The 70930-nt window shown below is 52.0% G+C and overlaps 1 protein-coding gene across 2 annotated transcripts; it reads right to left on the bottom strand.

Moving 5' to 3' along the window:
* Positions 1 to 37675: 37675 nt before the first annotated feature.
* Positions 37676 to 68537, bottom strand: FAM174B (family with sequence similarity 174 member B). Of its 2 annotated transcripts, XM_057303732.1 has the most exons (3): positions 68176 to 68537; positions 49533 to 49664; positions 37676 to 39497 (listed from the first exon to the last, which is right to left on the bottom strand). In XM_057303732.1, exons 1-3 carry the CDS (start codon positions 68520 to 68522, stop codon positions 39494 to 39496), a joined length of 483 nt encoding a protein of 160 aa, XP_057159715.1. In that variant the 5' UTR covers positions 68523 to 68537; the 3' UTR covers positions 37676 to 39493. The 2 variants fall into 2 exon arrangements, with proteins under 2 accessions (XP_057159715.1, XP_026366199.2); XM_026510414.3 differs by lacking the exon at positions 37676 to 39497 and having other exon boundaries at positions 49529 to 49664.
* Positions 68538 to 70930: the final 2393 nt, after the last annotated feature.

The following is a 70930-nucleotide window of genomic DNA, read 5'->3' as shown; positions in this document are numbered from 1 at the left end:
AATGCCTGGCCCTGGTAGGCATGGCATGGGACAAACTGGCGGCCGCTATCATCACAGAAGGAAACCAGCAGTAGGCTGGCGTCAATGGTGGAGAGCTCTTTCCTAGCTGTGAAAGCACCGCCGGCCCAAGGAGAAACCATTCGTAGACGTTCCTTTGCCCGTGTTATAACAGAGATTACCCAGAAGCCCAGTGATGAGTCCCCGACCACAGGATCCCAGGAGAAGGGGGCCCTGTGTCCCAGACACTGCTCAGGTGTGCCCCTTTCCCTGATGTTCATCCCAGCCCAGCAAGGAGACCCACCCTGCCCAGGCCAGGCCAGCCTCAGGGCTCCGCTCCCCTGCCCAGGGGCACAGCATTGGTCTGAAGGCCTTTGTCCCCCAGGAGAGTGGGGCCCTAGGCCATCCAGCCGGAGGCTCCCCCCACCCAAAGGCACCCATACCTAATATGGAGGTGAAGGGGAGCGGAGCGCCAGAGGTCCACGCGTTCTGAATGTCACTCACAAAGGACCTCAAACCATAGACGGTGAACCTTCTCTCCAAACATGAGGGTCTATCTAACCATTGTATTTTTAGGAGTGTTTTAGACGCATTTTTTGTGAAGTATTTAGATAGAATATACCACCTACAATTTTTTGTACCAATTTTTGGCATTTTATTTCTTCTTCTTTTTCCAAATATTCAAGGTACTCAAAACGTGGAAAAGACCAAGCTTCTGTCTCTCTCCTAAATGCTCTCTTGGTACTGACACACAGGGTAGGTGGCAACTGTGAGGAGTCCGTGTGTCCAAGGCAACACCTGCCCCTTCCCAGTCCCTGCCCCCAGCCCCTGCACACACTTGGTGAGTCACAGGGACAACCCGACAAGCAGCCTGGGGAAGCAGGGCCCCCAAGTTGGGGGGGTGGGGAGAAGGGAACACCTCCATCCTGGAGATACTGGTTCCTCTGTTGCCTTGAGAAGGGGAAAGCGTTATTAAATCAGCCCATAAATCCCCATACAGCCCTGCCCCATCACTGGGCTGGACACATTCAAATGGTCACCTGCCTGGAAAGATGCAAGAGCCCAGGGGGGTCTCACGAGGAGGGCCATACAAGGAGGCCAAAGTCCCCCAGGCCACGGACCTCCTCTGCTGGCCTCTGCTGGGCCTGCTACATCGAGTTTTTCTTCAGCTATGGCAGAGAGAGCCCCCGGAAAATGAGCAGGCAGTGACGAGATGGTGTTGTAGGCAGCCTCGACTGGCCCCGACCCCGTGCGGGGAATCAAGTTCATAACTGCCTCATCACAACTTCACGGGGCATGTCCAGCTGGGTCGCTGGACACAAAGGTCTGGACCGCCTCCTTCAGACCTGAGAGTCCAGTCCACCCAGCAGCAGAACCGGGCCCCCAACTGCTGAGAATGTTAGCAAGGGAGAGTTCCAACGGCAGTTGAAGGCAACGGTCAAGTGAAGCCCCAGGAAGGCAGAATGCACAGTCCCAGGAAGGATGCAAAGGGGGACAGGCCACTTCGCAGCCTGCAGGGGAATGTGGATGGGAGGGAGGAAGGAGTAGGCAGAGAGATCCAGCTGGCACCTGCCGCAGGGAACCCATTACGAGGTCCAGAAAGAGAAGGCGCGGGCACCGCCATCAGAGGGCTTAAAGGCGAGTCCTGCCAACCTCTGTCGTGTCCGTTTGACACAGTGAGCCACTGTGCTAACTGGCTTTTTCTCTGCCCGAGAGGCAGCCGTCCCGGCTGGGCGCTATGAAGGAGGAGCCAGCTCATGCCAAGCACACCACCATTTTACGGAAACAAATCCACAATGTCCAGTGCAAAGGAGCTGGCCAGTGATAAAACGGAGCAGGGGATACATGGAAGAGGTGTCTGCGAGCGGGCATGTGGTCACGTGTCCCATCAGATTGTGTCCACGTGGATGCTGCGCTAAACCCATAAAGGGTGGCCAAACATTCTCGGTTCAAAGTGCCCTTAGCGTCTCAGTGATACTCTGCAGGGCCCCCAAGCTTAAAGGTACACCCGATGGTTCCATTTAGGTAGTTAGGTCCAAACAACTCCACAGCGTGGCATCTGGCGAATGTCCCTGTGTTCACTTGGCAAGTTTTAAAATAGCTTGTGATGCGCTCGTGAGCTTGCTGCAGTGCCCTGGGGACAGAATTTGGGGCCCAGGGACACAAAGCATTGATGAAGAATCCCGGTTGAGCCCTTCCGTACTCACCACCTACTACCAGAGGGAGAGACGGCAGGCATGCATAGTCCCTCGCCTAGCTTGTTAAAGCCTACTTGGTAAAAGGCCACCGTGTTACCCACGTGGTTTCTGAGTGAGTCTCCTTTCTCCAACCACCTCCTATGGGATCCTTTGCCCGTAAGGAATAGTTTCGTGGACTCAAGCCCACGAGGCAGCTGAAGGATGCTCCCAAGGGCTCTCAGAAAGTGTTTCCCACTCACACAGAAGTTCGAGCCGCAAAGCGCGTACCCCATGTTAAAGCAACAGTAGCCGTGAAATCCCACTTCAGACGGTTGGACTCTTGATCTCATCCCAGTTAGCGTGGCCATTCCAGTCCATGACTCTGTTTCCTCGCTTCCCCAGGCAAGCTTGGAGTCATCTAGAGGGTGGAGGTACTGGCCTCCATCGTCCTCGAATTCCCCCCACCCCGGGCACAGCGCCAGCCGACACGAGCGCTCCGAAGTGCTTGTGGAAATAGTCGTGGGACACGGCCACCCCTGGGCAGCCACTGCCACCTCGGGGTGTCCCCAGGAATGGTAGAAATGACATTAATGAGCTAAACGCCTCACAGACAGCTTGTGCTGCCTCTCATGAGCTCAGTAATGAATCCAAGGCAGGGGGGATCCTTCCTTGTTACTCCCAAATAGGAGAAAACAGAAATTGCCTTCGGTTCAGGCCCCAGCCGGGGAAGTAGCATAGACTAGACCGGACACCCAAACCCAGGCCTCCTCGTAGTGCAGAGAATCTCTCCTCTCTTCAAGGGGTGTTGAATGCCCAGGACATAGGTAGTCCTGGGAAGCAGGGAGGAGTGCATGAGGGAACAAGGGAGGAGGGGGGAAAGGAGGGAAGGTTCTCTCTCAGTGGGGAAATGCAAGGGGTTTTGACGGAAGCCAAGAGCAGCACACGCTGTGTCTAAGCTTCAAAAGCCAGAGCTCTCATTTCGCACTGGAATCCCAATTTTAGTCATTCTTGCATGCTGCCCACACGCCGGGGACTGACGCCTCGGACTGACCACTCTTTCTCGTCTCCACAGTGATTCACAAGCACAAATAATTCTGCAGTCATTGGTAAAATCATCCCAACTAAATCAAGCATGTGGGATATATTCAGGGCAGTGTACTACGTACTACAGAATTTTTCCCTTAGTAAAACATGCTATCTCTTTGTGTACCTTCCCCACCACCCTGATTCAGGGATGCCCCACCCAGGGCACCCTCCCAGCCCCGGCACCGTCACCACCAGCAACCACACAGGAGCACCACGTGTGCACGCATGCACACACACAAACACACACATTCAAATTCTTTCTCCTCTCTCTCAGCATCCTGGGTGCCAGTCTCTAATCCTTAGTTAATTTGTGCAGCATTCCTGCTGTGGATGAGCAAAGGCTTACACAGTTTTCTCTTTCTGCAATGTGGCTCGCTGCCAGCAGAGGCAACAGCTTTCGGTGAGGAGCTGGGAGGGACCCGTTCCCTCCCCAGACCCTCGAGCTCTGGCGAAGGGTCTCCCCACGGGGCCCTTCGAGACTGATCTGCCAGGACAAGGGTCTCCAGCCCCGGCACCTCCCACTCTTCGGGCAGATCTTGGATTTCATGCTCTTAGCTCAGACATGTGCTTGTCCCTGCCTGTCCCCTTCACTCCAATAGCAGCAGGACCCGGAGGGCTGCTGACACTTGCCCACAAACTCCTGATTTCCCATTCTGCCTCACCACTACCCAGCTCTCCCTAGTTCTTCCCAGTTCTTCCGGGCTCTCTTTTTCCAGTCCGTACATCTCAGAAGCTACCGTGAATGCTGCAGTGATGGAGAGCTGTGGCATTTGGACAGCTAGAGGTATACTCCGAGGCCTCTAAAGGAGGCTTCCCATCTCAATCCAGCTCGTCCAGTGGCCCCCACATGTCATCGCTCCAAGGAGAGACGGCACCGCGCAAGGTGGTCACGTAATCCCAGGCTGTCGGGTCCATGAGGCCAAAATGGGCTCCGAGCCTTGGCCTCGGTCTCTTTCCGCACCATATCAGGGTCTACTCCTGGGCCCAACCGTGACGTCCTAGTCTAGGCCAATGTTCTTCCATTTTTTTTACCCCCAAAACCATGGAAATAAATTCGTTTTTCACCTCCACCCAGTACAGATATTTAGATATAGTACAGACAGAGATCTGTGTATGGAGAGATGTACCTACAATTGGAAAAAAAGAAAACCCCACTTAACCTTTTCCATCAACGATATACTGAGGCTTTTGTTTTTAATCTCTTGTTTTAAAGTGCTGGCTATAAACCACTAAATTGATTTCACAACCCACTAATGGTCTGCAACCCACAGGATGAAAAACACTGCTGTGTAAGCTAGGTGATGTGTCTTACTCAGGTTGCGCCCTGACAACCTTTCGTTCTCAAGGGATACCAAGGAAAGTTCCAGATCTGAACTGATCCGAGAGCCACCACCACCCTCCACCGCCCCCCCACCCCACCGCCGTCCCCAGGGAGGCTGGGAGGCGTCTGGCTGCTCTGTGGTCTAGGGAGCCGGACTCCCAGCAAAGTCTCCGGGAGGCCAGGCTGAGCGTGGGAGCGCTCGGCCCACATCCCTCTCCGTGGCTGTCTTCCCTGAACCTCTCCACCGGCCTCTCTTCCTGATGTTTGACTTAGCGGCGTACCCGCTGCTCTGGTGAGAGGGGAATGGGCAGGGAGAGGTGGGAGCGAGGTGGAGGAAGGGAAGGCGCCACCCCACCCCTAGGACCCCAGTCTTCCCACCAGGCAGAGGACCCCCATCTGTCAGATCCCAACCCCTTTTCCGCACCCAGACAAGCCCCTCCCTAACAGAAGCCATCGCTGACCCTGAGTCCAGAGGAGGGCGGCTTGTCACCCACACCCGGAATGGCTGGGGTCTGAGGACCTCTGTGAACGGTGTTCGGTTCCAGCTTGAGGAGGGTGAGAGCTTGGGAATCACTCCATAGACTCTTTTAGTTTTGACAGAAGAAATTTGCCATCTTCTGGCCCTCCCCACATCGCCACTGGCCCCTGGGTGGGCAGAGTGGGAGCCCCCGCTCCTGACCCATATCTGCACCCCCACACTTTTTCCCCATTCCTCCCTGGACGGTGAGGCTCGCTCTGTGTTGCTCCAAGGCGTCCCGTCCCCTGAAAGCGGTAGTATCTGGTGTGTCCATGATACGATTTCCAGCCCCCCCCCCCTTCTTCAACAGCGATTTCTGCCCAAGCCACACTGGGGCTGGGGCAGTGTTGGCATTCCCTGTTGATGGGTATAGAGAGGTTCCCCTTTTTCCTCAAGAACAGAAGGAGCCACCTCCAGACTCTTCTTTCCCTGCTTCCTTTCTCCCTGCTCCTTTCATCTCAGCCTGGGCTTCTTCCAGTCCACACTGGACATCGGTGGGGAGCCAACGGGTGCACCTCTCTAAATGCTCGTTGCAATCCCCCAGACCCAGCCCTGGGGCTCAGGGGAAATGGGAGCCCACGAGCCAGGACAGCCAGCAGGCACCGTCTTCAGACCCACTGGTCAAGGCTGAGGCCTCACAACCCTAACAGCCAATCCATGCCCTCAAGGAATTTACAGTGTCTTTAGGGAGACAGATGGACAAACAGAGGCAATCACAGAAGGCGGCAGGAGAGAAAGAATCCATTCCTAAGACACCTAAAGAAGTCGGGTGACTGCAGAGGCGGGGTTCAGCTGAAATCTGGTGAAATTTGAAGTTTAGGAGAGAGGAGGCGGGGGGGGGGTGCAAAAAGTGCTCAGAAACAATGGAGGCAACATTTGGACAGGGAGGGAGGGTGTCTGCAGAAGAAGGAAAACAAAGCAAGAGAGGGAGGCTGGGGCAGGGGTGGGGGGGGAGGGGGCGCCGACCGGCCGCTCACACCAAGTTAGAGAGTTTGGACTTTAATCTGTGGGCAATGGGAAGCTGTTGAAGGTTTTGCGAGCCTAACGGGGATGGTACCGCGTGGCGGCTGGGGAGAATCGCTTGTCAGTGGTGCATGGAAAGGACTGGAAGGGTTGAGCCCGGAGACTGGGAGACCAGTGGGGAGCCTGTGTGCAAGCTCGGGTGCCTGGCAGCCAGGACTGGAGCTCATCCAGAGGCTGAGGGCACGCATGAGTTGATGAACGACAATGTGAAGGCGCGGGTGAGTGGCAACTGACATGATTTTGTTGACTGTGCTGGGGTCAAAGGTGACATCGAGGTTTCTGGTTTGAAAGAACTGGGTGCCGTGACACAATGGGGGATCGGCCGTGACCGGGGAGCATTGTCAAAGAGCTCATTTGCAGTAGGGTTATATGGAAACGCTACATCCTCGATGCACGACAGTAATCCCAGCAGAAGGATGAGTCAGATCGTGTCCTCACTTCCTCCCTCTCGACTCTTCCTCCACCCCTCACCCGCATCTCTTCGGGCATCAAAGAATGTTTTCCTGGGACCTGGGCCATTCCGGCCCTAAGCAATCCTGGCGTTTCTCAGTTGGTAGATTTGCGACCAGCTGCCCCACCTCCCACCTGACCCAAGCAGAGCTGGGGCCGTGCCTCCCACGTCACAGGGCCTGGCAGTTCACAGAGGACAGCTGGTGGGCTGCCTGGAGACCCCGGTGCCCCTGAACTGACTTGTCCTTGGGAAACAATCGTGCCACTTCTCTCTCCAATGGCTCAGTAGAGGGGCCAAGAGCCCCGCTGCTTCCGCTTCTTGTGATTCAGGCCTTCGTTGTTGACTGTAGGTTGCAAGAGTGACGGGGAATCTCTGCAGAAAAGGTGCTACGCCAGGAACAAGGCTGACCCTACTTCCCCACGGTCTGATCATCCAGCTACCCCTGCTCCCCTGCCATGCACACAGCCAAGTCTACTTTGCCCAGACATCAGGGCCACCTCTCCTGATGCCCAAGTCTGGCCGTTTTCCCTGAAGTGCCATTTCTATTCATACTTGATGGCTACAGGAAGGCCCTGTTCCTCTCTCCTCTTTGATACTGTCCAATCTTCCCAAGGCCCTCAGCCTCTGCCTCTGGAATAGCTTCCCTGGTCCTCCTACGTGGGGGATGGGTGGGGAGGCCGTCTTTGCGGCAGTCAGCAAGGGTGGAAGCAGGTAGGGGTTGCTCTGGGAGACGATCTGAGAGAAGGCCAACCTGACCTCTGCGGGCTTTTTCCCCAGTCCAGGGCTTGCTCTCTGGAGGGTGAGGTGTTCTGGAGTAAGCCCTCCTGTGTCTTCCCCTCTGCACTTTGGTCTTAATGGTGGGCCTCATGCTACCAAAAATGAGCTGCCCCTGCTGACTCTGGGTCTCAAGGTCCCTTGTGCCTGGGCCCTCAGAGGCAAAACCTTCTTTGGCCCCAAGTCACGAAAGCCTTTGTAGGCTATGAATTATTGGTCCCAGGGATCTGCCCCTGAAGGCTACACCTGGCGTGGAGGCACACTGGGCCCAGCCTCAGAATGGCCTGTGCAAAGCCAAGGAAATGCACAGGGGCTCCCCCATTGCCCCCACCCCAGGCCACAGCTGCTTCTGATGTAAAATGAGGTCTTTGAACTTGGGGGACAGGACGAGGCCCTCAAGCGCGAGCAGTCCATGGTTTTCTGAACTGCTTTTTTCTTCACCCCACGACTCAGTCTTCCCTAACTCCTACACGTCAGGGACAGAGACAGAAGTCCACGCGCAGCGGCCCAGGGGTTAGATCGTGATTGTATTTAACATTTGCCTGAATAGAAGAAACCAGGTGACAGCACTAGAAGGACTCCCTCTCTGAAGGCACTTTCGTCTCCGATGCATTTGATCCAATGCATTTGGTGGGTACAGGGTACCAGCCGTGGGGACACAAAAGGACCAAAAGAAAGACCCCTCCTCCAGACGCCCGAGGCTCAGTAGGAGAAACAAACGACAATTTAAACAATGTAGTCTTTCCTCGTGGGTCCGAGCCAGGTCCAAGGACCTGCCTTGTCCCAGTCAGTGTGGAAGGACAGCCTTCCGAGCCCAGCAGTGGAGAGCCGTTCAGCCCCAACACCCTTTTAGCTTCTACCTGATGCTTTGGCACTTCGCTTTTTCTAGTTCGCAAGTGATTAGGATCTTTGAGATTAAGAAACTTTTATAAATTTGGCTGATGTACACCAATTCTTCCTTCCTGGCACCGAGTCCCCAGGCCCGTGTCCTGATGGGTTCGAACACCTTGGAGCCCCGGCTCTGAATGAGACGGGAGGCCTTGGAGTATGGGCAATGGGGCTCTTGGCACCGGGAAAATGAAGGGATGGCTGAGAGATGGTGACAGCAACTGTCACCAGACTTCACCCCGGGACCTCCCAGGGGAGCGCCATTTTCACCTTTATTCTTTGCCCTTCTCTTCAACCAGCTTTCCTCTCAACCAGATGCCAAGCCCGCCAAACGTCCATTTGGGTGATGTTTTTAAGCCATGGCAACTGCTCCCCGCGCTTGGCCCTACGTCTCCGGGGGCCTAGGAGGCCCCACCTTTCTTTTTCTCTATCCACCTGCCCCAATCAATCAATCACGACCAGGAAGGCCTAGAAGTATGACAGTCTGAAACTGAGGCTGGGCGGGGGGGGGGGGGGGGGGGGGGGGCTTTGAAGCTGCTGTTGAGCACATGTCCCCCGACTCTAAGCAGCCCCTCAACCCAAAACAAAGTGGCCCCCAGCAGCCCCAGACACCACCTCCCCACCCTGTGCCTGAATACCGACAGGTGGTTACATCTTCCAAAAGTTGATGTGGACACTTCAAACTCCTGTGCCTTCCTAAAGATAGAAAGTGACTAGCAGACAGACAGGATCTCTGCCCACAGGAAAGCAGGAATCTAGAGACAGACCTTAATCAAATAAGGACCCAAGTTCATACTTAAAACGCTAAGAGCTGGGAGGAAATGCCCAGGTGCTGTGAGCATAGTGAAGGTTAAAGTGGAGAACAGGCCTCTAGAAACCTGTAGTTCCCTCTTGTCCCAGCTGCACTGGACTTCCCAACACTTTACTAGTCTGATGCTGATGTTTTCTTCCCAATTTCCTTCCAAACCGTGAGCCAAAAGGGCACCTCTCCTGCAAAGACTTCCCATGTTGACTCCAGCCGGAAGCAGCCCTTAGGGTCTGAATGGTTACTGGGGCTTCCAGAGGCCAGCATCCACAGGCCCCAGGCAGGACAGACACGGCAATCACATGACAAAGAACAGCTGACAACCTTGCACACTGAAGGCTGAGCAGCTCAACTGTTACGCTGGCCTATTTGTGGCCCTTCTCTGTTGCATATCTCCACCATTTGCTTCCGAAAAGGCCAGGATGGTTTTGAGCTGGATTCCAGAAATGGATTCTGAACTCCCTTTGTGCTTGCCCCTGGAGCCTTCCTCCCCCACTCCCCAGAGGCCCTGCTGTCTTGGGTCTTTTCCCCCAAGACGCCTGAGTCCTTTGTCTCCAAGTAGAGGGTGCTCAGAAATCCCTCCAGAGACTTAAACTCCATCGTGGTGTCCCAGTTTCCGGCCCGTACCACCTAGCTGCGGCCGCACACCTACTCCCAGGTGAATTTACAGCAGGAAGGCGACACTCCCTGCAGCAGATCTAAATGGACGTTTGCCCCCAGGTAACCCTCAGCGAAATCCATTACGCAGCCTGTCTGGACCCCAGCCGGCTCACCTCCCAGAATGTACAAAGCTTAATATAAATAATAGTCTTCACATCCTGCATAACACCCTTTCTCCAGAGTCCTGGAAAAACGCCTCATCGTACAGAAAAGGAGGCGGCCAGGAAGTTTGGCTTCCGGAAGTGGATCCAACAGGTGTCACTCTGGCTTGCCCTTCTCTGGCCTAATAGGATCCCCTGGGAGGACTATGTGACTTTCCAGTGTCACAGGGAAAGAAAAGTAGAGTATGAAATGGCGCAGCAGTGACGATGCCCCTGGTTTAGTCCCTGAGCAGGCTGCAGACTTCTGCAAGAAAAAGTGGCCCCTCCTGGGTGTTAAATTCACTCTAGGGTGTCCCCACCTTTGAGCATGCTTATGAGCTTGCACACCCACATGTGCACTCAGTTGCTATTTCCAAAGCATGTCCAGGGTGCCTGAGTGGCTGTGTCAAGGGTTGCTTCCACCCCCCTCCACGGACCGTGCTAGAATCCCATCCTTTTCCCCAACTCACCCCCTCCTTGAGTCTTACTTATAACAAGCCTGCGCCAGGAGTCTTTTCTAGTATTTTATACCTGAGTTTGGTCCACCTTTACCCATCCCAGAAGACTTCAGGGCTTTGAGTATCTGGAATTAGGGGATGGATCTTTCCCAGAAGGCCCTGGCTCCTGTGCAAGTAGATTCACCTCCACACCTAATTAGCTTTGCCTTCAGGAGATCCAGGGCAAGTCAAGGAAGGTTCTATTAACAGTCTGAATCCATAAAAAAAAACAACTGCTTGCTCTCTCGGCTTCTACATAACTACAAGGGACTTTCAAGTGGGCTTTTAAAAGGGGAGGGATTAGCTTCTCTCAGTTAAAAAAGTAAATTGAAACCGGCTACATTTACACTCCTTCTGGTCCATACTGTGTGCTCGGGTGGTGGGGTGGTGGGAACAGTCTCTAACGATCTTTGATTCTGTGTATTCCACTGAAGAGTTAAGAATCCACACCTAGGGGCGCCTGGGTGGCACAGCGGTTAAGCGCCTGCCTTCGGCTCAGGGCGTGATCCCGGCATTCTGGGATCGAGCCCCACATCAGGCTCCTCTGCTATGAGCCTGCTTCTTCCTCTCCCACTCCCCCTGCTTGTGTTCCCTCTCTCGCTGGCTGTCTCTATCTCTGTCAAATAAATAAATAAAATCTTTAAAAAAAAAAAAAAAGAATCCACACCTAAATCCTAAGACCTTTCTATTTGGCATAGGCAACGGCCTTCCCCATTTAGAGCTGGAAAAGAGAATACTTTCCCATGGGCTGTTCTTCTAGAAACAGATTATTAATCTAAGCAGAAAATCTCCGTTATTCGTAATAGCACGGATGGTGTTCAGTGCAGTACATAGCATACATGTGAAAAACAAAAACTAACCTTGTTTCTCCTCAGGGGTCAGCACCATAGACTCCATCACCTTGGGCTTGCATTTCTCACGCTTCTTTAAACTCTTGAGTATTTAACGGGGACGATCAGAAAGCGAAATATGGGAAACCATATTGGCCGTGTGCTGTCTTGTAGCAGATCGGTGCAGCTCTCGCCGGTAAACCCGTAAGGGAGGGATTTCCTGCCTCATTGCCCATCTGCTGGTGGCCCCTTTAACAAAGCTCTTTGGGGCTGGCTTCGTCAGAACTGTCTCGGACCAGCCTGCAGCCAAGAGAAAAAAAATCTTCCTGGTCAGAAACCACGTCTAATCTGATCCAATTATTATTATCATATTCTCCTTGCCATAAAAAAAAAAAAATCTCGGATAATGTCAGTCCTTGATGGAGGACCCGCATCTGTCCCCAGGACCCAGGGAGGGGAGTTGCGGTGGGAGGGGGGGATGGAAGCAGGTAAACTGGAGTGCTCACGCACTGCCTACAGTGTCAGACTACGTTGACATTTTTTTTTTAAAGATTTTATTTATCTATTTGACAGAGAGAGAGACAGCCAGCAAGAGAGGGAACACAGGCATGGGGAGTGGGAGAGGAAGCAGCAGGCTCCCAGCAGAGGACCCTGATGTGGGGCTCGATCCCAGGACTCTGGGATCACGAGCTGAGCCGAAGGCAGACGCTTAACGACTGAGCCACCCAGGCGCCCCCAGACTACATTGACATTTTTATAGTCAGCAGTCCCCTTCATACTTTACTTTTAGAATTCTTTTTTTTTTTAAGTTTCAATGTCATTTCTTTTGTGATTAAGCCCCGGTATAGCTCTTTGGCTCCTGCCATACGCAAGAAACAAGGATCTAAGCACAGTGGTCTAGAGACAAATTGGCTGATTATCATCCCCAGGATAACAGCGTAAGGCTGCAGCCCACGTTGACTCTCGGCTCCATTGATAAGAAATGCTGTGATATACGCGCATGAGACCAATTCAGACCCCTGTGCTGATACACGTAGGAAGTCTGCGCTTCCTCAAAACAAGGCATAAAGAAACTCACTTATCAGATAAGAATTTCCCATGTGGGTCCATAGGATATAGTCTGATGTCCATACTTGCCAGCGACTGGAACCCACTTTGAGGTGAACCAGATACAAGTCCCCCCACTGTAGAAAAGTAGGGATAGCTGAGCTCACTGAGCTCTTCTCTACACAAATAACACGACTTCATTGCCATGATCAGAAATACCTTTGGACAACTGGGCCCGGCCCTACCTTCCATCAGCTATTACAAATTGTGCCCCCCACACCTTGACTAATACCCCCTTACCTCACGGCAACGCTTTTATTTACTGGGGTGATATTTCGAAAATACGTATTTCTTTGTTTTGTTTTGTTTTGGAAACCCTACTTCTTGAAGATACTCTTAGAATAATTTCAGAAATGTGTTTGTTTATAGGCTAAGGGGGCATCTGGTTACACCTGTTCTCAGAATGATTCCAGCTAGAAGAAAAGCACAGTCAACAAATATATTTAAACATGTATCGTGTTTGGTTTGGAGGAATCAAAAATGAAGACGTAAATTGAAATGTAACTACATGTTGCAGCCTGGAAAATAGATTAAAGCAGCAGAAAGATGTAATTTTTTTTTAATTGTGTGAATTTGCTCTCATAATTTTTGTTTGGCTTCTAAATGACAGAGAATGATTACACATAGTCCACATTTCCACATACAGCACACTGCAGCAAAGGAAGGCTTTTCTTCCTGCCTCCCTGACATGCATGCTCAGCTTCCTTTTGAACAATGGTTTTTGAGGTATCAGAGACCTCTTGTGCAAGAGTACTTCAAAAATGCTGTTCAAACAGAGAGATTTTGACGAGCTGAATGCCACTTGGGGACGTGGAAAGGGTTATCCTGCAGCCCATCTGTAGAATTATTTCCATGTTTGTGCTCTGCAGTAACTTGTAATTCAGCATCAGGATTCCCTTTGCTTCCTATTTTTAACTAACAAGCCCGCTGTGGGTCTAGAGCAAACAACGAAGGACTACAGAGAAGAGCTGAGACTGATCGGTGGCCGGAAAGCATCGTGGCAGCTGGCAGTGAGAGCCAGGCCACCCAAGGACGTTAGGGTTGAAGATGTTCAGAGAGTCTCCCAAGACACCCTACAGATGCAACCAAGACACGTACAGAGCATCACACTTTGCCTTAAAGGGGAATTGCTTAAAAATACCTTAAATTAGAGGGTTTTTTAAATGTGCTATTTATTTCCCATGTGCCTCTCAGAGTTCATGAACCAACAGTGGAAAACATCCTCTAGAACAGCTGATGGAAAGACACAATGATTAGAACTTTGAAAAGCTTCAGAAGGGTTTCTTTGGGGGTTGCTTTTTGCTGGCTGGCTTGTTGGGGGCGGGGAGAGGGAGGACACTGGTCCTGCTGGCCTGTGTGTGCTTTCTCAACCCCGTGCTCTTCCAACCCATGGCCTGGTTGGGATTCTCAGCTTTCCTAGAAGGTCTCAATCCCTCGCCTATCAAAGCACCTAATGAGCGTCCTGTAGTAACCATACTCGTAGCATTCAGCGGGAACATCAGCAGAGCACAGGAGGGGGACTGTCCTAAAATACAGCCCATGCTGTATGCTAGCACTCTGGAACAGCGCTGTTCAAGCATTTTGATAAACTCCCCCCCCAATCACATGCCATCCTTTCAAGTTATTTGAAATTTCAAAATAAATTCAACCCCATAACTTTGAAATCCAACCCTCAAAGCAACAGGACGACGTGCCAACCTGTTCACACACACTACAACAGCAACATACCTGTGAGAAAGGAGGAAACAAAGTGTCATCTGTAGACTGCAATAGGATTATGCATCAAGACACTATAAGAGCATCACCTGGAACATTCTTGGTATCAATAAGACATTAAGGAAGTGGTAAGATACAAGATAAAACATAGCAGAGTTTCCCAAATCAATACCCTTCCTGTATTTCAACAACAAGCAGAAAATCTAGGTGGGGGGGGGGATTGCATTCATGAGAGGATTGAAAAAAATTGAGAAACAACACTAATGAGAAATGGCAAAGACCCATATTAAAAACACAAACCTTTTACAGAGATTGGTAAAAGAGAAAAGTTAATGGAAAGACATAACCTTGGATTGAAACATTCAATATATTAACGTTATTAATCCTCAACCAAGTCATTGTTAGGTGAAATGCAGGCCTAATGAAATCCCAGGGGGATTTTTTTTAACTTGATGAAAATTCCTAAGCTGATTTGGAAGGATTTTGAAAAAAAAGATGAGAATAGCTAAGAGTTGTTCAAGCAATATCAAGGAGGTACTTTCCCTAAGAGAGATCTAACTATATTATTGTTGCTACAGTAATTAAAACAGCGTGTTGCTGATGCAAGTCTCCGTAAGCCGATCGAAGAACTACAACCGCACAGTCCCGAAATCTAGTATATGGTTCTTAAAAACTTAAATCCGAGAAAGGAAATATCAGAAAGCGATGGCTAATGGTTGAACTATCTAAAACTGAAACTGGAGGGGCGCCTGGGTGGCTCAGTTGTTAAGCATCTGCCTTCGGCCCAGGGTGTGATCCCGGAGTCCTGGGATCGAGCCCCACATCAGGCTCCTCCGCTAGGAGCCTGCTTCTTCCTCTCCCACTCCCCCTGCTTGTGTTCCCTCTCTCGCTGGCTGTCTCTCTCTCTGTCAAATAAATAAATAAAATCTTTTTAAAAATTTAAAAAAATTTTTTAAAAACTGAAACTGGAAAATATGGCTCTTTGGGAAGGAGAAGGAATTAAATTTGATCACTACCTCATAACATACACCCCAAAAAATCCCAGTGTATCAAATGTAAAAAAAAAAAAAAATCCAAAAATATCTAGAAGGAAATACTGGTGTATATTTAACTAACACCTAGGTGAGCAAAGGCTTTTTAATCATGAAGTAAATGAAAGTGAGGACTGCCAACAGAAGAATGAGTTACCTAAAAACAGACCGGAAACAACCTGCACAAAACATAAACGGAAATGATAAATTGGTTCAAAATATTTGAAGGAAAGGAACAAGGAGCTAAAAGGCTTCATACAGCAAATACTTTTGAACATCAATGAAGAAAACAACTATGGGCAGAGAAGTCAGACATACAGTTTTTAGAAGAAATGCAAGAGTGTAACTGGGTTCATGATGAATGTTTGATTTCAAGGCTAATCAGAAAAAGGCACATCAGCAAAATGAGGACATGTTTGCAGTTAATAATGATGTGTTTTAATTACATTCACAGTTGAGCAGGTGAAGGGGGTGGATAGGGGTGGGGAAGAGGGGAGACTGCCTGGGAAGCAAAAAATTGACTGACAGCTCCAGCTGCCCGCCCCCTCGTGACCGTGGAGGGCCCCAACCAAAGCGTGAGAGTGACAAGGGTCCTCATACCAGCCCATTCCTGCAAGAAACTTTTGTTTGGGGGTTCCCTATCTCTGCTCAAAACTTTCTTAGAATCCTGCCACAAGTCTGAGACCCTTCTATCCAGTCCTTTCCCCTCTCGCCTTCTCAAATGTCCCTCTGAAGGTCTTCTGCTGGCCCCGCCCCCTCCCCACTTTGCCATTCACATTGGGATTCCCCCATCCAAATCCATGTGGGTGCCTGCTTCTCAGACGCCATAATAACACAGGAAGTGACGTGGGCACTCTCCTATGTTGCTAATGGGGGTGTAAATGAGCATAACCTTTTTGGAAACTATAAACAATGGAATTAAGGCGCTCCCTCATTCAATAGGCTATTGTATGGTCAGTGAATGTTAGGTTTGGGAAGAGCCCTGATGGGAAAATCCTTGTGTTATCACCTTAACTGGATAAAGTAAGAAACTACATTGACAGCACGACATCAGTGTAATGAACTATCCCATATAATGGACACCTAGAAAAAAGACAGGCAGCAAACCCCCCAACATGTAACAGGATGGCCGTGTCCGAGGATGGGATTTTTGAGTGATTTTTTTCCCTCCTTATACTTTTCTGTGCTTTTGCATTTTCTGCAGAAAGGAGAGATTATTTCATAATCAGAAGTCGTTGCTTTAAAAAACAAGATTGAAACGTAGGCCAGAAGAGGAGGTGGTGAGAGAACCGGAGCCCAGCGTAATCATGGCCAGAAACTACCGTGATGGACAGGGCAGGGCGAGAGGACCCCTGGCCCGGCCTGATGAAAAGGCTGACGTTCAGATGACTGGAGGGGCCGTGGGCACAGGGCAGAATTGGATGTGCACAGGGCATGACCTGAACCGTCAATGGCACAAAGGCCTATGAGAAAAGTAACAGGAAATATTAAGAGAGAAGTGCAAGTCAGAACAGCAAAGAGTCTGCAAGTGTTAAGCCAGTCATCAGAAAGCCCCGGAAAATTCTTCGGCATTGCCAGCTGACTAATGTTCCCTTCTCCCTCCTGTTTCTCGGAATCCCCAGATGAAACCTAGAGAAAGCCCCAGAGCCAGAAGCAGCTAGAAGTAGTTTGGGGCTCAGCCATCACGCACTGAGTCCGTGGAGCCTCAGAAGCCATGGGTCGCCCTCCAGCCCAGGGCAACAGAAACTGGACCTACCTTCCAACCAAGGGAGGACAGGCTTCCCTTGAAGAAGCTATTTCTCAAGATTTGTTTTTCTTCTCTTTTGCTTCATCTGCATTTCAGTTCTAAAAAGGAGATGTTTGAGGGGAACCTGGGTGGCACAGCGGTTAAGCGTCTGCCTTCGGCTCAGGGCGTGATCCCAGCGTTATGGGATCGAGCCCCATATCAGGCTCCTCCGCTGTGAGCCTGCTTCTTCCTCTCCCACTCCCCATGCTTGTGTTCCCTCTCTCGCTGGCCTTCTCTATCTCTGTCGAATAAATAAATAAAATCTTTAAAAAAATAAATAAATAAATAAAAATAAAAAGGAGATGTTTGGGAAAGATTCTTTCAGCGTAGGTCCTACAGTGCTCATGCATTCCAAGGACAGGACTTTGAAGAGTCCACACAGTTAGGGATGCGGAGAAGCCCTAAGAAGGTGTAATATAAACAGAGTCCACATAGACGCATACCTGTGGGGCGCTAGCCCTTTGGAGAGCTCTCTGTGGTACGAGCACACCCCCCTCTCCCTCACACGGGCCAGCGGGGCAGCACCCGGGCTTCTCAGGTCCCCTTGCTGAAGACCAGGGAGGAAACCTGAGAGGAAGGTGGCCAAGGACATTTCCCTGACCCCTGTCTTCTCACCAACACTGGGCTCAGAGACCTCTTCTCGCTCAAAAATGAGCAAACCAAAAAAAAAAAGAAAAGAAAAGAAAGTGGACACAGAAAACAATCCCCAACCTGGACCTAGAAAACTGAGAGGAAGAACATACTCCTGAAAATGATCTCAATGTTTCATGGCCACGTTTTTGCCTGTGCTTTGGGCACATGAGGACTACGGATCTAAAGAGACTTCAGTTTGGAAAAATAACAACAAAGTCCTGGTTCCTGCCAAAATGTCAACAAAGTCCTGGTTCCTGCCAAAATGTCAATGCCAAGAAGGCCTCCCTGGCTGGGGAAGCCTCTCTCATGGCTCCTTTTTGACTCATAGGGAATCCCGCAGAGCCCCCCTCTGTCCATTTTGCTTTCCACTTTTTCACTCCCGTATCTTATGGTAAGTTGCACCTGTCCCTCTTAGACGTGAACCATGAGCTCTGGTCCAGGAGGATTCCTCCTGCCCCCAAAGGGTCTTCCTGGGCCCCTGTGGGTCTGATCCACCAGGAGGAGGCTCCCAGTTCCCCAAAGCTGCCCGTTCCAATCTGCCTCCCCCTGCAGCGGGAGAAAGGAGGGAGGCGTGGGGCAGGGGAGGCAGGAGGCAGGCAGGCCAAACCCCCCTCCTCTTTTTTCCAAGCTACAACAGGCCCCTCTTCTTCCAGTCTGTGCGTCTCTAAAACCCACAGGGATTCCAGAGATGAAGAAAAGCGCTGGACATGTCACTGACGCTTTCACAACTAACCACTGAATCCCTTTTAATCAAATTCCCAAAGGGTGGCCCCCTCCCACCCCGGTATGCGTGACAGGATCTGCTCCAGGATGGGAGAGGGCACAGGGCTCAGGGCAGTCCCTCAGGCCCAGAAAGACTGGGTCCAAGGACCTTAGGTGCTCAAGGGATGAGGAGACCTAGACGGCATTCTACACCTAGTCCGGGAAGCTGATGGAAAGGCTCACCCCTTTCTCTGGGACCTTCCCCACACCCCATTCTGGGCTTGGCGCTCACTCTGCACAACTCCAGGATTAGTCGGGGTCCTCTGAGACACTCTAGGAGGCGAATCAGACATTTTGTGAACCAGGACCCCAGTAAGAAGCTCCCATTACATCCACTGGTGTGCTCCAAGATGAACCCTAAGTTTCACAAAACAATACTTCCCCTACTTTGTGCAGGACACTCTGATACTATTACCATTTCGATGTTGTTCAAGACCCTCTGAACTATTTCCTGACTCCCTGCTGGGTGGTAGCCGGCAGTTGAAGGAGCACTGCCCTAGGAGACAGGCCCCCGGACCCCCTGCCAGCCTCCCCTGAGGTGCTGGGAGAAGAAGCATCAGAATTGGGATTGGGGACGGGCCTCCCATACGTCTCTGTTTCTCTGTGCTAAGTCTTAGTAAGCAGCCGGGACCCCCGGCAGAGCTGCCAGGCAAAGGGTTCAGACGCTGGAAGTTTTGATGATGGAATCTGGATCAGAGAAAAGGCACGAAAAGGATTGTCTCAGCAGCATACATTCTGTGGATGCCATTCCAAAATCCGACGCTTCACCGACACTCACCCCTGCACACTCACCCCTGCACACTTCTGTTACTTTTTAGGTGGAGGGGGGCCCTGGGTGCGGTGGAGGGTTGGTGCCTGCGGGAAAGGCCCCTCCAGGAGGAGAGGGAATCTCTGAGGAAAACCGCTGTGGGGCGTGTCCCGTATCCAGGTCAGGGGTCCCTCTGCACAAGAGAGGCACCTGGGTTGTCCAGACCACTCCCGTTCCCGATGCCAGGCAGCCCTCCTCCTCCCTGCTGAGGAAAGACTATTTACCCCGCGGGATGTCCCTCAGGGAATCCTGGGCTCCCAGGCCCGAGTCTCAAATTGGGCCAAGCTTGTCACCCGTCCCCAAATGACTGGAGATTAGGGCCAGCTGGGAGTCCTTTAAATTCCAGCTGGAGGAGGGCAAGAGTGAGCTCAGAGGAGGTCCTTGCACTAGGGACACAAGAGCTAAGTGACTCCCTCTCCCTGCACCCCTCTCCACTCCCTCAGGGAACAGAAGCATTATCTGAAAGGCCCCCAGGGGGAACGAAGCAGAGAAGGTGGGCAAAGTGGCCCAAAGCCTTCCCACGAGGGCTGCGGTCCATTCTCAGCACCCTTGCCTTGCCTGCCAGTCTCTTTGGGAAGTTGTGGTCCCACCCACTGAGCTGAGTGTTTCCAGTATCGTGGTGGCCAGTCTCAGCGACATCCCTCGGACTCCTGGCCCCAAAGCATGGCACACTAGGTTCTGACCCTGCCGGAGCTGGGCTCACTGCCTCCGAGCCCAGTCAGAAGCCTTTCCTCTGGCATGCTCTCCTCTTCTGCTCCTAGCCACCAGGGGCCAGCCCACTGGAGGGCTGCTGTCAGTCCCTGACATCCAAGAGTCACTTTCATCTGGGGCTGTGGCTCAAGTCAGTGCAGGGTCCCCCAAGTTCTTACAAACGGCCATTGTCTACAAGCATTTATGGAATGCACTCTATACCACGTGCAAGCCCAAGGAGACAGGAGACAAGGCAGACTGCAAACACTCAAGGAGCTTACGGTGCTGCTGGGACGCTGGCAATCCAGTCATGTATGAGTGTCCGCAAGAGGCCAAGAGAGGCATCTAGGGGGTGGGAACAGGGCAGGGTAACTGGGGGGCCCTGCACAGGGGATTGGGGACTCTGAGCAGAAGCACAGTAGGGCAGGAATACACATGTCCAAGAACGATGAGAGACCCCCCCAAAGCCAGAACTAGGGTTTGCATGAGAAAGTTCATGGGAAGGTGGAGGGGGACGTGGGGGGAGGAGGGTGGGGCGAGGGAAAAAGAGGGTGGTCACGTTAAAGGGAAAGACTGTTGGTGAGGGGAGGCAGTTGGGATGAAAGAAAGTCTTCCAAAGTCACCTGTGGGTTGATGCTGCCTTTTCTTCAGAATCACAAAAAACAGGTATCCTTCTAGAAACACAACCACAGCCAGCCGGAAGCAGCAGTTACACACCAAGTCATTGCTGTGGCAGGGGGTCCTATCACATCCTCACAGACCCGGCACACATCCGTGAGCCCTAGGATAACTCAAGCATGGGGATGGCACCATCCCAGTCCCCCAGGGCCACAAAGGTTGGGCTCCCCCATGCAAGAAGCTTCTCCCTCCTCTGTGTCATCCTTTCGGTCAAGTGACAAAGAAAGTGTCTGAGAGTAGAGACCCTGTTTCCGTCCCATAGACTGATGTCTAGCATTACTCAGTGTCCTAGATCAGAAAGTCAGCTTCGATACATAAAGGGGGCACGGAGCCCTGTGAGCGGGGGAATTAGTGATTGTACTGGGTTGGTCATCAGACAAGGAAATACCTAAGATCTCTTCCAGATCCAAAATGGACAAGTCTCTCTAGTCCCTCCCAAATTCATCCTCTGTTTCCAAAGTTGTTAGGTGTCTGGTTGACCAGCTGCCCCCTTGCTTCCCAGTCATGATGTTAGGTGCAGCCGTGTGGCTGCGTTCTTTCCAATGTGAGCAGAAGGGGTGCATAACTTACAGATAGCCCGGGAAAGCTCTATGCTTTCCCACAACCCACGAGCTGGAATGATGATCGGAATAGTGGCTTGGAAGCCACTTGTTGAATATGGTAGAGCCACTCTCGGCATGGGTCCTATGGGAATGCAGAGAGCAGAATTGCCTCCCACATCTCCAACTATCCAGCACATGTGCCCAGGACTCTCATGTGTGAAAGAAGTAAACGTCTCTTGCCCTTGGTCCATTGCATTTCGGGTCTGTTAGTTAGAGGAGTTTGGCCTCCTAACATAATCTCAAAGACCTGCGTTTTCCTTTATCAGTCAAACAAGTGACTCGAGAATAGTTAATAAAACTCAATTACTTAGAATTCTGGGTATTGATAACCTAAGGAAAAAGAAAATTAGGTGGTGATTTTTATTTACTTATTTATTTTGGTGGTGGTTTAAAATGAAGCGTTACCCATTTACGAACTTGCTCTAAAATATATTGGAGGTGTCGACCTTAGCTTTGCCTATCTCCATTTGGATTTGAAGGCAGACTTAGAGGTTGGGTCTAAGGAGGTGGCTAATTGAGGATTGTTTTTCAATTCAACAAACATCTCCTCTGAGAGTCTCCGAGGTAAAGGCAACTCCTAGAAAGGGAGCTGGATACAAAATGGAAGAAGCGGCCAGCTCTTACCCCAGTGAACCTGCCATATAATAGATAAGTACCAACAGTTTATTGCAGGACTCTGCCCTTTCTTCCAGTTTGAGCCAGCTGCTTCTTGGCTCTGGGCACACCTCGTTTGATTCTGACTGAAGCCATTTACAGAAGTCTGCTGAGCTTGGGGGTGCTGGGGCCAGAGCAGGACTTCAGGAGACCCAGCCTCACATGAGTCCTTGACATTGTGGTTGCCAGAGAACCATGTGTATGTTTCAAGTGACCTCCTAGAAACAATGGTACCCTTTATTGGGCTCCCAAAAGAAGGCAATCAAATACAGTGACCCAACCGGTTCTCGCCTGCTAAGCTTTCTCCAGGCCCTGGAGAAGACTGACATCATGCAAATATGCTGTAAGAAAGAGAAAAATCCAAGGGATTCTGGAAGGAGGGACAGCATTTTTCCTCCACCCTTAGAATTTTCCTTTGGAGGAGAATTGTGTCTTAGGAAGAAAACTACTGCTGTCAGCACAGCACGGATCATGACCAGTAGGAATGCAAGGGGGTCCCTGGGCTGGGGACAGAGGCTGGGCTCAGTCAGCTGCTAAGATGTCTTCCTGAACCCTCCAGGATGCGTTCAGAGCTTACACGTTAAAGCACACATAAAGTGTGTGTTGGCATGTTGTACAGTGGAACCTGATATATACCCTCTCCCCAATTCCCAGTTAAAATGTCCCCGAATGTGCTTGCACTGGGGGAGACCCTCACTAACCACTTTATTCGTGGTGGCAGCTGGAGAAGCCTGTCCCTGGAGATGCGCCAATGTCCCTCTTCCCTCGAAGAGGACATCTTGTCCAAAAGAAGGCAGGAAATCACCCTTGCCTCACCTGTCCACCCCTAACTCTGGGACACAGGAGTTCACCAGCTCTGAGGGGACTCCTCCCTACCCTGGAGACTTTATTCTGTGGGGGGAGAGGACAGTGCCCCAGCTCTGCCCTCGTCAGTCCCATCTTTCCATATCCGTTCAGAGAGAACGGCTGTTGATGGCTGGCTTATAGCCAGTTTCAGCAGGCAACTAGGAACAGGTGCATTGCGCCCTGGGAAAGTGATTCTGGGGAGCGCACCCTGGCTGCCTTTTCCCTCCCCCACCCCAAAGTTCTAATCATCACTTTTATTACCTCCTCAGGGAAGCTGGCTTGATGAATGGAAAGTCCTTTACCTTCCTGAGTGCCATTAAGGGCTGGGACATGCCAGCTGACACCTAGACAGGAGGACAGTCCCCAGCCCAGCCGTAGGAGTGGGGGAGGGGAAGTCGTGATGGTGTCAGGGAGGGGGCATTGGCAACATTGCTGGAGACTGTGTGGCTCAGCGCAACCCCCCTCACTGAAGCAGCCACATCTACCAAAGAGAGCAAGAAATGCTTGGGGACAAGGGGAGAAGGGGGAGATTGGCTTGTCTGGGGGAAATGGGGAAGGGGCTGTGTTTCACCTTTGCTGACGCGGATAGCAGGAATTCGAGCAGAAGTCTGAGGCCAGGGGACAGTGAGAAGGCCCTTTCCAGAAACTGGCAGGAACACTACACGGCTGTGCTTCAGCCTTCTGTAGAACTGTGGCCTGGAGCAGGGCTGGTAACGTGGTCCCACAAGGGGCAGGCACTGCCCCTCCCGGCCTGGGCAAGACGGCCCCTCCCCCACCTCGAGCCTTCCCCCATCCTGCAAGGCAGCCTCGCCTGGTGACAGGCATGTCTTCAGGGCGCTCAGTGCTAAATTGCAATCATGCAAATAGGTTATACATCCCATTTCTTAATCCATGTAATGGAAAGAAAATGCAAATGAAAGTATCCAGAAGATACTGTGACTGGATTGAGTCTTTTTTCAATCGCCAGTCTTCTGAGGCTAGACCTTTAAACCCCAGCCACGCCACGATCCCGGGTCCTCGCAGTCCGGCTACTGTAGCTCTTAGCGAACCCCTGTCTGGCCAGTGCTCGAGCTCGCGGCCTCCCGCCCCCCCACCTTGAAATCCCCCCGCGATGAAAGCCTGCTGGTGCCAACACGGAGCTCGGCTCTACCCCACCAAGGGTGCTGCCCGGCCCCAAAAGGCTAGTGATAGAAGCTAAAGAAACTCACGCCCCTGGGCGGGCACACACAAGTCCTGGAGGGAACGGCCGCTTGCTCGGGGACAAGTAAACCTGGGGACCTGGCGGTGATCGGGAGGAGGGGGATTCTAGCACAAGGAGAGGGAAATCCTGCTCTGATGATTTAGGAGAGTGAAAGATTCCTAAATGCATCCTCATGCAAGACCATTCCTGAGAATATGAAATCTACCCAAGCGGGGCTTCTTTTGTAGGCCTATGTGTCCCCAGTGCCCAACACTGGACTTGGCACACAGTAGGTGCTCAGTAAATATTTGTGAAATGAATGAATGAATGAATCGATCGAGATGGGTTCCTTGCCACCTGAAAGTAGACGTGTGGAATTATTAAGTTGAAGAGCACTGTGCCAGTGAGGCCGCCCACGGCGGATACCAAAAAGGCCAGCTGGCTCACCACCAAGCGCATGTTTCCCCCTAGAGGCCACAGGAGGATAGGAGGAGGAAGGAGGACCTCCACGCAGCTTCTGCAAGCTGAGAAGCCCGGTTTTCCCGGGTATCAAAAACTGATAAACTCCAAGGCCAAGGGTAATCATTACAAAAAAAAAGAGAGAAAGGCTTCTGTCCCAGGGGACATGAGCATGTCCTGCAGGCATTCCTCCCTAGTATCTGCCCCCTCCTCTCTGATCCTCTGAGCTCTGCAGGCCCCTTCATCACCTCGGACTTCTCCTCTCCCCTCCTGGGCTGTCTCCAGGACACATCCGGAATTTACCTTAGGGCTGGGAAGTGTGGGATCTGGACAAGACACTTTAATGGGGGAGCACTTGGGCAAGACTTACATCATCATATGTGGCTTCTTGGAGGGCAACGTGGTAGGCACTTTCTAGAAAAAGCAAAGGCCATGATGATATATACCAAGAATCTCTGCCCTCCGTGATCCCACTTCTAGGAATCTTTCCTTCGAAGTGATGAGCGGAGGCAGTCATAACACAGCTGCCAAGGATGTTTTTCACATCATTAATGATAATGATGAGAGAAGTTAGAAGCTACCTGAAGGTCCAGGAGAGAAGGGGTAAATCAGAGCCTGGTCCTCAGGAAACCCACCCATGCCGCCAGCACACCGTACGCCCAAGAGACACAGGAAGCTCCAAATGAAATGCAGCCATGCCTACAAAGAATTTTCCTAATTTGCAGGAAGTGTAGGGGTTTGCAGAGATGACTTACATCGTAGCTTGGACAGCATTTCACTCCAAACAGAAAAAAAAAAAAAATCCTATACTGAGCTTTTGTCCCTGTGCCTGCCTGGGCTCACCTCCAGCCTCCTGAGCCCCCAGCTGTGGGCGAGACCCTCTGGCCTCAGTCTCCCCCATGGGCTCTCTCTTCTTCCTTATTAGATATTTAGAAAAAGAGAGACCTACATATGATGTGTCCCATGCCAAATCTGGGGGGGGGGTGTCATTGGCCCAGGCACCCACGAGCTATGACAGAGGCGGGCCACAGTCAGAAGGCACAGCACACATATATATCCTTTTGTGAATGTAAAATACATCAATATATGAGAAAAGAATTGAGGTGAATTTTGAAGAAATGTAAATGGAATTTGATTTCCACTTGGGCCTCTTTTTCTATACCAATGCCTAAGTTCAGAAAAACAGACTACCCTACCTAAAGGCCTAGGTAGGGGTCCCCTAGAAGTATGTTGGCTCTTTATATCTCCAGGCAATTTGATCCCTCCTCTCTGATCCTCTAAGGTCTGCAGGCCCCTCCAGCACTCCTTACCGCTTCTCTCTCCTTGTGAGCTGTCCCTGTCCCCAAGCCCCCTTAGAGAAATACAGACGTGCAGCTGGTGAGCCAGGAGGCCGGTTCTGGGTGGCCCAGATAGCTGCCAGACGCTCCAAGCCTTCCTGGGTGTTCACTTAAGGCTGCACCTCTGAGCTCTTCCTGCTCTAAAGGCCCAGAGAAGCCAGGCCCGGCCCCCCACCCCAGAGCCCAGCTGGCCGTCCTTGCCCTTCGCCCTCCCTCCCCAAGCTCTGCTGGGCTCCATGTTCCCAGGGTGGGCATCTCTGAAACTGAGAAGCCCGTGGCCAGGAGGAGCCTAGAGAAGTAACTTAAGACTTCCGCTTCTGGAAATGGCCATTGAAACTATCCCCAGAAAAAACATTATTTAAAAAAATAAAATAAAAAAGGTGGGCTATCATAAAAGGAAGACTCTTTTTAAAGGCATCAAAGAGATGACAAGATAGTGAGGAATGATTGAGCAGAGTCGCAGAGAAGAGAGAAGAGAACCCAGAACAGGAAACCCAGCTCTCGAAGCTGCTTTTGCCTTGAAGGCGCTGCTTAGAAACTGAGCTGTGCTTCCAGTAGGCTCAGGGACAAAAGTCACAGCCGGGGTCCCACCACACAGCCTGGGGCCCTATTGAGCCCCTCTTACCACCACCTCCTTGACGCGGACCCCAAAGTGTTACACCCCCAGAGCAAAGGAAAACCAGAACTGAGCCAGACCTCCTCGGGCTAGCGGCTCGGCTCTACGTCCTCTAGCTGGCCGGGAAACCTCGGGCCGCGAGCTGGCAGGACGGCGGGCCCCACTCTGGCCCCGCCGGCAGGGGTTTGGCAGAAGCGGAGAAAAGTCTTCTCTGGAAGAAAGTGACATCACCCTAGGCCTCAAGTTGTTCCTAGAAAGAGCCATCCCTGAGGTCTCTCCTCACCAGACACTCCTGGCAGGCCAGCTCCCTAAAAGGACATGGAGGTCACCTCACAGGGACCCCAGAGTGTGTGCCCCACGGGCGGAAACCCACCTGACCCCTCCCCACCCTACGAGCCCTCACTGTGCCCTTTTCTGGGATGAAGCTGGACCCAGATGCAGGTTCTCTGTGAAATCAGCAGTGTCCACGCTGGAGGCCTCTTCTCAATGAGAGAAATTTAAAAACTTAAAAACTGAAAACCACTAAAACCCATGACTGTCCTCTTCTCCCAGAGTCTTCTTTGCGAGGAGTCATGAGGCTCACTTAGGAATCGGGTGGCCCTGCTCCGGGAGGGGAGGGTGTCTGACTCCGGGAAATGGGCTCCAGGCTCTTTGATAGGGAAGTATCCCTACGATGGGCTCAGTTCACATCTCACCTCTTGGCCATTTCTCCTGAGCCTCACTCCTGGGCCTCCTCCCTTGTCCCCATCCCTTCCTCCCCCTTCCCATGCGTTTCAGGGCTGACCACCGCTTTCATCCCTTGGAGCTCTCACCACCACGAGGGACTTTCATTTGCTTGATGTCTGACTTTTGCTTAGTCTAAACCCCAAGGACACCCAAGCCAACTCTGTTTTGTCAATGAGGGTGTTCCCAGTTCCTAGAATAGTGCCTGGCACAGAGCAGGGCTCAACCGCTTTTTTTTTTTCCGAGTGAATGAATGAAATCACAGCATTTCCTATGAAGCCCAGAGACTCCGGGCAGCCAGCTAGAGGGCTTCACCCCTGCCTCTGCTTCAGTGATGGACTTCCTCCTCCTTCAGGAATACTGGGGGTCCTTCTCCTTACCTCCCTTCATTTTCCTCTTCTTTTGTCTCCTCCTTTTGTACGAGACCTTTCAGGTGCCTGGCTCCCCGGGGCTCTTAGAGAACGCTTATAGTAAAGTGCTGGTCGACTCGTTTCCGTCGTAAAAACACTCCCAACTCCATCTACGAGCAATGTCCTCATACTACCGTCATTGTCGCTATCAAAAATGGTCGCTGCCTCGCTGTCCGTGTGCAAGGGCCCACACTGGGCCCAGGGAGAACTGAGAGTCGGGGTCCACCCGGAAGCTGGAGCGTCGTGGGGAGGGCGGGGCCGGCGAGCGCTCTGATGATGTTGCAGATGCGTCGACAAGGGCCCTGGTTGAGAACGCACGCTGTTTGCTGGGGGCGGGGCTGGGAGAGGGTTTGATCAGCGCTTGCGCGGCAGGGGAGGGTCCCAGAGCCGGACGGGGCAGGCAAGACGGTGAGCCCACGGCTTCCAGAGGCAGAGGGGCAGAAAGAAAGCTCATGGGCAGGAGTGTCCAAGGTACCCTTGTAAAAGTGTGTGCATGTGTTTGCGGTGCACGGTCCCGCGCCCTCAGGAACGTCCCCAGGTCCTCCAGAACGTCGAAACGTTGCCCCCACGTATTTTACGTGATTGAGTGTTGACTGCACCTGACACCCAGGATGATCTGGTAAAGAGAGAGCCCACGGAGAGAAGGCAGAAAGCAGGAGGCAAAGATGACCCCCCTCCCCGGTAACAAGACCCCGGGCCACCAAAGAAAGGCCACAGCGGTAGGACTGTCTGAGCTCCCTAGGTCTTAAATCTCACCGGGGCCTGGTCACCTCCGGGAATCAAGCTCTCAGGAGATGGGGCCACGGGTCGGCGGGCTACAGCACCATGTGAAAGTGGGGCTGGAACTGGACCTTGACCGGAAGGGGGCAGGGCACGGGGGTGTCCAGGAACCGTTGAGGACAAGAGCTGTGTGAGACTTGGGGGGTGGGGGGGAACAGTAGCAGGTAGAGCGGGCTGCAAATTGCCTCCTAAGCTAAGTTAAAGAGTTTGGACTTTTAATCTGTTGGCAATGGGGAGCCAGTGAAGGTTTAGGGACCACAGAAGCACCACCACAGGGTGGTGCTGGAGAGGCCCTGGGGGCAGAGCTGGGGGCGAGGGGGGGTTGCTGGAGCCCAGAGAGCAGTTGGGAGACTCTGCAGGAGCTCAGACTGAGGGAAGGAGGGCCTGGAGAAGAGGAGGGGACCGAGGCCGACAATGGCAGAGGAAGCGAGGAAGTGACAAGAACCCACAGTGAGCAGCTGGTTGGAGGCAGGGAGGGAAGATGGGGGAGGAGGGCAGACATTGAATCAAAGAGGTGATGTGGATGACCTTGATGCCTGGGAGAGGTCTGGAAGCTCAGGGGACCCTGGAGAGAGGCGGGCGGGGGGGCTTGGGGAGCGCCAGCAGGGAAATGTGCCAGGTGAGCACACCAGAGGGAGGGAGGCGGGGAGGCCTTCTTGACTCCCATGGCTTTTCTCAAATGCGAACTCCCTCTCATTCTCATCCTCTGTCTTCTCAAGTGCACAGAGGCTTCGCGCCATCTGGCCTTGCCCGTCTCACTGGATGGAGACGCGCACCACCCCAAAATGCCCACTGGGCGCCACGCACACACCCCAGTCTCCAGCACTAACAGGTGAGCGAGGCAGCCTCACCTGCCCCGTCCAGTCGCTCCCTTCGGGGGGTCAGGCCAGGGGCCCACCACCCTGCTGTCCTCCCGACCCCACTCACAGTCCGTGCAGCCGCCCAGCTGCCCATCCGCCTTTTCTCCTATGCCCACGTGCAAAGGAAGCCCAGCACGTATTTGGGGTATCCCGGGGGGCAAACGTCTGAGATTCCCTGCCATGCTGAAAGTGTTGAAAATCTCCCCAACTATGCGCTTACCATCTTCTGTGCCAATTTTCATTCTTTACCTCTACTTGCAAAGTTTGAGCTTGTAACTTTCTATCAGGACTGACGTTTTCGGGGCACTTTCTCTTTTGCTCCTCTGCATCGATGTCTTCCTCATGCCACTTTGTGTCGCTGCTTGGCCAGCTTCCAAATACTTTGCTCTATTCTTCCTCTCCATGCTCACCATTTCCCTGGACGGTGGGAAATACACCACATCCTGTCTTTCCCCCTCCGAAGTGAACCCTCGCACCGCGCAAGCTAGCGTCCTGCAATCACCTTTTTTGAAAAGGTGATCTGTCTGTGCCACAGCGACGACTGCAGGTCCCAGCCGTGGCCCATTTTACCTGAGACATGCCTGTGCCACCCTTGGAAGGCACTAGGCCCTGCACTGAGACGCCAAGGCGAGATCACCTCCTTGACAATCCCGCCTGCAGTGTGTCCAGGGGGCCCTCAAGGGCCGGACCCTTGCTTCCCGAACGGGAGAGTTAATTTTCACTTGTTGGTTGCTTAGAAGAAAAGGAAACAAAAAAAAATTTTTTTAAAGCCTTTTCTTTTCTTTTCACCGGCCATCCCGGGAAATCTGTTCCTCCAAACAAGGTGACCCCACTCAAGTCCCTGCTCCCCGTGCTCCCCCAGGGCACTGGGGATAGCCCCCTCCTTGCCTTCTGGCCTGGGGTCTCGGGGCTGGTCTGTGGGGTCAACACGTGGGACCGTCTGGCCGGGACCTCCGTGTGATTCTAATATAGCAGGCTTCATGGTATCTGGGGACTGTTGAAGAAGTGGAGAGGCGGCGGGTCAGGGGTGACCTCGGAAAGCCGAGGAGTGACCATGAGGCAGGGTAAAGGAAACAAGCAACCAAAACCGTTGCTCTTCAGGACAAGTTTCCCTGGACCAGCTTTAGTGGCCTCTCCGGGGAACTTGCTGGAAATGCAGAGTCTCACGCCACAGGCCTGCTGAGCCTCCCTGGGCTCCTGCATCTTCAAAGCTGTGTGGCCTTGGCCTCAGTGGACCCCACCATGGTCCCCAAGTGGGCCTCTTGTGGGGCCTGCTAGGCTGGCTGTTGGCAGTCCAGGGCCTGGCTGCCATCTCCCGGCTCTGGGGGCTCTGGCACCCCCACCCCCGCCCACCGAACACGCCACCCTAGCACCTTATCCCCCCAGCCCGGGCACGTGCTGGCGGGGCCTCCAGACGGTGACACGGGCAGCCGAGCCCCAGCAGCCGACGCCAGCGTTGGCCGCAGCCAGTGAGGGGGGCACAGTACTCTCCACAGTGCTTCCTGGTCCCCTCAGGGTAAAGTTCCAGGCTTTCAGACTCCTGGGTCCCTTGGCCGCTGAGCCGCTTTGAGGAAACACCCTACAGTACTTTCCTTTGGGAGAACCACGTTGTGAATCTGGGGTTTTTTATAGATGGGTCCAAATCCATTCTCTGCACCAATTGCAGTGGACACACCCTTCCCAGTCTGGACTGTGCCCACCCCACCGACTGCCCTGTAGGCACCCTCCCCTGCACGGGGTGGGAAAACCATGAGGCACAGGTGTAGAAGGAAGACCTGGAGGAAGAGGAGGCCGGCGGCCACCTGCCGAGTCTTGCTTCAGGCTCTGGGTGCAGGTGGTCTGGCCGCAGAGGGACCTTACCCTCCTGCAGAGGAAACAGTTGGAATTCCCATAAATTCTGTGAGCCCCTGTTTCCTGAAGTGTAGCACAAGGACACGGGACTCCGTGACCCCCCCCCCCCCAGCGTCCCTCCAGCCTGAATACCCACGCGACAAATCCCCCCGTGTCGTCCTGCAGGGCAGTGCTCAGTCCTCCGGTGTAGACTTCGGGTTGGGCCTTTGGAGGCCCTAGGACCCAGTCCCATGGATAACTGTTAACACCACAGAGCCGAGATGCAAGAGCTTTAAACGTAAAACTTGGATGCAGAGCTTAGCGTATCACAGAGCTGGTGTCCCAAGTCCGTGGTGCAGGGACAACAGGAGAACAAATAAGATTGAGTCCAAACATCACACGATGCTGTTTCAGGGCCAGAGGCCTCGGTGGTTCTGAACCCCGTCTGCACATCAGAACAGCTGGCGACTCTCCGTGGGGCCATCCCCATGGGGAGCGGACAGAGCTGACCGGGCTCGGACGGGTGTGGAGATTCAGCTCACTCTGCCCACGGAGCCCCTGCTGGGCAGCAGTGGCCCTTTACAGGCTCGGTCTGTACTGCACAGAGGGTCACAGCGCAGCTGTCTGCCAGGGGAAGGACAGCAGAGGGTCAGGATTGCAAACAAACCAGAGGTGACTAGCCGCGAGCAGGAGTTCCCTGGTCACGCGGAGGTAAGGACAGACCGTGGTGGGCCCGGCTCCGTGCTCACACAGGCTTCACCCTCTAGGCTCCACACTGCAATAGTGAAAGGGGCACAAAGGGGAGGAAAGAGGAGCTGGAAAGGAAACTAACCATTATCTGAGCTCTCCTCGGGGGCCAGGTCAGACCCCAGAGGCCTTGCTCCTTGTACTTGGCCATGCGACCTCTGGCCTCCGTAGCTTCTGCCAATATAGGTTAGAGACCAGCTCACTCAGTGGCAATCCTACAACATACAATTCTAAGGCCCTCATGTAAAGAATTGTTTTAAATATTTATGGACGCCAGAAACGCTCGTAATAGTAACGGCGGACACGCTTATAATATTAAGCGAAAAAATCAGCTATGTGACCCAATTTTGTGGAGAAGACTGTGAAAGTCACCCACAGAGAAGTCCAGAAACCACTCATCAACCAAGCAGAGCTGGTCCCTTCCTGGTCAGGGCTTCTGTCCCCCCCCCCCCCCCAAACCCAGTGCCTGTCACGGCCCTTTCTTCTCTGTCATCCGTGAAGGTCCTGTGTCTGGTCTTTCCCCAGACTCAACTTCTCGAACCTCTCAACTAACACGGAGTCTGGCATAAGTGGGCATTCAATAAATGTCTGCTAATAATGAGTGGATAAGTGATGGATGGCTAGAAGGAAGGAAAGAGGGAGGGAAGGAAGGGAGGGAAGGGGAAGGGAAGAGGAAGGGGGAAGGAAAGGAAGGGGGAGGGTTGAGGGATGGGGAAATAAGGGAGGGGGGAGGGGAAGGGAAGAAAGCGGTGGGAGGAGGAAGGGATGAGTTCAGAGGGAAACACACTGAAATGTTGAGGGTTATTATTCTCTGGGTAACTTATTTTATCTTCTTTATAGTTATCAGTCTTCCAAAATTGCACCAATTAAAAAAATCACTTTTATAATCTATCCACTTTTTATCAAAATTCTATTTAAATCGGTCTGAAATGTTTTCTCTTAATTGCCAAGTCCTATTTTAGATGAATCTAGAAGACACTGAACTAGGTGATGTCTGTATGGCGGGCACATCTTCCAGAGCCAATAGTAGGGACACAGGATCTCACAAGTTCCCAAATGCTCCTAAAAGAAATGGAACTGAGTAGTTCGAATCAGGGCGCCCAACAAATCTGGGCAAGACCGCCACGTGTAAGGAACAGGCAGGAAGGCTGGGGGTGTGGGATCACTTGGGACAGTGGGCCTGCTTCACCCTGAGGTGGGCCCCTCTGGAAGGCCCACAGCAAGGATGGGAAGAGGGAGACACAAAGGAGAAAGACACCGTTCCCAGGTCTGACCTTCCTTCCAACCTGACTCGGCCTCCCCAATGCTGAACTCATCCTGCTTTTAGGACACAACTCTTGGCATCCCACAGGAGGACTGGATTATCCAGGCAAAGAAAGGCCCTTCTGCAGCCTCCTGTCCCCACCCCGCCCTCCCTTCTCCTCTCTGCCCAGGGGCTACCTCTGGGGACCCCACTCTCCCAAGCACCAAGCACCTGTTGCCGCCAACGCCTTGCCCCGGGGAAAGGGAGCAGCCTCCGGAGAGCCCTCCGGGGACCGCGCACTCTCTGTGCCTCTGACGCCATGTGGCTCTCAGCAGGGCTTCCAGGCAGCCGGGCCCTGTCAGGCCCCGGCCCCGAGCTTGGACCAAGACCCAGCACCGGGCAGTGATGCAGCACTGAGCACAGCACCCAGGGCTTCGGACCGGGGCAAGCCCATCACCATAACCTGGTTTCGTAGCTTGGAGAGCAGAAATGATAGCAGAAGCTCCTTGAGAGGGGAGCCATCTACACCGACACGTGAGAGCCATGGGCCTGGTGGGGACAAGAGCACGCCCAGTCCGCAATGCCCGGATGAGGCAGGTGCCATCATTATGCCCCTTCTGTAGGGGAGCAGAGGGGCTCACAGGCAGGTAAGAGCCATGCCCAAGGTCCCACGCATGGTAAATACTAGAACCAGGCCTCGAGTCTGGTGTCAGAGCCTGAGCTCATAAGATGGCGTCTGGAAGCTCCTCAAAGCACAAGTCCTAGCTCGTGCTCTGCTGTGGCAGATGTCTCAGTAAAGCAGAGGCTGGCCCTGATGGGGCTCCGCGTGCAAACCCCCTCTTGCTTCCACTGTACCAGCCTTACAGACAGAAGTATGCCTGTCCCCTTGAGCTCCGTGGCCCAGCAGACCCTGCGTCGTGCCTTGTGACTCCCTGAACACCTGTGGAATGTGTAATACGATGACATCCCATTTATCAGGCACCCACCATGGGCACCTTCTCTCATTCGATTCTCTCTCTCTCACACACACACACACACACACACACACACACACACTGAGAATTCCCTCAGCCAAAGGGTCCAAGCCAGGCGCAGAGCGTCCCTGGGGAGGCTGGCCTCACCTCGCAGGCTCTCTGCAAGCGAGGGGTGAACGTGGACAGAGGGACACCGATTCTGCCCCCGGGGGTAGTTTTCCAAGGAAAAGGAGACGATCCCATTTCCTTCGTTACTTTATGTGGTGCTTAGACAACTCTGTTGTTCTTTGCTTTCTACTCCAGAACAATTCTAAGCAATTATTCCACGGATTGTGACTCCAAGTAAAAGGAGAGAAAAGTACACTAACGCTCTCCAAGACCTCGAGGGAATCAGGAGGGAGAGCGAGAACATTGGAAAACGCAGGGTGACGTCAAGGGCAGTTGAATCGATAATGGTTTCACATCGTGTAATGTGAGTCATTACAAAGAAAAACAACGCAATCTCAAAGCACGTCCCTACTGCTCTTTTGATTGGGAGAAAAACGAAAAAAAAAAAAAAAAAGAGGAGACGTGGAAGATCCCCGTGAGCCAGACTCCAGTCTGGCAAATGGTCCGTCCTCACCCCACAGTTACCCAGGGCGGGCTTGTCATCGCGTGTGTGTGTCTGATAGTCTCCCCGCCCTTGGTTCTGAAGTTGTACAACGATGCTGAGGAGATTGGACCTAGAACCGAAGCCAAGCACACTCTTTTCCCCGACGTACAGCCCAAATCGGGTCCTGGGGATTGAGCCGAGTCACCGCCACTGTTCGCAGCGCCCAGGTCAGGATTCCAGCCAAGGCCCCCGGCGGCAGCCTGTTCCCTGGCTCCTGCCACCGCTGCCCGGTCTGCACTGCGAGGGGCCCCGCACCTGCCCGTGGCCACCCCAGCCTGCACACCCCCGTCCCAGGCATACCTGGCCACTCTTCAGCCAAGGTGCAGGCACACAAGTGGCCCTAGGGAGGATGTCCGGGAAGCCAGGGACACTAAGGCAGACAATTCTAGCATGAGATCCTGGCAGAGGGAAGGGCATGGGTCCTGTGAGGAGGCCACAGCCAAAATGGCGCCCTCTAGAGGGTGGGGTGCCAGGCGGGACACATGACCTTCAGTGTCCTAGCTCAGATGTCTTGTGCCATCCTGCGAGTAGGCTGCTACGGTCTCTGGAGAGACACCCGCTGCCTCCTTCCTTCGGGGGAAAGTGCTGGAGAGGGCGGGAGACTCGAGGCCCAAGACCTGTCCCTTTTAAGCAGCTGACCCTGCACAGCGGTAAAACCGACAAAACCGAGCCTCCAGGGAGAAAACAAAGACCATCCCCAGCCTCCCCACGTGGTTGGCTGGACTCCAGGCTGCGAGAGTGCAGGGCCCACCTGAGATGTGTTTTCTTGTGGGGAGTCCGGGAGGAGGTGCGGCTCTGGACGGGAACAGCTCAGGACCCGTGGAAATGACAGCAGAACCCCGAGTCGGCTCCGGGACTGACGCCTCCAGAAAGGACTCTCCCAAGGAGCTGAACAAGAGACTGGATGCAAACACATCTGGCCCACAGGAGGGACTCAAACCTTCCCCGTGATGGGGGGGGGGAGGAGGTGTGTGTGGCATCGGTGACAATTTCCCGAGTGACTCTGTGCCAGGCCCATGCAGCATGCACTTCGCTGGATCATTCCTTTCAATGACCACAGTAATCGAAGTCGGCTTGCTCCCACACGGCCATTGGGAGGAGTGAGGCCAGGCTCACACAGCTTGTCGGCAGCCAGGCCAGGAATCCCACGTGGGTGTGGCCGCCTCCCGATTCTCCTTCCCCCGGGGACTCGGCAGCCTGGCTGGTTTTCCCGAAGATGCACAGGCCAAGTCACCACACCCCTACCTGCCCGCAGCTCCTGCTTCAGGTCAGCGGGTAGACGATCCAGGCCCCCAGCTTCGCCAACACGCTAGAACGCTCTGTGTTCCCACCATGTCTGCTTAGCTCATAGAAAACCCATCCCTGGGAGAACCGAGCTTGCTGATAAGCCAACCAACCGCGCACGCAATCTCACAGCTCAGCACATTCTGAGCACGCCCAGGTACTCAGGGGACCAAAGATCTAGGGTGCGGCTCACGACCACCTCGGGAACACTGGAGTCTGTCTGGTTCCCAAAAACAATGCCAAATAGGGGCGCCTGGGGGGCTCCGCCAATCAAGCATCTTGATTTCAGCTCAGGTCATGATCCCAGGGTCGTGAGATCAAGACCTGGGTCGGGTTCTGCACTGGGATTAAGATTCTCTCTCTCCTTCTGCCCCTCCCCACCTTCAAAAAATAATAATAATGTTAAAAATAATAATGCAGAATAAACCGTTTTCACAAGCTTGTGTGAGGTGTGCGCTTGAGTTCACGTGTTCTGGGGCCCATTCATAAATAAAAACCACAAGAATGTTTTAAGACACCAGCACTGCCAGGCCCAAGGTCAGCCCTGCCCGCCCCCCGCCCCCCGTCTCTGCAGGGGCCATCTGGGGGGCTTGCTGGGGCAGACCCTCTCTCTACACTGGCGGGTTGCAGCAGTCAAGCTCCCAGACCCTGAAGCCCGCTTGCACCTCACCCTCAAAGCATGAAATCACTTAATTGCTGAAGACAAGGCCTAAGGCCCATACCCTCGGAAGACTCAGGAGACCATTAACGGTGAGAAATGTAAGCAATATCGGGTCCTGCAGGTTCATGACTCTGCTCTGGGAAGAGGTGTGCAGGGGGCGGGGGGGGGGGGGTGAAGGGAGGCAGCGTGGAGTCCTCACAGAGCCCTGTACTACCACTGTCTCCTGTGCTGGGTCCTCTTCCCTCCCCTTCTCCCCTCCCAATCCCCCACCTCTTCTTTCCCCTCTTCTCCCCTCTCCTCCCCTTCATTCCCTTCCCCTCCCTTCTTCTCTCCTCCCCTCCCCTCCCTTCTTCTTTCCTCCCCTCCCCTCCCTTCTTCCCTCCTCCCCTCCCCTCCCTTCTTCTCTCCTCCTCTCCCCTTCCTTCTTCTCTCCTCCCCTCCCCTTCACTCCCCTCTTCCCTTCTCTCCTCTCCTCCCCTCCTCTCCCCTCTCCTCCCTTCTCTTCCCTCTTCAGGAAAGGGCAACTGTCTAATCTGCCGAAAAGGCTGCCAAGGGAAGGGTTGGATACTATGACCCGCCTTGCCCTTCGGGTTCTCTGAGGTCCTACATGGTCCTACCCCAGGAGAGACAGGTTTTCTTTGTGTCACAGGGGGCATGGTGGGGGTTGACCCCAACGGAATCCCCCCAAATAAAAGGCAAGGTGCAGTATGGGCCAACCCCTGGGGACCCCCATTGACTCTGGAACATGCTTCGTCTCCCGCACCAGGCTGGCCCCTCCCTGGGTGTCTGAAGGACCCTGCCCCACAGGAGACCCCACCTGACAAGACCTTCCCATGGGGGCTTGCTTCCCCACGCACCCCCCACCAGCCCTGCTGGGAGAAAGAGCCACCCTGACGATGCCAGCTGCGAGGGAAGCGAGCAGGAGCTGCTTCTCTGGGAAGAGGAAGGTAGAGGACGGCCCCCAGCTCCTCCATAATCTCCACGGACAGCGGACAGCACGTTAGGATGGAAGCAAAGGACCGTCCCTTCCTGTCCCACCCAGCCCGGGCGGAGTCCGGCTCCTCGCGAGCTGAAGCCAGGCCAGGGAGGTAGGAGGCAATAAGCAGCCAGCACTCTTTGACACAACTGGTTCTCTCTTCCTGGAGGTACCCCAAGATTCTCCAAAGACGAAGGCGGCTCAGGACTTCCCAGCCACAGCGGCAGCCTCCAGGAAAGGATCAGGTGCGCGCACACACGTGTAGGGACACATCCATCCCACGCCCTCCGCTCCGCCAGCCCCACCGCATTCCCAGACTGTCCTCTAAACCACCAGGGCCAAGCGCCTTCCCCGGCCCCCCCCCCCCGCCCTCCTCCCAGCCGTGTGCCCGCATCCCTGACCACCGAAAGGCGAGGCCTCGCGGGTGCCTCCCCAGAACGCATCCAAACCGAGGCACACGTGGGTCACGCCAAATGGCTTTTATTGGAGAGCCCGCGGTGCTGAAGCTCTGGGATCTGGAAGGTCGCTCCTGGCGGCGGCCGCGTCTGCCAGGCCCAGCGGAGGAAAGCAGCTGGCAGGTGGCCCCAGTGTTGATGTGCACGGCGGAAGCATCCAGCTGTCCCGCTCAGGATTCCAGTTCCAAGGCCCGGAGGACAGCGCCCAGCTGCTAGGCGGCCGGTCCCACTGAGTCACCACTCTGGCCCGTGAGTACCCGGTGGAGGGGAGAGGTAAGCAGGCCCGCCCCTCGGGCAAACAGGGCGGCGGAGAGCAGAAGGAAAAGTGAACCAACCCCTGAGACGGAGCAGAGGGACAGCGGCTCGTACAGGTGAGCTCTGCACTGCGCTCCTCTCAGAGCCGTCTCCCCGGGGAACCCCCTTTCCTGCAGAGGCCAGCATGCCTTCCCAACAGCCGGGGCCTCGGAACCCCGGGGACCCCGCGGACCTCGCAGCACTGACTGCCCTTCTCAGGACACTGAAAGATCTGAGAACAGGTGAGTCAGAAAAGGCTACAGAGCTTTCATCCACAGCCAACGGTGCAGGCATCCACAGGCAAGCGCACAAACCTTGCAGAATGCCAGAAAAGGGGATTAAAAGAAAAAGAAGAAGACAAAGAAAAGCAACCCCCCCTCCAGAAAGAACAGAGTCCCAGGGCCCCAAAGGCACTGCTAACCGAGCTTTAGCAGAAGCGGCTTGGTTGTAGCAGATAATCTCAACCCCCGGAAACAGCAAAATGCGAGGTCTCTCTCCATCAACCCTGAGAAGTCAGCCCTGCTTCTGGAAGCTGGCAGACGTGTGGGCACACAAGCTCTGAAACAAGGCCACCCCCCTCCAACCCACACCTGTGGGAGGGGCCTTGCTGCGGTAACCTCCTGGGTCCAGCCTGGCCTAGACCCAACCTCGAACCCAGTCCCCGACACTGCGCCTTTCCCAGCCAAGCCCATCCCCAACCATCTGAATCACCAGAGTGATTTTTTTTTTTAAATTACATTTCCAAGAGCAACAGTGTAGAACAGGGCAGAGAAACACACCGAGGATGTTCCTAACCAAAGGCTGCCTTGCCCTGCCTCTTCCCCCAGAAAAGGAGAAATGATTCTACGTGTACACACACAGTCGTATGCACCTGTATACACGCATACGTGTAGGTTTTTCCCTGATATTCAAAATTCTTTGTGAACTAGCTATGTCTGATTCTGCTGGGCCCTTTTTTAAAAAAAAAAAAGGAAAGAAAAGGAGCCAGAAATACCAGTTATACTTCTGCTAGGGCTGGCCAGCTCTCAACATTTCAACTTTGAACTTTCACACAGCCAACCAAAAGCAGGCCAGAATTTGGCCAAGCCCGAAAGATCACCAAAGCTCAGACGTCTAGAATGTCGTAGATCCGGGAGAGCAGAACGCCAGAAATTATAAGCTGAATATTCTTCAGGCTTTTTGTGTTTTTTAGGTTCCTGTTAACTTCTGATCTTTACTCTTTACTTTTGTCAACAGTTACCTTAAAATTATTAATTTTTTTTAAGTCAGAATGTTTCCACCCCTGTCCCTTAGCAAGGCAAAAAGCCCTCTTGAGGAAGGGTGACATTTTAAAGGGGCATCCAGAGTGCGGTCGAGGGGACTCTCCTGCAGTGGCACTCCGGGCTGACGTTCGACACACGCAACGTTGTGCCAGAGATTCATCAACGTTTGTTTTGGTTTCAACACCTCAGACGAGAGAACTTCCAGATCCTTCACACCGCAGACTGCAGCTGACCCGTGTTCCACAGGATGCCAACATGCTGGAAATAGATTTTACCTGAAAGAAAAGGAAGAACCAGTCAGTGCCCTCAGCAGAACCCTGCATCCATTCTGACCCTAACAGTCTCCATCCTGCAGGCCACACTCGCCAACCACAGGACCTTTGAACATGCTGTCTGGAAGGCAACTCCTTCCTTCCCTTCAGGTCCCAGCTCAGGACTCTAGCTCTCCATGCAGACTCCCTAGTACACAGCTTCTTTCGTCCTTACACCCCTCCTTCCTAGCACTTCTACCAGTGTTTACACCAGGGTCGGCAAAATGTTTCTGTAAAAGTCCGGAGAGTAAATATTTTTCAATTTGTGGGTCCTACATTCTCTATGACGACTACTCACCTCTGTCCCTGTGGAGCAATAGCAGCCACAGACAGTATGAAAATGCTTGAGCGTGGCAGTGTTCCAATAAAACTTTATTTGTGGACACTGAAATCTGATTTGCAAACAATTGTTCCGTGTCATGGAATGTTAGTTTTCTCTTAATTCTTTTTGAACTATTAAATATGTAAAAATCATTCTTGGCTCAGAGCCATACAAAACCAGGCCAATGGCCAGATCTGACCCAGGGGCCAGAGTTTGTGAATCCGTGGTTTATGTCATTACCTGATTCACATCTGGCTCTTGCTTAGGCTGGGAGCTCCTTGCAGGGCAAGACCCTTGTCTGAGCTCACTCATTTTTAAACCCCCAGCACGAAGCACACGGTACCAGGCAATGTAGGGGGTGCAAGGAACATTTGTGCAGTGAGTTAAAGAAAGACACCATCCAAAGAGACTCGGGAAAGGAAGGAAAATCTGCGAGGTCAGAGCCATCACCGTCTTCTGTTCATGTTTGATCATGGGCATCAAAATATCACACATGTAGGGGTGCCTGGGTGGCACAGCGGTTAAGCGTCTGCCTTCGGCTCAGGGCGTGATCCTGGCGTTATGGGATCAAGCCCCACATCAGGCTCCTCTGCTGGGAGCCTGCTTCTTCCTCTCCCACTCCCCCTGCTTGCGTTCCCTCTCTTGCTGGCTATCTCTCTGTCAAATAAATAAATAAAATCTTAAAAAAAAAAATCACACATGTAACAACACTGGGGATTTAACAGAAGTTATAAAATAATGAACTTCTTTTCAAAATGTCACATGACCCCAAATATAAATATTATCATTATCAGGTAACTACCTTCTAAAAGACACAGACATCCTATTTTTAGGAAATACACACTTGAGTATTTGCTGGAAAGGGACATGATATATGTAAGTTACCCTCAAATAGTTCAGGAAAAAAAAGCAAAAAACCAATCCGTATGCACACACACAGAGCCATCATTAGGCAAATGAGGCAGAATGTTAAACCAGGAAAATCTGGGTAAAGAGCATACTATTTTTGCTTTTGCACCTTTTTTTAAGTTTGAAATGATCTCCAAATAAAAACTTCCAAGAAAAAAACCCAAATAGATAGGGGCATCCTCCTATTGGACACCAGGGTACCCTCCTTGACAGACAGGAGGACGAAACAGACAAATCACCACAGCCCTGTCCTGGGGGTGGCTTTCTTCCAGCACCCACATGCCCCCTCCCCCTCTCTCAGCCTCTCTGTCTCCCCCAGAAGAGCCCAACTGCTAATGACACTCCTGCTTCATCATTAAGATAAACCCCGAAGAGTCTCCATGCTGAGCCCGCCCCCCGCTCCCCCGTGGAAGTTCCGTGAGAAGTGAAGGGAGTTTTAGGTGCCATGCTCCATGCGAATTTACTCCTTTCAAACATCCAAGTGTCCTGTCCAACGACTTTGGGTCGTAACCGTCGCAGAGAAGGAGAGGGACGTGTCCCAACCTGTCCACGTCCCATGCTCTGTCAGCAGAAATATCCCTCCCCACAGGAGCACCTGTCTCTGCACCTGTCCGGCGCCCCGGCAGCTGACCTCTCCGTGCAGTGGCGAAGGACAACTCAGGTAAAGGGCACACGGGCGTCAGGAATAAATGACAAGGAAGCCGAGGGAGCGAGCGAGGCCCCGTGTGGGAGTGTGCGTGAGACAGACGGACGGGAGGATCACCTGCCAGCAGTCCTGCGGCTGTCATCCCGGGACACCAAGCACAGAGAGGAACCACTGAATAACGTGGCTAGCTTTTACAAAAGCATCGCTAGTGAGGATTATTTGTGCTGGTTTCTTTTTTTCCTTTTTGCCTGATTCTCACGTAGCTCTATAAACTCTGTGTGTGTGTGTGTGTGTGTGTGTGTGTGTGTGTGTGTGTGTTTAGGCAGGAAACTGAGTAAGTCACATTCACTTAGTGGTAAATTTTCATTGCCACACCAATTCCTGTTCGCATAGGTCCTCCCCTCACAGACATGAAACTCAGAGAGTTTTAAGGTGCGCGATACCTTACCGAGAACTGACCCCAGATCGCCAATACTGCTCTTCAGGGAAACAAAAGGGCCTCATGACATGTCCATTTTACACACCCAAGCTCGGCATCCTGCAAGGAAGGGGACGGGCAGAGCTTCATTCCGACTGGTCCAGGGAGGACCCTGCTCCCGTTTCAGGTCCGGGTAGGACACTCGGGCATCCTCGGTGGGGGAGGGGCCAGCGGGTCCCAGATTCCTTCCAGGCCTCAGAAGCTCACGACACCCATCACCTCCACAGCTGTCCACAGGTTGATGCTCCTAACAGCTTCACTCCTCACCCCCGAACCTTCGTTCCAGAAGATGAGGAAGCACGGGATAGGCAGAAGGGCCTTCTGAGCCCAACCTTCCAGAAGGCCCTGCGCTGAGTGCACTCAGCCACCGCCACAGGGTGTCCCTGGGGACTCTGAGCCCCGGGCCTCCGTCTAGGACAAGCGAGTCAATCTGTTTTTCTCCTGCTCTCCAGCCTCACCTCCAAGGGCCATGTGCTGCAAACAGCCACCCGACGCCCTCTGTTCCAAAGACAAGATGCCAGGCACGGCGCCCGGCGTCACAAATCTCATCGGTTTCTAAGGAGATTCCCACAGGAAGCCCTAGCCCGGAGAGGGTGGGAGGCAGGCATTTCTAGAATGCATGACTGTATTCCCACAGGCCACATCTTTTCCAAACCTAAGCGGCAGAGTGGGGAGGAAAGGTGTGTCTCCCAGGCTCCCAGCAGCCTCCACCTGCGGGCTGCACTTGTCACAGCTGCCGACACCACCCACGGGCAAAGGGCGGGAAGGGCAGCATCTGCCTCACGTTGCGGGGAACACCTAGAGGGGATCACAGAAGTCCCCTGTAATAAAGCAGGGGTGCATAAGAGACCCGAAATATCAGCCACAGCTGCACGCTGGGCCAACCAAGCTCAGAGCACAAACAGCCAGGACTCCAACGCCTTGCGAAATATGGAATCATTTCAAAACCCCAGGGCTCTCGGTAATCTGTGTAGCCATCATTTCTTTCCTCTAATTAGCCTTTTCAAGTGCAGAGCTGGAAATTCATTTCTACAGACTCTGTTGCCCTCCCCCGACCAGCCCCCACCGCATCAGGCCCTAAACAGCGGTCTTACCTCACAGATTAGAGCATCCCACGTGCGTCCGAGCCTAAAAAGAGGGCTCTGCACAGACGCCTTGCCCTGGCCACCTTCTCCCCATTTCCCGCCTGGCTGATGCGTCCAGGCTCTAAGTCACAAAACGTTATCAAAGAAATGCACGTGCAACAGTATGAACCGAGTTACTGCCTCGCTCCCTCGTGCCAAGAACACGATCTTCCTCTTCGCGCTCACTCGTAAAATAACCCAAGGTCCCCGATTCAGCCGCATCGACTTAAATGTAGTCTGTTTCCCAGAGGGAACCCCAGTATTTAGCCGAGCTATGTCTAAGCAGAAAATGTCTAAGTACCTGTGAGCAGATTATCAGGTGCAGACAAGGAAGTTCTCAAAAACACGAAACCGAACATAAAACGGGTCTTAAAATTCTAGTTCTTTCAAACTTATTGACCTATAAAGTTGTAATGTGTCGTTCAGGTGGAAAACGATCGCAACACAGCATGTGTAACACGGTCCTACTTCTATAAAAAAAAGAAAAGAAAAGAAAATTCACAGAGACGTACTCACACACACTCTAGTGGTTATCGTTAAGCAGTGAGATTACAGGTAATTTTAGGTTTCCTTTCTCTTGTCTGTCGTGTCCACAGCATACATTACACCTGCACTCAAGAACGCTGTTGTTCGGTCTTCCCAAATGGTCAGTCGCCTTTGGGCCTGAGGACTGGAGCAGTCTTGCATCTCATGACCCCGCTCCAAGTTCACTCGCATCCTGATACCATTTGAACCCACGAACAACACAAAATTCTACCAGGAGCTACTTGAAGTTCAACAAACAGGGAGGCGGGGGAGGGCCTGGCGATAAGGAAAGCCTGTGGGAGGCAGCCAAAATGCCGACCCCAGGAAAAGCTGAAAATAAAAGCTAAACACTCAATTTTCTAAATGCTCAATGGAAGACGTTGGAAACACACCCAAAGAAAGCTTAAGGAAGGGAGGCAGGGCCCCGGGCCCTGTCTGCCTTCTCCGCAGGGAGAGCAGCTCCCCTGCCAACCCTCAGCCCCTGAAAATGGACGCCTCTGCAAAGTCCATCTTCTCAGGAGCACCTCTCAGCTGTTGAACGGATCACTGTCTGCAGCGGTGTGAAAACCACCAGAACTGCTGACAGAGGACAGCCCCAGCAGCTGGGCAGCCCCATGCCCCCTGACCTCACACATTCCCAGCTGCAGTTTCCAAACCAGCGCCCTTTCATGGGACATCGTCACGGCAGCCAAGTTCATTGGCGCTGGGGCTGCCACGGTAGGTGGCTGGCTCTGGGACTGGAATTGGGACTGTGTTTGGGAGCCTCATCATTGGTTATGCCAGGAACCCCTCTCTGAAGCAACAGCTCCTTCCCAACGCCATTCTGGGCTTTGCCCTCCTGGAGGCCATGGGGCTCTAGTGCCTGCTGTTGGCCTTTCTCATCCTCTGCGTCATGTCAAAAAGCCGTCTCCACCTCCCATAGGTCTCTCTCCCGTGTCTCATCGGCCCTGTATGTTCCTTTTCCTATACCTCAGGAATAGGAAAGTGGTTGGCTCAGAGTTTGACAGAGGGAAGACAAATAAATCCTGTATTAATAAGAGAAAGAAAAAAAGGAAGGGGGGTAGAAATCAACTCAAGTTGCAAATCGGTGAAGCCAAAACATGGTTCTTTGTGTAGACAAATAAAATCAAACTTCCAGCAAGACTGATCAAGGAAAAAGAGAAAAGGCAAACACAAGCAATGTTAAGAATGGAAAGGGGACTATGTCTACATGTTACCAAGATTTAAAAGACAGGCGAATGCTGTGAACAACTTTAGGACAATACATTTGAAAACTTAGATGAAGTGGACAAAATCCGAGAAATACAACCCATCAAAACTGACCCAAAGAGAAACAGATAAAGACTACGGAGTCCTATCACTATTCAAAGAACCGAGCATCAGTAGTTTCTTAAAAAGTCTTGTACTAAGAAAGCATCAGGATCCAGGGGGTTGGAAAATAAGGAACATACCCTAGCTTATTTTATCAGGAAAACTTGTTTTACTACTAAAAACTCTTACCGAAGCCTGATAAAGACATCACAAAGTACGAGAAAGAAAACCAATCTTGGTCGCTCAGAGAACCAAGAAAGTCCTAAACAAAATATCAGCAAACTAAAAGGTAGTGATGTGTAGGAAAGGACAACACAACCATGAGCAAGCCCATTTTATCACACAGATGCAAAGCTGGTTCAATATCAGAAAAGTTGAAAAAAATTCAGAAAAGTAGATGAATACAATTTCACCACCTTAACAGATTGAAGGTAACAATGATCCTATCGATAGAGCTAGAAAAAGCATTTCAATAAAATTTGACATTAGCAAACTAGGAATGGAGAGAAACTTCCCAGAAAAGAAATTCTACAATCCTACAGCGAACACCACCCTCAGTATGGGAGGCACACCCTTTAAGGTAAAGAATAAGACAGAATGAGGGGCGCCTGGGTGGCGCGGTCGGGTAAGCGTCTGACTCTTGGTTTCAGCTCTGGTTGTGATCTCGGGGTCATGAGATCGAGCCCCATGTCAGGCTCTGCCCTCAGTGGGGAGTCTGCTTGAGATTCTCTCCCTCTGCGCCTCCCCACTCCACGCTCCTTCTCTCTTTCTCTCTCTCTAAAAAATAAATAAATCTTTTGAAAAAAGAATAAGACAGAATGTCTATTATTATCACTTATATTTAACAATGACTTAGAGGCCGAGAGTGAGTACAAAAAGGCTTAAAAAGGAGATAAAATGTTGAAGGATCGGGGGGGGATCTTATTAGAACAGGTTGATATATCTACACAGAAAATCCCCAAATTCCCATTTATGCTACTAAAATTAATGAGAGTTTGGCAAGGTAGCTGGATTTGTTAAAAAAAAAAAAAAAAACAGCATTTAAAAAAATCAACCAAAATTCCAGACACCATAAACAAAAAGTAAGAAAACTATATTTTTTAAGTCATTTAGGAGACATGGTCACAAATCCTGTGACAGTAGCTTGCAGAGGAACTGGTCTTTGAAGCTGTCCCCAAAGTGCCAGCAGAGAGAAGCGAGCAGCCCTGGAAGCAGAAGCCCGGGCATGGAGATTGAACCTGCAGGACACAGGGGTCCACTAGGGCCTGATGATCTGCACCAGAAGGTCAACCCAAACGGATGTGCTGGGACCTAAGTCCCATGGGACCTTAGGTTCCTCACGCACCTTGATGTCTCTCCTTCACCCCCAGAATGTGTTAGAATGTGGGTGCAGGAGAGACATCAAGATGCGTGAGGGGCTTAAGGTAATTCCTGTATTCAAAATCACCATGCAGGGCACCTGGGTGGCTCAGTCGGTTAAGCGTCTGCCTTCAGCTCAGGTCAAGATCCCTGACTCCCAGGACTGAGGCCCTTGCCAGGCTCCCTGCTCAGCAAGGAGTCTGCTTCTCCCTCTGTCTCTGCCCCTCTCCCTACTCATGCTCTCTCTCTCAAATGGATAAATAAAATCTTATAAATAAATAAACAAACAAACAAATAAACAAATAACCAACCAGCCGTGTGTGGAGGGGTGCCAACGACGATGTTCCGGAGCGTGCTTCGAGACCTGTTTTCTTACCTGCTCTTGCCCTTACAACAGACCAGGGAGCAAACTCAGACTTTCAAAAACCACAAGGAGGAATCTGTTACCTTAACATCTACCAGGTGGTTCAATTTAATCATTTTCTTTTAGAAACAAAATCACCAGGTTGAAGAGATCTCTGTCGCGCTGTCCTCACCACAGCACTGTTGACAACAGCCGGGACGCGGAAACAACCAGAGTGTCCGTCGACAGATGAACAGATCAAGAAAATGGGGTATACGTACATGATGGAGTATTGTTCAGGATAAAAAAAGAAGAAAATCCTGCCATGTGCAATTACATGGATGGACCTTGAGGCCACTATGCTCAGTGACATAAGCCAGACGGTGAAAGACTACACTGCATGGTCTTACTCACGTGTGGAATCTCAACAACAACAACAACAACAACAACTCCCAGGAAAAGGTCAGACTGGTAGTTACCCGAGGCAGAGGGCTGAGGGTTCGGGACGTGGGGAAAGGTGGTCAAAAGGGACAGACGTGAAGAGATCAGTAGGTACTAGAGACATAATGCCCGGCATGATGGCTTCCGCTGCCTTATGGCCCATCTGCAAATCACTAACAAAGTCCCAGCATCCACACAGCACCAACTGTCAGCCTAGAAAAGGCGCGTCCTCCATTGTTTGAAGAACTAAGACGAGCTGTGCATTTTCTTAATCTGACGGTGGTTTCAACATGTACCTTCTTTTCCTGATACCAGACACAATACCAAGCCAGCAGTCTTAGACCACGATAGCTCGTGTATCCGCGTACTCAAGAGAGGGCCCCTCCACCACCGTGCGCCCAAGGACGAGTCTGAACACAGAATATCTGGATGGACGGGTACTTCTATTTCTCTGGGAGGGTCTCTTCCTGCTCAGTGAGACCTGAGGCTTCCACCCTTGGTTCACTCACTAAATATGGATGAGACTCTATTTAGCGTCTTGGAATCAACACACTGATCCACGTAAGCCCTCGCGTGCTCCCCATCGTGTGATACTCCCAGGCCTGCAGGATGCAACAGGCCCTTTTCACCGTGAGTAATAATGAGGACATAGTTTTCTTCACATTATGTTTTATTTCTGTGCATTCAGTGTGAGACAGATAAAGTGGCTAAGCAATAAAACCAATACAATCACTAACTTTCTTATGTGTGTATTACGTTGTCGTACGGCTGAATATCACTGATTGTTTTGATTCTACTCAAAGAGGGCTATTTACCTAACGTGCAAATTACAGCTAATGGTTTGCTCTGCCATCTACAATAAGCAATCCATGTTTTAATGTTTACCTGTTCTTAATAAAATTTAGGTGTGATTCATTCACAAACTTTGTTTCTAATACTGGTATGAATATACACATGATAGTGCAGCCATTTTTTTCAGACATGATGATAAAATAGTATTTTTAGGTTAAAAATATACACATACACACACACATATATATATTTATACTTGGAGATACATAACATATATATATTTACATATATATTTATATATATTTTTATATATGGTGTATATATATGGTAATATAGCTAATATATCTGGGAATATATCTAACAAAAACTTATAAAACATTTATGGAGAAATTTTTGAAAGTCCTGAAAGACATTTTTTTAAATACCTGAATAAATGGAAAGTCACCCCTGTTCGTAGATTGGAAGGGTTCTCATAAAGGGGCTGATTCCCCTTAAACTGATACATGGAGTCAAAAATCCCAAACATCGTTTTGTTGCATCTGACAACTGATTTACGTAGAAGGGTCAAGAATGGCCAAGGTCATGCTGATAACAAGTCCGGAGAGGTGGGAAAGACCCGCCTCCTCGAGCATGGGGAAGCTGCGTGTGCTGGTTAACCTTACGTGTCACCCCGACTGGGCCACGGCGTGCCCAGAGAGTTGGTCAAACACCATTCTGAGTGTGTCTGTGAAGGTGTTTCTCGGGCAGATTAACAATTTTATCAGTAGGCTGAGTGAAGTAGATTGCCCTCTCTGGTGGGGGTGGGCCTCGTCCAATCAGTTGGAGGCCTGAATAGTACAAAAGGTGGGTAAGACAGAATTTCCTCTCCTTGCTGACTGTTTTCAAGCCGGGACACTGGTCTTCTCCCACACTTGGACCGGGACCTATACCACTGACTCTCCTGGTTCTCAGACCTTCAGACTTGGACTTTTAAAATAAATCTTTCGAGTGGTTCTGTTTCTCTGGAGAACTCCGGCAGGGAAAGCTCAGGATGGGGTCCAGCCTGGATTTGTGGCTCCCCTTTGTTGGTAATAACAAGAACATTGGGCAGACAGCTTCCTCTTCTTCGAGGCTTTGAGCCCTTGTCTCTAAACTACGCTCGCCCCCAGACTTACAGTGAGAATCTCACATGTCCGAAGGACACTCCGAAAGGATCCAAAAACCAAACCACAACCCCAAAGTCACAAAGTCATTCTGACTTTCCCACGGGCTGCCTTCAGCTCACACCCCTGCCTTTGGAGCTCATCAGTCGATTCCATCCAAGGAGCCACCCCCACCCCATGCTCTCAGCCACGAGTTTCAGAGAGGCTGAAAGAGAAGTGTCCATTTGCGTGCCCCACGTGCGGCACCTTCGGCTGCTTGGACCTGGTCCCCCACCCCCCACCCCTGCCCCCTGCAGCACATGACAAGCCTGCTGTCTGACATCCAGCCCCCCTTTTCTTCATGTACATTTCTCCAGCATTCGCATCCGGGAAAAGTGGGAAAAAACAGTTCTCTGCAAGCATTTCTGCTGCCTTTCTGGGGGCTGCGTGTTCTAGGAAGGATCAAAGCAGTTCCCTCCATAAGCAGAACGCCCCAAAGTCAAACACATGACCAAAGAACAAGGACACATGGACACCACACCTGGCCTCGCGTTGTCTTCCAGGGTGAACCATCCTACCACCTGAATGCCCGAGAGCCCAGGAGGGAGCTGCTGTCCCCACCCCTTACCTGTATTTGATGTCAAATACTGTGGAGTCCTCATCCTCGTCATCCTCCTCATTCAGTGGGGCCATTTCCACGCGCTCGGCGGGAGTAGTGATGATGTCATACTTGCGGGTCTTCTTCAACCTCTTTCCCGACCTGGAAGAAGAGACGCACATTCCTGAAAACGCTACAACCCCCACAGGTAAGTCAGGCTGCCCTCCAGCCGGCTCCCAGAAGCCCTGGCCAACGTTCCATCTCCGTCCCTTCCAGCCATGGGACCTCTACGGACTCCTGACCTCGCTAGCCCTCCCGGTCCTCACCCACAAAGTGGAGATGATTATGCCTGCCCTGAGCACTGCAAACCCCGGTCATTGAGATAAATAATAAATACCCCAATGCAATATTTTCCAAAGGGCAAAACTAATGCAAAGAAAATCTGCAATGACCCTTGTCTCAATGAAGACAGGATCCGGCGCTGCGTCTGCGTGGGCCTGACACACCTGTGCCCTCGTGCCCTTGCTCCCTCACCCTCAACCTGGCCCCGCTGTGTCCGTGCATCACTGCTCCCAGCACAGGGGCCATAGACAGCAGCACCCGGGGGCCAACCCGCTGGGATCCGGGTCCGGGCTCGGGCACCCTCTACCTGTGTGATCTCAGGCAAGTCAGCTCATCTCCCTAAGCCTCGGTTTCCTCCTAAATAATGTAGGATACGGACAGGATTTGTCCCTCACAGGCAAGAGAGGATTAAATGAGATGGTGCGTGCAAGCAGCCTGCACACAGGAGACCCTCCGCAAAAATTACTGCTAGTAATAAACAAACAGGAGCGCTCCAGCCTCCTTCGGATGACAGGGACTTGTCAAAACAAGTCAATACTGTTTCCATCGTGAGGATTTACGAGGATAGTGAGTTATAATACTAAGCTTTTACCTCTGGGATGGTAAAGGGCCACTGTGGGCCACAGGGAAAGTGCTAAGACAAGGGCTTCAGTCTCTGGCGTTTGCCGCTCTGCAGGAAGGATGCAAGATTTATCAGGGCAGGGCTGAAAGTTTATGACGCCACGGGGAAGAATACTATTATCATGACTGCCGATGCTCTTTGCATTTGTTTTCCAAGATCTCGAACGTTTTCCCAAATGCCTCATAGTCTATGGTTTCCCTCCTCCTTTTTGAGTGTATCTGATACGATGAGAAACCAGCCAAGCCCCTCCCCCCCAAAAATCATTAACGGGACACTGAAGAATCCTATGCTCCCGCAGACTGTAAGCTGTTCCCACGTGGTGACCACATCCAAGACACACACAAGATCTCTCTGTCCCCAGCACACAGAAATTCTTTGGTCAGTTGGTACAATGATGACATGAGAAGCTCACTGTCAGGTTTCTCGTGATTTCTTCACAACAGCAAATTGTTCTTGTCTTACCTCGTGTGCTTTACCAAAAACATGAGAAGTGTCATCTACACGGGAAAAATATGTATTTATCTGTATCTGTGTCTTTGGCATAAAGCGCCCTATACAACCAAAGGACCTGCTCCTAGGGTTCTCTGATAGAAAAGGAGGTGTCCTGTGACCCTGAGGACTTGAGAAAGCCCCATATGGACACCCCAAGAGACGGACACCCCAATGGTTTCAGGCTGAGGGGTCACAGTGCTGTTTGTAATTCTTGCTCAGGTATCGTGAAGCCTAGAAAATGCAAATTCTGATTTGAAAACCTCGTTGTGCCCTTGGAACTCAAAACCTAGTTTAGTCATTGGCCCTGGGGCGGGACTGACTGCTGACCCTGGAAGAAGGTTCCGGAGGCTTTGACTTTAGCTCTGCTTCATAGGAGTGGATCCCTATCAACTGATAAAATCACCTCCCTTCTTCCTGATTGTTCTTGTCATGAGAAAATTAACCTACTTAGTTTAAAATAAGATCCTTGAACAGTTACCCAAGGGACAAGCTGGAAAACACCACCAGCCTCCAGAAGGTCACAGCCTACTTGCTTTAATGCCAACCATTCCAACCACACGAGCTCAGGAAAGAATTTTCAACCCCAAGATAAAAGGTATGGTGATTAATTTCATATGTCAACTTGACTGGGCCACAGGGTGTCCAGACATTTCATCAAACATTATTTCTGGGTGTGTCTGTGATGGTGATTCTGGGTGAGATTAACATTCAAATTGGCAGGCTAAGTAAAGCAGACTGCCCTCCTCAGTGTGGTGGGCCTCATCCAATCAGTTGAAGGCCTGACCAGAATATAAAGACTGATCCTCCCACAAGTAGGAGAGTGCCTCCTGCCTGACCGCCTTTGAGCTGGGACATTGTTTTTTGTTTGTTTCTTCCTTACCTTCAGACTTAAACTGAAACATTAGCTTTTCTTGGGTCTCAGGCCTGCCAGCCTTGGGAGGGGAACTTACACCACTGTAAGCTGTTGGGTCTCTACCTTGCACATTCACCCTGCAGATATTGGAACCTGTCAGCCTCCATAATCTCGTGAGCCAATTACTCAAAAAATGTGTCTTAATCTACTGATTATATTAATACAAATTATTAATTTAATTAATGTACTAATAATATAATTCATGTGTCATATATTGACATACATTCTGTGTGTGTGTGTGTGTGTGTGTGTGTGTCTATCTTCTTGTTCCTGTTTCACTAGAGAACCCTGACTAGTGCAAAAGGCCATTAGCAAGAGCCCTAATTCATGCTTTAAATGCCATTTTTGACCTAACAAGCTGAAGAAATTACATTTCAAATGATCAACCTCTCAGACACAAAAACCCTTCACAAACAAGAAGCCACGTCACTGTCCGCTGTGGGACGTGTTAACAGGGAAACCGGGACCTGTAAGAAGTCGAAGAGACTCAGGTTCACTGGCAGAGGCCTCCACAGACGAGTGCCTTCACGGGCGGGCAGGTAGCTGGGTGGTCACTGCGTGACACGCTGCCCTCAGAGGGGGCAGGATGGGAGGCTCCCCACATATTTCTCCCCATAGAAGGCGACCCCTCCTTCCGTAGCTGCATGCGAGTCAGAAGTGGGGAAATGTCTAAACAGTCCATGAGCCCTTCCTGCAGACTCTAACTGCCCTGGGGTTGGAGAACAGGGCCATCCTGCCCTGGAAAGGGAGCATGTGGGAAAACAGAAAATGGACATCTCTCCACTCTAAGTAACCTGGCCAAGTCTTGCTCTGTCCTCCCTGAGCGTGGACACTCTAACCCGTCTTTTCAAATTAATACTAGTTCGTAACAACTGAGCTCTTGCTGGGGGCCAGCGAAGCCATTTACACATAGGATCACGTGTAAAACTTACAAATCGCTCTATAAGGTGCTGCTGTCTGCCTCACCACTGAGGAAAAGAAGGCTCAGAGGGGTTGATATCCCCATGGCCAAGGCCAAAGGCTGCCCCAGACAAAGCTCCCCGGTGGTCACCTTGAACCACCCATGCCGGCCAAGAGGCAAGGCACCAGCTGGCTCTTGCTACTTCCCTGCTCACTCCCAGCTGCAACCCCACTCCGCACCCCCACCAGACTCCACACCCACTCAACGTTAATGCCAAGAAACTCTCTGCCCCCATCAGACTCTCTGGAATTTGTCACTTAACACAGCTCACACACTCCTACTTCAAACTGATCTGCACACACTTCTAATAAGCTCTTTCTGAATCGTGGCTTCCTTAGGACATGAGTTGCTTTGAGGCAGGCCAGCCTCCACCTCCTCCCTCCTTTCGCCCTCTGTATTTTTGGTGGCCTGGGTGAATCCCCTTCCCACCTCGTCCCTGCAGTTGAGGAGGCCTGGCCATTGACCACATCCCCAGCTCCAGGAGTGGACACAGGACTGAAGCCTGAGCCAATCAGTGTGTTTCCACCCCCAGGCCCTGACAAGAGGGGCGGGAGTGGGGACCAATCAGAGCCAATGGCCCCTTGCTAGCAAGGCTGGGAACAGGGACAATAAATGCTCCACCCACTGACCTTGAGACCCAGATGAAGTAAGCTATCTTGCCACCTTCTAGAAATGGAAAATAGGGGGCAAATGGGTGGCTCAGTCAGTTAAGTGTCTGCCTTCAGCTCAGGTCATGATCCCAGGGTCCTGGGATCAAGCCCCGCATTGGGTGCTTTGCTCAACAGGGAGTCTGCTTCTCCCTCTCCCTCTGTGCTCTCTCTCTCTCACTCTCTCTCAAGCAAGTAAATAAAATCTTTTTTTAAAAAAAAGGGAGGGAGGGAGGGAGGAAGGAAGAAAGAGAGGGAGAGAGAAAGAAAGGGAGAAAGAAAACCAACATGGCAGAAGGCAGATGGGGAGGGAGAGAAACCAAGTTCCGAATCTACTATAAAGCCAGCCCTCCGCGACAGCTACAAAGCCAGCCTGGTCGGGGTTTCTGGCACACACAACATAGAGAATCTGAAGCACCGCAGGGTCCCGAAGGACCGAAGGCAGGTGCAGCAGGATGCGAGCTAACACTAACCATACATGCTGTCTTGGGGTTCTCCGACATTCTAATGGTAAGACCGCCACCTTAGAGTATAATCTTCTCATTTCGTCAAACCCTTTCAAAGCCGAGGACGCATCCCTGCTCTAGAAACAAAGAACCACACGTACCAAGTGCCTCAGTGACAATATCACAAGAAGTTTTGCTTAGGGCCGCCAGGGGAACAGGTTTCCCAAGAAGACAAACACCCTGGTGACTCCTTCCCACGGGGCTGTTGATAAGCACACCAGCCTGAGGAAAGGCAAAGGCCACATGGCCACAGAGACTCTGAAGTCCCCTGAGTCTCTCCAGGGACAGTGGGTCAGCTTGAGGACACGGCCCTCCCCTCGCTCAGCAGCCTGAGGAAGAAAGCTCTAGACTCCTGGTTCTAGAGCCCAGGTGTAGAGTCAGACCTGAGTTCATAACCCAGACATACGCGGGGGTGGACGGGGTGGGGGTGGGGGAGACCAGGCAGGAGAGCCGCTTGCCAAAACTGTGGGCATAGAGCTTCCGGCTAAAGAAGGAGACTCAGGAATCAGAGGAGCGCAAAGACGTAGCTGGCCCGTGCTCCACAGCTCGGCCCCCTGACACAGTTTCTCCTTCCTGGAACAAGGTCCCCTTATAGCAGGTGGCCTCAACGAAGAGATGGCAAATGGTGGTTTTAAGTAAATGTTCGCATTGTGCTTCACAGGAACAGGCAAGACCAGAGAAGTTCTAAGAGACAAAGGATCCTTCCACCGGAGCCAAAACACACATTTCTAACAAGACAGAGGAGACGTTCAAGATTCTTGTGCTCTGAAATGTAATCCTAAAGCCAGAGGATGTGTTTACTCAAAGGCCCTTTCAGCAGCTGGTCAGAGATGGGTTTCCCAATGAGCCCCGGCCTGCTCCGCCTGCACAAACACAAAGGCCGGGAGCCGAGCATCGGAGCTCAGCAGGCCAGCATGGAGGGAGGCCTTCCGCCCTAGCCCTCCCCCACCGAGAGGAACACAGCCAGACCCTTAAGGGCTGGGGGTACGGCACTCAGATCCACAGACTGCACGTCCAGAGATGGGGTTCTGACCTCAGCTCTGCAATTCCTTCGTTAAGTGCCTCTGGGCGACTCGCTGGCCTGAATGTTAATTTCATATCCATTTCTACCACTCGCCAGGTTCAGTTGGGGTTCTGGTGACGGATGCCCATGGTGCCTCCCTGCCCCAACCAACCTATGGGGTCACAGCTTTCCCATTTCCCCAATAAGGCCTTCCCGGGACACCCCACAAAAGTCAGGTGTCCCCCTTCTTGACTCCTGTGATCTCCACTGACGGGCATGGCCCCCACCGTGGGGCACCATCTTCGTGTGACTCTGAAACCCATGTGGCCATCTTGCATCATTGCTCCACTAGGGTGACAGTGATGGCAGCCACCATGATGGGCACGCTCAGTGCAGGCATCACACACACAGTCTTACTGGAGCCTCCAGCCAGCGAGGCGTCATGGAGTCAAGGAAACAAAAACCGGAAGCACTGAGTGACGTGACCCACAAGTGGGACTCAAATCTAGGTCCACCACATCCTAGAACCTCCAACAAGGGAGGAGGAAACTCAGCTGAGATACCCGGTACCCTCACACCCTCAGAGCGGGCGCTCTCAGGCAGCAGGAAGTCCAACTGCGAGGGCTTTTGGCGGCTGGCCGTCTCCTGACACCACCAAAAGCAACCAATAGAAGACTTTGTCAATGAAAAGAGGGCACGCCGTGCTTTGGACAAGAAAGTTTCAACCTCCATACTGATGTCAAGGCTCCGAAATGAATCTACCAGTTTAATTAAATCCAATAAAACACGGACAGATTTTTGTGGGGCAATCTAGACAGGTTGATCCCAAAGCTCAGAGAAGGAAAATTTTTTAAAAGGTAACAAGAATAGCCAGGAAAATTCTGGAAAAGAGGAGTATGAAGGGAAATGGATCCTAATTGAGTGTTTACCCAAACCTGGGGGTTGGGAGGGAGATGGGGGTTCTGCTGATGGGCTTAGAGTTTCCTTAAGAGTTGATGAAAATCGGGGCGCCTGGGTGGCACAGCGGTTAAGTGTCTGCCTTCGGCTCAGGGCGTAATCCCGGCATTATGGGATCGAGCCCCACATCAGGCTCCTCCGCTATGAACCTGCTTCTTCCTCTCCCACGCCCCCTGCTTGTGTTCCCTCTCTCGCTGGCTGTCTCCCTCTGTCACATAAATAAATAAAATCTTTAAAAAAAAAAAGTTGATGAAAATCTTCTAAAATTGACTGGGGTGGGGGTGCCTGGGTGGCTCAGTCAGTTAAGCATCTGCCTTCAGCTCAGGTCATGATCCCAGGGTCCTGGGATCGAGTCCCGCATCGGGCTCCTTGCTCAGAGGGGAGCCTGCTTCTCCCCCTCCCTCTGCTGCTCCCCCTGCTTGTGCTCTCTCTCTCTCTGCCAAATAAATAAATATAAATCTTTTTTTAAAAATTCAAAAAATAATAAAATAAAATAAAATAAAATAAAATAGATTGGGGTGATGGGGCACAACTCTGCACACACTAAAAACCATGAATCGGGACACTTTAAATGGGTGAATCGTAGGATACGGGAATTCTATCTTACAAAGCTGTTATTAAAAATAAGGAAAGATATATATATTTACATGCGTATGTACATATGTTACATTCATTCCTATACTTTTAAAATCTCTGGAAAGAGTCACAGGAAACCGACAGCATCCAAAGAAAGAGGCGCGGTGGCCGAGGGGACAAGAAGTGAGAAGATTATTCACAATACATTCTTTGGCTCTGCAGGAATTCTGAACCATGTGAATACAGTACCTATTTTTAAAATGAGCAAACAAGGAAGTAAGATTCGAAGTCAGTAATTAAAATAACATTTGCAAATGCAGCAGGCACGTGTCAGGCCTGCTCTTTCCTGGAGCTGGCCCAGGGGTCCCTCTGCTCCGCCTAAAGGCTGCAACTGTCGCATCGGGTGACTTTGGGAGCCAAACCCAGCAGCGGGACCTTCCTTCCACCCTAGCTGATTTCATTTTCAATCCCATTAAAGTATTTCCGTAGGGGGCGCCTGGGTGGCTCAGCACGTTAAGCATCTGCCTTCCGCTCAGGTCATGATCCCAGGGTCCTGGGATGGAACCCGGACTCCGCGGGGAGCCTGCTTCTCCTTCTCCCGCTCCCCCTTCTTGTGTGCTCTCTCTCTCTCTCTGTGTCAAATAAATAGTCTTAGAAAATAAATAAAAATAAAAAACATATGTCTATCTGTAAAAAAATAAAAAATAAAGTAGTTCCGTAGCTCAAGGACCAGCATGCTGCTGAAACCATACCACTTGTCACAAAGAGCACGGGTCACCTTTGACATTTAGAAAAATTAATAAAGAAAATGAGAACAAACTGGGGGCGACACCAAATCAAGCAGCTGCCAGCAGCTGGCCGAGATGCCATGCAGCCTTAATGCCTGGTGGGGCTTCTGCCCTGGGATCAGAGCCTTTTCCCATTTTTCACTCTGACCTTGACCCTGCACCTGCATCCTCGGAGCATAAGACATAACTGAGCCACACAGACCTGTACCCCGGAAACAAAGAATACATTATAGGTTAATAATAATTTTTTTTAAATGACATAACTGAGCCTTCTCTAGAAAACTAAGTAAACTTGAAGAAAGAAAGAACCCAATTCTAAAACCCACCTCCCAGCACCCCTGCAGGGAAGCAGGTGCTGGAGAGGCAGGGACAACGGTGCAGTCTCCGGAGAATGGGCAACGACTGGGGCTTAGCCCTGAGCTCGGGCAGCGAGGCCACCACTGCCTCCCACCAAGGCAGGCGGCCCAGATACAATTCCCAAGGACAACCTTCCTTCTTGCCCTGCCTTGGGCCCGGGCCTGCACGCCACCCAACACCTTCTTTTTAAAGCAGTTTAAACAAGCCCCTGAAAGAGGTAAACAGCAATGCAACATGAACCTCTTGGAGATCTGACGTTTGGCGACAAGAGACAAAGCTTTTCCTCCAAGGTCTTCAGTGACCCCACTCTAACATGGCTCCCGTCAAGCCCTCCTGAACACGGCGAGAGCCTTCCAGAGGCACCTGGAAGGCCCTCCACACCTCGCCCCCGTCCTCGTGCCGCACCCTCCCCACCCTCCCCACCATGCCAGGGCTCCTCCATTCCAGCACCCAGCTCCCAGGCAAGCACTGTGACTCAAAGCACCCGGTCAAAAACCCCCATGCCCCCGAGCCCCCCAGGCAGAGGAAACCCGGGAAGCAGGTCTGGCGTGGCATAAACATTAGAACGAACAGGATGGCAAATGGTGACCAATGAGCCAGAGACACAAGGAGAGATGTTCAGCACCCCAGCCAAGACAGACACCCGCCCATTACTGTCACACAGAACGCAGGCCCTGTGTTTCCAGGTATTCCCATCTGTCCAGAAATCAGACCTAGATTTTTTTATGTGAAGACTTCCAATTTTTAAGTGTTCTCATCCCTCTCCATTGTTTAAAAAAAAACACTGTGCACATCAGAACAAAATAAAACATAACATGTATCTGGGGACCCTCAGTTTGCAACCCCTAAGTGTTTCCTGGCTGTGGTCATGGATGCAATGCCAGGCATGAGCGACATCGAACAAGTCAACTAAAAATCAGGAGCCCGGGAAGATGAGATGACACGCATGTTCAACCGACACGCTTCCTCATACCTGCTCACCAGCAGCTCATTGGATGAAGGGGTACCAGTCGTTACTTGTACAACCAAGCACTTCCCCCCACGTGGGCACCGTCCCCTTTGGGGTTAACAGAGTGGTGTCATTTCTGACCGAGCCCAACGCCTACATCCACCTACAACACACATTGTGCCCGGGGGTGTTTACAGGTTATCTAAACAGGATCCCACAAGACGGAGCGCATTACCCCAAAGAGCTCAATTACAAGCCTCAGGGCTTCTCTTCATCACGCCACAGCTTCTGGCCTCCATCTGCTCTCCACACTTGCTTCTCTTGCCCTCTGTCGATCCCTGAGGGACAGATCCAACTTTAATTCTTCCGAGACAAAAGCAGCACACCCCAGCTTTAACCTGTTGAGGCGTCACCTGCAATATGGCGACGGCAAATACACCAAGACCTGTTCCTCCAGCTCCCCAGGTGTGTTTGCAAAGGGCTGGGTCGTCCTTGTGTTTAAAGGAGGTGCCAGGTGGGGGAAGCAAGGAAGGCAGCCTCCAGGGGCAGCTCCCTTGGTTCAAGGGCAGTGGCAAGATGACCAACAGGGACACTGCTGGTGGACCCACAGACCCGACTACAGCGTGGAAACATTCAGCTCACCGTGCCTTGGGACTCGTGGCATGAATAGCCCTTTCGGCATCCACCTGTCCCTGCCACGTGGTGGGGGGGCCTGGGCACGTGACTCCTCGCTGCCAACACCCCCACTTCAGGGACAGTCACCTCTCACAGAAGCTCCCAACCTCTCCACCCCAAGCCCAGATGTCCAGCTGTGTGGCTGGCATTTCTGTGAGCAAGTTTCCCTGTACACCATCTTCTTCCTCCCCTTCTCCCCTGCCTGACCATTCCCTTCACCCCGCCCCTGTTCTTCAGGCCCTTCGGGGTCCCCCTGACACTCTCCTCTCCCTCCTCCTCTTCACCCACTCAAGCCTCCAGGCCTCCCTACCTGTCCTTCCAGCACCTTCCATGGCTCTCCACAGTCACCCTGAGTCCCGGCCATAGCCACACCACAATTCACCTACTCACTCAGCAAATACTTAGTAAGCCCCTAGCACGGGTGGGCAGTAAAAGCAGCACTGTGATTACCCCATCCGCTCCTCTGACCCACGACAGGTCCCCATATCCTCCAGCTAGAATCCGTGTCTTCCAAAATCCGGCTGCAACAAGGCCAGGGCGGGGAATGCTGGTTCGGAAGTCAGACTCCAGCCCTTCCTCAGCTGCGTGGCCTTGAGCAAGACTTCACCACTCTGTGCCTTGATTTACTCATCTGTAAAGTGGGGACTCCGGCAGCACACTGATCATAGGAATGAGGAAACACACAGAAAACGTTTAGTACGGAGCCTGGTACACAGTAAGGGCTTAATAAATACCAATGGCTACTATTATTATCATCATCATGATTCCCCAGTGATCACTTCCTCCAACCCTCCCCACAGCAAATCCTGCTGGGCCATCTGGTCCCAAAGAACCTCTTCACCCTACCCTGCACCGAGCCCTAATTCCCCTCCTCCCCATTTTCCTTCCCAGAGCAGGCCAAAGCCCTCCCCACCCCCCCCACCCCCCCCACCCCCCCACCCCGCCGGGGCATCCTTTTGCAATTTACGCTTTTGTTTGCAAGTGTTACTTTTGGTACATTATTCCCCAATTGAATTGGAGTCTTTTTTTCTCCACCCAGTAGAGTCATCCAAGGGCAGTCCCAGATTGAACTAGGAGCTCCTTAGCCTCTGGTATGTTCCCCACAGCGCAGTTCCCCCATTGCTTACAGTGGGTCTTGAGAAAGCTTGAGCCTTTCAACCATGTTTTCTCCTGGGTCCTTGGCTGATGGCTGGGGAGACCCAACTGAACAGACCAAACCCCAGCCCACCATGGCTTGCGGCCCAGAAAGGACCGAGCTGAGCATCAGAACACCTGTGCTTACGTTCTGCTTTTCCTGCAAACTCACCGGATGACCTCAATAAACCCTTCCCCCTCCCGGGCCTCAGTTTCGTCATCCGTACAATGGAGCGAAGGGACGGAGGTCAGGGGAGCTCTCTATGCCACGGCCTCTCCTCTGCTTCACACTTGCCAGTGAGAGTGGATTTCCTCCCCCCACTCCCACCCTTCCCCCCGGGAAAATAAATACCAAGTCCAGCTTCCTGGCAGATCACCCTTAGATTAAGCACAGATTTTTGTAAGTGAAACCATGACAACATGCTTCTAAATTCATGGTCCCAGAAATTCCCTCTGCAAAGAGTTAGAACCAAAGCATCAGCCATAAGACAAAAATACCAGCACAACCCCTGAAGCCTTGTCTGCTTAAATCTGGGAGCGTGCTATGTAGACACTAACTCTGGGGACCCCCACCCCTAGATGCTCCTCATGTGCCAAGTAGGATCTGTGTTTGCAAAGCCCCCGAAACCAGTGCGTTCGTGGGCATGAGAGTTTACAGGTAAAGCCACAGAAGTGGCCTCAGGGTGAAATTAAAGAGGGATTTTTCTCCCTTCGCAATTTGATAGAAGAAATCAGTGGCAGGTGCCAGGTCCTCGCAGGCACATTAACAAGAGCAGCCATGAGGTTTCTCCTCCACTCAGGGTCCTACGTGTCCAGGGAGGCTCACGCAGGTTAAAAAGTCACCAATTACATTTGAAAGAGGCCCAGAGGCAGATGCACCCGCCTGATTATTTTGGCCATATGGCTGTATCCTCATTTACAGGCAGAAGCAAGACCAAAACGTTGGATATAAATTACATCTGTTTTCAGAACTGTATTTTAAAATACAATAAGACACTTAGCTGTTTAAAGGGGACCCAGGGGCTCAGTTGACTCCATGTCTTTCTAAATATCCCCACAGGCCTTGGAGGCATATATAGCAATTAGCGCTGGGCAGTGAATGCCCAGAAAGGCTCAGTAAACTGCTCACTTTCGATGACCAACAGCCTCACAGCCCGGACTCTCAGGGAGCGTTGGCACTACTGACATCTCGGGCTCAACTGCTCTTTGTTAAGGGGCTGTCCTGCACACCGTACAGTGTCCTACAGCATCCTTGGGCTCTAAATACTGGATGCCAACAGCATTCCTCACTGCAAGTCATGACAATCAAAAATATCTCCAGGGGCACCTGGGTGGCTCAGTCAGTTGAGCGTCTGCCTTCAGCTCAGGTCCTGATCTCAGGGTCCTGGGATCGAGCCCCGCATCGGGCTCCCTGCTCAGCGGGGAGTCTGCTTCTCCCTCTTCCCTGCCCCTCCCCACCCCCACTTGTGCTCTCTCCCTCTCAAATGAAATCTTTAAAAAATATATATATATGTATCCAGACACTTGCCAGATGACCCCAAGGGGGCAAAAATCCAACCTGGATGAGAACTGGAGGGAACTTATGTTTCCCGTGTGCTGTGACTTTTTTTTAACTTCATGGAAAACGGAATCAAAGGTACACTCTACCCTCTCTTGAAAAAAAAAAATCTGAAGTTTTGCTGTCTTAGATTTATTTAACACTCTTTCTTCGCTGTCGTATATAAAATTAAACACAGGGGGGAATCGATGACAGTGGCCAAAAGGTACAAACTTCCAGTTCTAAGACAAATACGTACCGGGGGTGTATGGCAAACATGACGACCACAGCTAACGCTGCTATACGGTGTACCTGGGAGCTGCTAGACCGGGAGATCCCAAAAGTTCTCATCATAAAAGAAAAAAATTTTCCCTTTTTTTGTTGGCTATCTCTATGAGGTGGCCGATGTTAGCTGAACTTACCATGCTAATCATTTCACAATAAATGTAAGTCAGACCATCAGGCTGTACACTCGCTACGTGCACAGGCTGTATGTCTGCTTTATCGCAATGAAACTGGAAAAGAAAGAAAGCAGAAAATCCACTAAAAAATTTAAAATTTGGGTAAACATGTTTCACTTCTATAGCTCTTCCCCCAATTCAAAACCTTGGTCAAATTATCAAAAATGACCTGACACTAACAAGCTCCCCAGTCTCTCTCAAACTCATAAAAAGGGACTTAACTTGCTAACCGCGTTCTGCCCAAGGCTCTAGGTTATTACAACAATATTCTTATACTAACGAGCAATAACTAAAACCATGTCAGAAGGCTAAGTTTCCCCAAATCCCAAAAGTAGGAAGTTGTTATGTTTTCTCTTAAATAACATTTGTTCTTATTATAAATGTAAATACACAGACAATGGGAAATTTGGGGAATCTGGGATGGGCAGGAAAGTCTTCGCTCCTTTTCAAAGAGCTGGCTTAGGAAAGTAACGGAACTTCGGGGGTCCCAGCATCGTCAGGACTCGGCGGCTCGCACCTCTGGCTTTGATGCACGTGACAGCCAGGCAGCGTCGGACCACCTAGAATTCATCCTCCTCCCCATCCCCCAGGAAGCCCCAAAACCCTCCTTCCACATAAGAGGATTTACAAAGCTTTTGAAACAAGAAGTGGCTGGGAAAGCAGCCAGCAGAGATCTGGGAGAAATGTGGCCTGGGCAGCGGAGCTCGGAGCCTCGCCAAGATGGGGAAGGGACCCCACGGGGAAAGGAGAGTCGTGGCGGAGGTGGGGGCTTCCCTGCCTGGTCTCCACCCTGTTCAGAAGACCCTGGAGAGTGAAGTCAGACTCCTCCCAGGTCTCGAAGGGTAAACTGAGACCTCACAGAGCACGTGGGGCACCATACTGGCTTATGTCGTGTTATCTCTGACGCCATGCAACCCACCAGATATTTCTAAACATCAAAAAACCAGAGGAATTGCAGTTTTCTACTTTCAAGACACAGCCTCCTCGTTGATTCCCTTCCAGCTCTCAGAGAAACCTATCAGGTAACATACCTGGGGGCACAGCCCTACGGCCAGCCGGGCAGAAGTGCGCACAGAGACGTGCGCGCGCACGCACACGTGTGCACACACACGCACACACGCGTGCGCACGCACAGAGGGTGCCAGGCACGCAAACTCCGTTTCCCTCCTTCCAATTTTGTCTCCAGTCTTAAAACAGTGTTCCTTAATGACTCAAATACATGAAAAAGGTGTCAAAGATTCTGCAGATGGAGAGATATGCTTGATTAATAACTACGGGAAGGGGGTGCTGCTCGATCTCAGTAGAAACTGGGGAAAATGTCAAATGAACGAGAGACCAAATTTCACCCATCTAACTGGAACAATGGCACTGCAGCCTAAAGGATGAACTGGCACAGACTCAAGAAAATCAAGTGAGTAGCTCTGGGACCCCCAAATCCCACCTGTCGATGTACATCCTAGAAGCTCTCATACAGGTCTTCAGGCCTCAGCCACATCCCAAGACACAGCAAGGAGCTGACTGTACAGACAGAACATATGTCCATTGTAAGGAAGTCCAGATCATGTAAAAACATAACCCGAAAAATAATAATCACCCACATGCCCAAATGTGCACACACAGATTTCTTAGCACATCTGTTGTATGTATAATTTATTATTTAAATGAAATCATACTACACGTGCTGTTTTATAAACCATTCCACTCAGTAATATATAGTATTAGACCAACACCATCATTTTTTTTTTAAAGTAGGCTCCATACCCAGTGCAGAGTCCAACGCAGGCTTGAACTCACAACCCTGAGATCTAGACCTGAGCTGAGATCAAGAGTCAGACACCCAACTGACTGAGCCACCCAGGCGCCCCCAGCGTCATCATTTTTAACAGCTGAACAGTATTCCATACTTTCCCTAACTTATTTAACCAAGACCCAACTGTTAGATACTTAGGTTTTTAAAATATTTTCCCTACCACACAGAACTGCTCTGAACTTCACGCCCATGCATCTTTGCTTCCTCTTCTAATTAATGAAATTGGAAGAAAGCAGATGTACCACAGTGAAAAATGTGTGTACCTTGGGGATGGAATTACTTTGTTAAATCTATACATATTTTTCATTACTATATACATTCCACACTCTCAGTTTTTTTTTTTTTAAAGATTTTATTTATTTATTCGACAGAGATAGAGACAGCCAGCGAGAAAGGGAACACAAGCAGGGGGAGTGGGAGAGGAAGAAGCAGGCTCATAGCAGAGGAGCCTGATGTGGGGATCGATCCCGGAACACCGGGATCACGCCCTGAGCCGAAGGCAGACGCTTAACCGCTGTGCCACCCAGGTGCCCCTCCACACTCTCAGTTTTAACAGTTTCCTTGGAGCCACATTTCTTCTGTTGTCTGGCAAGGTGGTTCCTTCGGGGAAAACGACAATGGGCTAGGGTTGCTGCTTGATAAGCAGTAACCTGCCTACCCTCTTCCTCCCTGGGCTGCGTTGTTAAGGAAATGGAGGGCCACTAGCCTAACGAATTCCTGCCTCGCAGGCTTCCGGCCCCAGGCACGCATCTAGTCACAGACGACTTTTTGAGGAGTATCAGTAACATAAAATACTTAGGTGTTCAACATTCATTTGCTGAAAATATCTTCATTAGACCAGTGTGGGCTTGGAGGCCACCTGGTGTTAGAGAGACACAAATGATCGAGGTCCAGCTCTGCCCTTGGGAGCCCCCACGCTGGAAAACAGAGGGACATGTTCAGTGACTGTCTCCTGTCACGACGCCACGCGAGAACTTCAGAACTCCAGCGTGTTCTGGGGGCACTAGAGGGCCCTGGCTGAGGAGGCTTCTCAGAGGGAACAGACAAGGGCAAAGAGAGGGAGCTGGCCTTGTAGTCATGAGGGCAGAGGGGACTTCAGGCAGAGCGTGAGAGTGGGGCAAGGTCTGCAGGTCCCAGGCCACACGACCCCTCTGGAGAACCTCTGGAAGCCCAGCAGGGCGGGAGCAGGAGGCAGGGCTGACGACACAGGGGCTCAAGAGGGAGGCGGGCCCTGTTTATAAAGAGCCAGTATCATTGCACACTAAGGAGCTTGTGTATGGAGGCATCAGTGGGCAGAGGAAGGACGAGACCAGAGAGGGAGGACGGACAGGGGCAGGGACAAGGCTGGCAGCAGGAACAGCAGGGCCGTGAAGGCTATTGCTAAGACTCAGACACAAGGTAGGGAGTCAAGCCGGGCAGAAGCTCTCGCAGATGGGGGAGCTTCCATGGGGGAGGCAAGCAGGCACATGCAAGACAGCCTCAGCGTCCCTCGAAGGGTGGGATGGCCAGAACTCAGTGACTACACGGAAGCAGGACACCCAGCCAGAGCAGCGGGCAGTTGGGAGGCCTGAGGCGCTGAGAGGCCACGGTACAGACCACCAGCAAGACGGGGCACCGGCCCTGCCTAAGCCACAGATTTATAGCATGTTCGAGAATCTGGTGGGTAACTCACTCTGCTCCCTGGAATGTAACTTTCTCCTCGCAAAGGAGCCCATGGGGACTGTGTACCCTCAAGGCCCTTCCCAGCTATAAAATGCTGTTAAGTTCCTATCTGCCTCAAACCAGAGTGGCAGTGGTCCACCTGCAAACTCCCCCCAGCAAGAACACCTGTCCTGGAAGAAGAGGCAGATGATAGACATCACCAGCTTCTATGAAATCAGAACCTTCTTCCGACACTGCACAAACCCTCCAACGAGACCTGAGTACCGGCTCTCCCCACCCCAAACACTCAGCTCACATCTGGCCACATGCTGCCTGCTTCTCTCCCCCACCCCTGAGTAATAAGGAGCAGACTGGCAAAATAGTTCAAATGCCTTCTTAAAAAGTGTACTGCCTTGTAGGCTCAGAGGCCTATTTTGAGCAAAATGTTTCAAACCTCCATGCTCAGAGCTGCTCCAGGCATCAAGGCCACTCCAACTGAACAATCCGAAGTCAGTAAAGGACCATGGCGCCTCCGCTGAACGCCAGGTCAGCGCGGGACACCGAGAACCCAGGAGGGACTGGACATCCCAGCTGCCCAGGGCTGTCTGCTGAGTATGGCAGCTTGGCACTAAACCCAGCCGCCCAGCACGACGTGAGAAGGGTTGTATGGAAGATGCGTAGGGCTGGGGCAGGCCAGAAAAGGAAGTGAGGGCCTCACTCGGATGTCCAGAAAACCACACAGAGAAAGGAGCCTGGGCCTTGGGGCAGTCACGGCAGGTGCGCAGCAGAAACTGGCCCAGGGGTGGGAAAGCACAGGCCAATTCCAGGGAGCATAAGGAAATACGCAAGTGACAGGAGGCTCAGAAGGGCTGGCCGATGGCCGCCAGATGGGCTGGGGCCAATTGGTAAGAGCCTTGAATGCCACACCCAGGTATAGCTACACAGGGAGCCACTGAAGTTTGTAAACAGAGGAGGGAGGGCAGTGGAAAGGATTTGGGGGGGAGGGATTCAATGCCCAAAGCACATCAGGGGAGCCAGCGCAGTGAGGAACAAGGTGGGCTGTGTCAGGGCAGGGGATAGGGAAGGCAGATGTGGAAACACGCCCCCCCCCTTTTCCATTTTCTCAGAACCTCTGGCCTTTAATCCTACAGACCCACAAGGAAACACCTTGACTCAGAGTCACACAGCAACACCAGCAAACCTCAACAGATAACTCCCTACCCTGCCTTTCCAGGTCTGGTTTCCACTCCTGTGCTGAAAATGCTCCCCCTTGGACAGCCAGCCCCTGGCCCCAAACCTCCAACAGCTGATCAAACAGCAAAGCACACTGTGTACACTTGGAATGGGGGTGGTGGGCAGTGAATAACACACACACACCCAGATTTCCCAGCGGCCCGCCTGAGCAACAGGACACACTTGGTTCATTTCCTGCAAAAACAGGATTTCCCAGGCATTTGGGGAAAATGTCCTCCTTGCGTCCCAGGTAGCTTTTCCCATCTCTACACCAAGGACCCAGGTCCTCCTTCCTCATTTCCAGACTTTCTCCCTGAACTTGAGCAACTGACAAGAGCCTCCCCAAGGCCCCTCGTGCCCCCGTGAGTCTTCACTGAGGCAAGCTCTGTCAGGCAGGAGCCTAGGAGAGCCATGTGCCTCCCCGAACCTAAAGTCCCTGAGACCACCAAGGGTCGCCAACATCCTGGAGTCCAGCTCCAATCCCGGGTGCAAAGCACACCTCCAACACATGTCCTGGGCACATCCCTGAGCCCTAGACACTGCTTTTTTCTGGTAGCACAATGAAGGAAAAGGAAAAAGGGGGAGCATTAAGGAGCAAGGGAGGGAAGCACAGCACGGCGGGTAAGGTTAAAGGCAGACGGACCTGGGTTCAAATTCTACCGCCACCACTGAGTCTACTTGGATAAGCCACCCTGCCTCTCCGGAGATTTCCTCCCCCGTCCGTGAAATGGGTATAAAAATAAATTCGTGTAAAAATAAATACTGAATTATCAGAATCGGCAGCGCTACCGTTAGCGTTACCATCAGCAGAGAGTTCAAAGGAAGCCGGTATTCATGACAGCGGTCGTTAAAAGAGGCGAACATTTCTAACTGTGTATTGGAAGAAACGGGACAGAGCGCACTGCTGCGGAGCAGGGCCCGGGACGCTGGGCTGGCTGGCGCGCACCGAGGCCCCGAGCGGAGCCGCGCGCCCGAGCATCTGTGCGCGCAGGTGTGGCGGGCGCGCGGTGACAGCAGGCTGGCGGGCCACGTCGGCCCGCGGGGGAAGGACAGGGGTGGCCGGACCCACCTGAACACGCGCAGCAGCAGGCAGGCGATGAGCAGCGCGGTGAAGGCGCACGCCACTATCACGGCCGCCTTCAGGGTGGGCAGGTCGCGGAGCAGGCTGGAGATGCGGGTCACCAGGGCGTCGCCGCTGCTGTTGGAGCTGCCGCCGCCGCCCGCCGGCGCCTCGGACCCCGTCCGGGTGGCGTTCCCGGGCCCCGGGCCGGGCGACGGCCGCGGTGGGCGCTCGGGTTCGGGCTGCGGCGCCGCCGGGGCGGACTCGGCTCTGCGGGCGCGGGCGGCGGGCGCGGCCAGGAGCGCGAGCAGCAGCAGCAGCGGCAGGAGCGGCCCGGGCGGCGGCGCGGCGCGCATCGTGCGGTCGGGCGGCCCGGGGCCCCGCGGGGCGCGCGGCCGAGCCCGGGTCCCGCACCGGCGCCGCGGCCTGCACCCGGGGCTTCCGCGGCGGAGGCGGCTGCGCGGTGCTCGGCAGGAAGCTGCGGCGCCCGGAAGAGCCCGAGCCGCAGCCGCAGCCGCCGCCGCTGCCACCAACACGTTGCACCGAGTCATTCGACGGGCCGCGGCCCCACGTGGGCGGGGCAGGCCACCGGACCCGGGTGCGGGCTGTGCCCTGCTCCCCGGCTGCCCCAGCCCCCCTCCCCACACCGGGGCCTGGAACCCCTGCATGGAAGCAATCACGGTCAGGCTCACTATTGTGCAAGCTCTGTGCTTCGGAGTTTACGTTTTAATTTCATTTAATCCTAAAACCCCTTTAGGAGACAGGTATTTCTTCATTCTCATTTAATCCTTGCTTTAGGACCCAGGGAGGCCGCTCACAGCAAACCCAGACTGTGTCAGACTAAGAACCAAAGTCTATGGGATCTGGAGGGAAACCCCCATTTTAGAGATGAGGAAACAAGACTCCAGAGTGAAGCGGTCGCCCCATGCCTATGCATTGCATTATATTTTAGCATCTCCCCAATTTCCCTCTTTCTCTCCAAGGAGTTTCTTATCTCATGAGGTCAATTTCCAGACATTTTTCACCTCTGCTTATGGACTGGATTGGAAAGTGCATGTCTGCATTCATACCTTTGCTGTGGAAGGAGTGGTTGGCAGGATTAATAATCTCCCCCCCTGGGGCGCCTGGGTGGCTCAGCCTTAAGCTGCTGCCTTTTGCTGGGGGGGGGGGGGTGGATCGAGCCCGCATCAGGCTCCCTGCTGGGCGGGAGGCCTGCTTCTCCCTCTCCCACTCCCCTTGCTTGTGTTCCCTCTCTCAGTCTCTCTGTCAAATAAATAAATAAAAATCTTCCAAAAAAAAAAATCTCCCTCCCAGTCTGAAGTTTTAGACTGCAGAAGTAATTGCCTTGCTGCCTCTGGTTTATAAACTAAAGGATGCTTAGGTGGAGAACAATTGTGGAGGGTTCCAGTGGGAGGCCCAAAGGTGGGAACTGATGGAGAGCACAGAGGGCTTTCCTGGAGCATCAGGAACTACACTGAGAACCTTTCACCTTTCACCTTTCACCTAGAAGATCCTGGCAAGAAACTCTCCAGTGGTGGCTGAACAGGTAAAGACACATTACAAGAACTCACTGACCTTAAACAGCTCTCTCCTGACCCTGCTAGAGAAAGAGACAGATAAATAAAGATACTACCATGTATCAGTTAGCTGTTGCTGCCTAACAAATTACCCCAAAACTCTGAGGCTTAAAACAGCACACATATATTATCTCACAGTTGGTGTGGGTCAGGAATCTGGGCATAGCTTAGCTGAGTCTGCTGTTTTAGGATCTCTCACACAGTACTTGGGTGTTGGCAGGTGCTGGGGTCTTATCTGAAGGTTCAGCTGGGGAAGGACCTGCTTCCAAGCTCAATCAATGGTTGTTGGCCAGATTCAACTCTTCACAGGCATTTGGACTGACAGCCTCAGTCCCACGCTGACTGATGGCCAGAGGCTGCCCTCAGTTCCCACCACATGGGCCTTTCAAATACGGCAGCTTGCTTCATTAAAATGGACAAGGGTGGAAGCTGACAGAGTCTGCTAGCAGGGCAGAAGTCACTATCTTATGAAACTTACATAGAAGTGACATCCCAACACCTTTGCTCTAGTCTATTGGTTAGAGGCGAGTTACACTCAGGAGGAAGGGATTACACAAGGGTGTGAATATCAGGAAGCAGAGATTATTCAGGCCGTCCAGGAAGATGCCTGCCACTGTGTGATTCACTTCGATTTAGTGGGATGAACAATAATCAAGTTATCACCCAGGGAAGGGTGATATGCGTGTTGAGTATTCTGGCATGCCCCAGGGGTGATAAATTTGGACAGTCTCTTCCGACTCTAAAATGCCACTTTGTGGTATGTCAGAAATGTTGTTTTGGTAGAAAGCCAGCATTATCATATCACCACAATAGAACTTATAAAAGAAATTCCTTAAAGAACTATCTCTGACGCCCATGACTTTGCAACACTACCTTCAAAGGCATAAACCTCAGACGTCACAGGCTCATATTTGTGTCCTTATCAGAAATTCCTGTGTAGTAGAGCAAAGAGGTCCTGGGCTTTGGAGTCTCTCAGCCGGAATGAGAGGTCTGACCACTGAGTGGCCTTGGCCAAGGTACTTAACCATCAAATTCCAGTTCTTTTCAATGTCTAAAATAAGAGCAATAATACTTAGCTCAGTAAGATCATCTGAAGCACTCATAAGAAAGGAGAGAATATTAGTAGCCTTATCTTTCTTTTGCCACAATTCCTGGACCTATGTAGACTTCTTTGATTATTTAACATT

Source organism: Ursus arctos, unplaced genomic scaffold, assembly GCF_023065955.2.
Source record: "Ursus arctos isolate Adak ecotype North America unplaced genomic scaffold, UrsArc2.0 scaffold_28, whole genome shotgun sequence".
NCBI lineage: Eukaryota > Metazoa > Chordata > Mammalia > Carnivora > Ursidae > Ursus > Ursus arctos.
The sequence above is the reverse complement of the archived record's forward strand: the minus strand, read 5'-3'. Positions and strand labels throughout refer to the sequence as shown.

Excerpts from the sequence above, each read along its gene's own strand:
- FAM174B (XM_057303732.1), bottom strand. The coding sequence starts at position 68,522 with ATGCGCGCCGCGCCGCCGCCCGGGCCGCTCCTGCCGCTGCTGCTGCTG. Across the intron at positions 49,665-68,175 it reads CTGCTGCTGCGCGTGTTCAG|GTCGGGAAAGAGGTTGAAGA; the intron begins GTGGGTCCGGCC and ends CTCTTCTTCCAG.